At 35.1% G+C, this 72,089-nt stretch overlaps 2 long non-coding RNA genes and 1 other non-coding gene across 4 annotated transcripts; 2 read left to right on the forward strand and 1 right to left on the reverse strand.

Annotated features, from left to right (window-relative positions):
• The first annotated feature begins 22,224 nt into the window (after positions 1–22,224).
• On the forward strand, positions 22,225–30,033 carry LOC149784268 (uncharacterized). Its single transcript, XR_016413830.1, has 2 exons — positions 22,225–22,347; positions 23,727–30,033. It is a non-coding gene; the product is annotated as an uncharacterized LOC149784268 (long non-coding RNA).
• A 537-nt stretch (positions 30,034–30,570) lies between these two features.
• Positions 30,571–34,034, reverse strand: LOC149784269 (uncharacterized). 2 transcript variants are annotated; one of them, XR_016414122.1, is made up of 2 exons: positions 32,982–34,034; positions 30,571–31,391 (listed from the first exon to the last, which is right to left on the reverse strand). It is a non-coding gene; the product is annotated as an uncharacterized LOC149784269 (long non-coding RNA). The 2 variants fall into 2 exon arrangements; XR_016414121.1 differs by having other exon boundaries at positions 32,964–34,027.
• A 4,346-nt stretch (positions 34,035–38,380) lies between these two features.
• On the forward strand, positions 38,381–38,458 carry Trnap-cgg (transfer RNA proline (anticodon CGG)). The gene has a single exon. It is a non-coding gene; the product is annotated as a tRNA-Pro (tRNA).
• Positions 38,459–72,089: the final 33,631 nt, after the last annotated feature.

Below are 72,089 nucleotides of genomic sequence, written 5' to 3' on the forward strand. Positions count from 1 at the left end.
TGTGTGTCTGTGTCTGTCATTGAATGTTTAAAATCCTAATGCTGTTTGTACGTTATAAACGTACCATAGGATTTATTGTTGTTGTTGTTGTAGGGATTAACGCTATTTTTCATCACACGATAGGCTAAACATGGCGGCCAGTGTTAATGGTAGGGGAAGAACCCGTTAAAGATCCACTAACCCACGAGAAGCTACTGGCAATTTTTATCACATACCCACATAGGCTGAATCCGGTCTCGCCGAATCAGTAACAATGGTGTCGCTTTTCATACAGAAACATGGGCTATTTCACGTCTACATCGTGATTGTTTACTATCATACAATTTTTCTTTGTAGTTTGTTACTAAACGTCGAATTGTAAATCACTAGTAATGGACCGTTTACGGTCTATGGTCTAAGGTTTAGATTGGCGCTAGTACTTTTTACCTTTGTGAAAGATCACACGAAGTTATGAGAGTTTCTAAAAATAGCCTTTCGGACAAGGCGAACCGGTGTAATGACATGTAGTGTTCTTTTCCGAGATATTGTTCGTATTATAGTTCTTACTGAAAACCATGTAACAGACGTTAAATTTGTATATCTGAATACAGATGTGCGTTCCAATATTTTGGTACAGTATCGCTTAAGCCTGCAGACTGTATAAATCATATAATCAAATTTGATGAATCTTTCTAGAACACTGTAATGCACAAATTTCTTGCACTTCATCACCGATATATATAACCTGAATATTTTGATTTCATGAGTTTAAGGGAACTGCCACCCCCATCCCGACCCCATTAAATAAAGGCGATGAAGTATTCTTATATTTGATTCATGTTTTAACATACACACAGAGAGGGATGTATGTAGGAGAGTGAATTTATCTAATAGTTTGTTTAGCGCACAACATTTCTCGCTGCTTAGTAGAAATGATAGTATGCATGTAGAATCTAGAAATGTTTAATATGCAATTCCATAAGTTTAAGAGCAATGTATCGATGTTTTCGGGGTGGGGTTGTAATATGCATTAGTGATTGTATTAACCTTTTCTGATTCCGATGTGTTAATCGGTAACAAAGCTAAGACAAGAAAAAGAACATTTATATGTTTATTTCAACGTCCGTTTTACAAACAAAAACTAATTTTGAATGATAGTTTAGAACATAAGAATAGATTAAGTTCAATAGAATTATGTTGTTGAAGGGACTAGTGCTGGTTGATTATATTTATATTATGTGAATAAGACATTAACTTAATTAAAGGATATATACATTTACATTTTCCATGAGAACTGCTAACCCCCACCCACCCAACCCCATTAAATAATGTCGATGAAGTATTCTTATATGTGATTCATGTGTTAAATAGAGAGGGCTGTATAGAGTAAGTGACCATTTCTGACATTTTGTTTAGCGCATATAATAACACTCTGCTTATTTGATGTGATATGATTGTATACTCTAGAAATGTTGCATAGATATTCAATATATTTAAAAACAATGCATCAATGTGTGTTTTAGGGTACTATTTGTTTCTTTGTTTGTTTTGATGGTATTATGCGTTAGTGATTTTATTAATCTTCTCTTATTCTGGTGTGTTAATCTGTAACAAAGTTAAGAAAAGAAGAGAGTAAATTTATTCTAACTGTTTTACAAACAAATCTTAATTTTGAATGACAGTTTAGAACAATAAGAATGCATTATGTTCGTCAGAGTTATGGGGTAGAAAAGAGCAGGACTGGTTGATTATATTTATTGAACAGCCAACCTTAAAATAGCACCTATTTTTACACACAAACACTAACTGAAAAGAAAACAAAGTAGATATAAATAAATAGTATTGGTTTCAACACATTCATTTGGGGCACATACATACATACATACATACATACATACATACATACCGCTCAGGTGGCCTAGTGGTTAGAGCGTCCGTCTTGCTTTCGTTTTACTAAACGAAGATCGGAAAACAATATAAATGGATGACAAAGAAATGAAATGTACAAATTTATTACTGTACACGATCACATATTACAGTTTAATATATGAAAACATTATATAGTGAGGGAAGTCAACTTTTTATGAAAATTTACATATATGTCGCAATTTACTACGTGTTACTAAGCGTCTCTCTGTGCTTTGTCCGAAACAGTATGGCGGCAGCCGGGCACAATGATGTTATGGTCTATTTTTAGCACAAGGTATATTTAAGTGCAAGCGACATAGCTATAATGCAGAGAAAAAAGTCGAAGTCCCCTCATTGTCAAACACGAGTTTCTTACTGAGGGTTAGACAACATAATCTGGAGTTACAAATAAAATATGCAAGCACAAGCGAACTCTTATCTTAATTTTGTATAACGGTGTAACACACTCAGACATAATCAGAACAGGTTGGATTGCAAGTACTCCCGAATCCATACTCAACGGTTTCCTGGAATCGAGAGTGTGAATAAGAAATAATCATAACGTGGACTTTAGTCTCAGCGGAATTATCTCCCTTGACTGCAAGCAGTCAAATACACGAATTATATTGCCTGTGATAATACTTAATAATCGTTTCTGTGTAACGTTTTAGCTTAATGAAAAATATGCCTGTCTGTAGGTTTATAATTAATATTACGTACACATAATCGTGTTAATACACAAACAAAATATTCTACGACAAATGATCGTTCGTTTCACTAATCGTTCTTATGTGTCGATGAGATCCTAGGATTTCAGATATTCAAATCGTTGTCACCGATTATTCCTCGATCGTGTCGAATTAGATATGCCCTCTGCGATACGCTCGGCACATGCCAAATATCTTCTAACTGCATTTATTGATGACAATTCTATGTTAATGTGTCTGTGGATATACAGGTCTAAGTGGCTGTGGACCTTTACTGTTTTTCTCCGTTTCACACTTCATACAACTATGGCTGTGAGTAATAAGTTCAAGCGTTCCCAAAGAAAATTACTGCGTGTAATACCGTCAAGGTGATTGACGAAAAAACCATCGCTGATTTAGCCATTAAAATACTCATGCTAAACGGGATTCAACACGAACATTTAAAAGATTTGATCAGTAAATATAATCATATGGAGGGGCTTATTGGGAAATAATGTATGATATCCTCCAGGTATGTTCACTGTGGGGCTTATTGTGCAGTCTAATATAGAAATAGATCGCGAAAGAGTCCAGTGTCGTGTTGACCAGTGTGGTAGGCTATAACACACCGATTGTCAGTTCCGGCACTGTCCAGATACAAAATGGAACAATTTTAGTGAGAATCTAAGACACAAGAAGCAAATGAGAAATATATTTTAGAAGTGTTGAAAAGGGACATTTATAATCAAGCTGAATGTGCAATAACAGGAACATCTTTGTTATTATCCTCAAAGGACGTGCTTTATCCAATGTATTACCAGATATGTCTTATTTATGACAATTTTACATTAATACACTAATGTTAAGAAAAGTTGCGGTTATAAAGAATTAAATTAACTGAATGTAACTTGTACGCAATTCCGACAAGTGTCTAGCGCTATCATCGAACTTATCGCAAATATGCTACCATTGGTGAAGTGTGGCACAATTGGAGTGAATAGTGATACTGGGGGGGGGGGAATTGTAAAAGTTCGCAAAGCCCACCTTACCTGGCTCATTTAAGGCTACGTTAAACAAAAAATGCCTCAATTTCATTCGAACTGTTTAATTTATAACATTTCACATATTTGTCATAATAAAACTTTGCACTAATTGTAATGTATTGTTCTGCAGAATGAGTTGCGGAGGCGGTGGCACTGCAAAACGTATCGTTACTCCTCTAAATATCATGATCTTGTTACTATGTCAACATTACATAAAAGCTGCCCCTTGAAAACAAATTCACTTTATTAAGCATGTTATCCTGTTTCTATTACACGGGCATTTTGCATCCAGGCTTTTCGCTTTATTGACAGATTCGAGTACATGTTTCTAAAGTGTGTTGTAACAAGAGATGAATCTACCTCAAGTAATTAATCTGATATCAGCACTAATGGCCAATATTATTTGACAAGCTTTGCATGCCAATATCCACCAAGATCTTTCGCTTCACTTGTTATGGCTTCATGCTATATCAAATATACAAAAACAAATGTTGACCGGTTTTCGGTCTCATAACTTATCAGTTGAATGTATATCAATTATGCTGACATTTCTGAAACATATACAAACTTCAGTGAAAACTTTAACAAATTCGTCAAATCATATAAATTTATGACAAGCCTATTTACTGTCTGTTTTAAAATTAACATTAAAAATCACAATTTCTTTTTTTTAATTGTACAAGTACAATTAGAAGCACAAGATAAAAAGGTAAACAAACTTTAAAAAGAATCCGAAAATAATAACAGTTGTACAAATTACACAATTGTACACAGTAATAAAAACTTATTTTGCAAATCAGAAATTGCAACAACAATTCATTGAAAAAGTAAACAAATTAAAGCCTTTTAATTTATTGTTCTAAAGGAACAATTATGAAATAGTAACCATTAAAGAGTTTCTACATATTTCGGGTTGGTAATATTAATCAGCAGTTCCATTTCTAGAACATGCAGTTCTGGTTATCAAAGATCAAGGATGTTGACACACCACTCTTTTGATGAAACCTGCAGTGTTGGCTACCACAGGTCTAGGATGTTGACACAAGCTGCACTCTTTTGATGAAACCTGCAGTGTTGGTTACCATATGTCGAGGATGTTGACACACGCTACACTATTATGATGAAATCTGCAGTGGTAGTTAACAAAGGTCTAAGATGTTGAAACAAGCTATACTCTTTTGATGAAACAAGCAGCGTAGGTTAGCATAAGACTAGGATGTTGACACAAGATACTCTCTTTTTATGAAACCTGTAATGGTGTTTAATAGAGGTCAAGGATATTGACATAAGAAACAATCTTTTGATGAAATCGTTAGTTTCATGCATACTATCACGTGCTCATATTCCATGGCCCACCTCTGCAATGCAACAAATGAACAAATAAATATAACAAGGGAACAAATAGTTATGTGAAAGTCACTCATTCACATACTTGCGATCCAACACCCAACAAAGTAGATGATCCAATGGCGATAGTCGAGGGCCGCTTACACCTGCCTATAGGTAAATAAACACACAAACTCTTACCATTTATGGTTACATGTACCAACAAACCAGAGAAGAGAGCAATGATACGTAATGGTAATTCGCATCAACGTATTGTCAATATCACATGCACTCTTACTAACAAGCCCTAGCAAACACATATAAAGAGGAAAAACGGCCCCACATACTTTCCGCGCATGATTACAATACCAAAAAGGTATATCTCTATCCATAACAAACCATCCATACAAACCCATGCTAAAATGAATATCAATTAATGTATTATGCAAAACTATTGTGCAATTTCAGTCCAGCATACGGTATTTTCTACCCAGTACCCATACACAAACAAATAGCTTCGAAATATATGTAATGAGATAAGATTGTTATACAAAACGTAATTAGCAAATCTTACTGAAAAATAAATCTGTCATGACCCACCGCGAAAAAATTCAACAACATCAGCAAAATCGTAGCACAGAATATGGAAACAGTTTAAGTCAGTGGCAGCTGACAATGGAAGAGCGTGGTTTTTCGCAAACATCTTCAGTATTACACATATGTCTCAAAAAAGAAATACTACTCAAAATAATTACCGATAGAAAAAAAAGCTTCATTAAATACATCTCTGCGTGTGTTTGTATGCGCCAAAAATAGCACCAGTTAATGGATGTTTGTACTAATGTTAGCCTCTGCCATGTGTAATGTTCCCTCACCACTGCAGCAGCCACAGTTAATCAAGTTCTCTAAATAGATGGAATAGGGACTTGGTACCTACACCCTAGAACATATCATTGCAGGCAACGTCGATCTACTTCTCAATCGAAACGCAAAAGTAGAAGCAGCAATCAATGCGCCTAATAATGAGGTTTGGACTTCATCTACTAATATCCAACTGAAGCCAGCAAGCCTAGAGGAGAGCGACACCTGAAGTGATGGAGAAGGAACAACAACAAAAGACCATATAATAACTCCTCAAAAATGCAGACTGATTGGGAGTTTCAATTCGACTCTAGAAGACTGCGTTTGAACATAATTTCTACACAATTATAATTGTTAGTCGTTCGACCTACCGTCGTAAACAAAACATTAATCTCATCGCTAACTTGGACAAATAAATAAGATCACTATCGTATTGAAAGTTATGTACAACAATTTCTAAATTTGAATAAAATAGGTACACTTTGTGAAAAACCGATAAATGCAACACCACATGGACAGAAAGACATAAACAATTGTGTAATTTTAAACGAGAGTAACATTTATGGCAATAAACTTTATGTTTTTTGTGCCGCTTGTTGATGATAGATAGGTCATCTCTTAACATGGCGTCTCGGACCAGCACAAATTAAATAGTGCGGCACGAGAACGTAATTAAACAGTAGAACACAGTCGCAGACGGCTATAAGTTAAGTAAACCGTTTATATATATATATGAATTTCCCCTCTGAGGAGGAAGAAAATGTGAGCTTTTTTATTTCGTGTAATCTCATAATTTTATGTTTCACTTTGCAGTGCACTATGGATTCGTGACACGACTATGTACAAGAAACATAACTGGAAATCTGATATATTTAAATGCAAAAGGGAGGGAGAATAATACACTAATTTTAGCAAGTTAAGAGACCTAAAATTACCCTGTATGAGGACGATAAACGAAATATGACCATTTCTCAGAACAGGTTTGTGTGATATGCCACAGTCCAGACATGTAGAAAGGATGACTTGTCGCTCCATCGCAGCACGTTACTTAAGGGTAAATTGATTGATGTGTTTTCACTCCTTAAGAGACACAAGTTAACAGGGCAAATGTTCCAGAAGGAATACGCCTTTCTTGACCAAAGCCTTTTTTATAGCAAATCCCAGTGAAACGAAATGTCGAGGACTTGAGATTCACAACTAGACCAGCGTTTTCGTCCCCATTATACAAGAGTTTCAATCTACGTCGCATGTAGGAACTGGAAACCTTCAGTTGCGTAAATTGAATGGTCTGGAAACCATAACTTGTATTGCCATAAATCTATACCTAAGTAAGGCATGATGTATATTAGCACGTGAGCGCGGAGGAACAACTGTCCGCTAAAAATGGCTTAAATATCAAACCTACTCCGGAACGTTTGCAACTATTGTGGTGGAGAGTAAAATATTTGACCTAGAGTTTCGGAATTTAGCTTGTCTTTGAGACTGGCTATAGTATCTACTACCGACTTTGAATAAACTTCTGATCAAATTTGCATATACTTCCTAATAGTATTCTGATATTGCAAATAATGAGCTTCATTTCGTATTTGTTGTTTTATTTGGTTCACGTTCCGTGATTTCTTAAGAAGGAGGGATTGCCACGAAAATTGTATGTACTTAATATGTATGCATTATATTGGAACGATACTTTACTCCGTTTCTTTCCCGCGAACGGCGTTACCAGACTTTTGTTAATGTTTGACTTTGTATTATTTGAAAATAGTTTACTTACCCAATTATGCAATAGCAAAGTCTTCATTTAGTTAAAGCATCATTCCAAAACCTTCCTTTCAAACGTGACTGTCTATCAATACTTAGGTCGTAATTTTCATTACATTTCATTACATTTCTACTAGTCTTAACATCCAGGTCAGAAGGAAATAGTGTTGGTCAGTGGTTGATGGCGTCGCTCAATAAATTGTATGATGGGTCAAGTAAACCTATTTGAAAGAATTAAGAGCAATTGTTAAACATTGTGAACCCACTAAATATCAGCTCATCTATATTTGCTAATATTTCCCAAGTCTCATTACGAAATAAATTTGGTACAGATCATTTTGAAATAAAGAAACATAATGTGATGATGACCTAATCAATACCTACACTGATGAACTGGTTTTGGGGATATATGCAATATTACTGAATGACACGCATTCCCCGGTCAATGCAATACGATTTGCCTCAAGTATTATCCACGTCAATCCCTGGTGGTCTAATACCTTTATTTCAGTTTATTAAATATCTGATTCAGTCTGATTTTAATCAAGTTTTTGCATTGTTTATGAATTGTGCTTGCTTTTTACCCCCACCCTATTAGATAAGTACACAGCTAGTCTAATTAAATCGACCTAATCTTTCTAAGGAATGATGTACAGCCAAACAGTAATGCACATCTTTTAAATGTCTTTCTCAATCATTCTTTCTCACCGTCTTTATCGAGCAATAGTCTGATTAAATAATACACAATCTTCACGACCAGGCTACTCTAAAGCATTCATATGTAAACGCAGACGATATGTCCAGAATGTAATATTTATGTGGAGAATATTTCACATTGATTATGTATTGCATTTGCTTCCAACCAGGAACTTCAAAAGTTTGCTTGGCTTTCCTCTTTCCAAGCGCAGATAAGCATTCAGTGGACATTATGTAAAACAATATTTTGTATTGGGTCTACCAACCGCTAGTAAAATAACACTCTTGAGAGATCCATGATATAAACATGTTTATAAAACAGTATGACATTCAATTAAGTATGGAGTTAATTTGATGCGGTTGACACGTTAGAGGGAAAACCATTATGATTATAGAGTGTTATTAAAAGATGACCATTGATATCGTGCAATTAACCAAACATCACAAACAAGTCAAAAACAAATAAAATCGGCAATTTAAGCTCAATTATATCTTGCTACAAATGAGTACTTGTAAACGACGCAAAATTGTCAGCATTGTAAAATATATCACATCTACTTTCAGATTAAACTGCTGCATTTGTATATGCATTTGAACAGTACAAACATAGTCATGACTCAAAGAAAATCAACTTCTGACCCTCATGCACTAACATTACACAACAAAACAATAGCACCTACTTTTACACACACACACACACACAGATATATATATATATATATATATATATATATATATATATATATATATATATATATATATATATATATATATAATAATAATAATAATAATAATAATAATAATAATTAATTTGTGATGATGTTTAATGATTGTTGTGCATATATGTTGTAAGGAAAGGCTAATCCCAATTAACATAAATATAAGATTGTAATATGTGCGGACAGGCCCTATGACAAAGTGTTCCACCACTGAATCACCGGAGCATAATAACAACGACGATTCAACAAAATCGCGTTTTCATTGTTAGATGGCCGTTGCACTGTGTTAAAATATTGTTCAGTAGTTCAATTGTAATAGTATATTCAGTTCGTGGGGATATTGTAACGCTAAATGGATACACAAATGAACAATTAATGATTTATGCAATAGAACATAATTATAGGACAACAATGCATGAGGAAAATTTCCAATGATAAAAGCATTGCCGGATTTGTACTTTCAGATGCTGTGTTTTTGACATGATATGACTTTGATTCCCAACGATAACACCAGTTTAAATGTGTTTAGATATGTCCACTTTCTTTTTTAAAAATCCATTTTTTCAACCTTTTATCATTTGAAGAGGTCTAAACTCCTTTTGAGTAGAATATGTCGATTAAAACATGAATGGGGTATCAAGAGTTGCTTAGGAACGGATTTTATGCACTTATCGCAACCTACCTGCTCACATGTTACCCAAATGATCTTTAGAAAAGACAAGTATTGACGTTTTATTAGCAAATTCATCTTGCTATGTTATGGTCAAGACTAGAAAAGATCAGCAACAGAGTCTAATTTGAAACAAATACAATATCACGCAAGAGGTAAATAACTACTTTAAAATCGGTATATTTTCAACACAAGTTTCTTGCATTCCATTAGAAACTTCCTATCCATCACACCATAAATAAACGGATTTACCATGACATGTATTGCAAACGATCTGCACAAAAGCTGATGAAACATCGTGCTTGTATTGTCCAGATCTTATACGACTTTTTTCTTGAAAAAGGTCAGTAGTTCCAGAGACAAAAACGGCGCAAAACACAACATAAAGAAAGCTGTGACAGCAAAGAGCATCTTGGATGCGCGTATTTACTTTACAGATTTAACTTGCCTTGTTCTTCGTGGTGCATTCATTTGTACATTTTCTGTAATCAGGGACAGATGACATTTCTACTCCATTCGTGTCCACATGTATGTATGTATGTATGTATGTATGTATGTATGTATGTATGTATGCATGCATGTATGAATGTATGTATGTATGTATGTATGTATGTATGTATGTATGTATGTATGCATGCATGCATGTATGCATGTATGTATGTATGTATGTATGTATGTATGTATGTATGTATGTATGAATGTAGGTGTGTAGGTGTGTAGGTATGTAGGTATGTATGTATTCGTGCATACATGCATGCAAGCAGGTAGGTAGGTAGTTAGGTGGTGCAAATTATCATCATTAGATACTTATATACTTATGAAGAGTACAAAACAGGTTAATGCTAGAAATGGATATATTTGTTCTCTATTTATGGTACATGTTAACACGAAACAGGAGCAACACACGTTTACGTTAAAAACAACGTACTGTCAGTCACGTTATAAAAATGAACAATTGGGTGCCTTTTAAGTACTAGTTTATGATTGTCGAAGTATTTTTGTTTTCGTCGAACTTGGTAATTTATAATAATAATACTCATCATTTCCAGCTCTTCTTAATTAATGAGAAAGATATTGTTATATTGTTCGTGTTTATAAAGGTCACTTTGATAGAGAGCACAAACAGTATTGCTTTTACAGAATGATGTCCGAGTAAAATATGGTCTAGCGGAGGCTAAGTCAATGAGGTATTTACTTATAATGTCATTGAGTTCAAAAGTTGATTTATTTGAATGATTACTGATATAAGAAAGCCTCATGGCTCTTAAATGAAACTGACCAGAACATGTAGCTTAATGAGTAATCGAGAAGAATCAACGTATGGAAGACTTGACCGTTCAAGCTACATACTATTTAAAGAATGCTATGTATTATGTATAATGCATGTATAATTGGTTTTCTCCCATACAACGATATTGTGGTATACTCATTCAAAAATAAAACATATCTGTTGACGTGCAGTGGACAACCTAGCTGTCCTCGAATGGTAAAGGAATAACCAGCATGTCCCACTGTGATGAAGGTTCACAGCGAAACATGTTTCTTGCAGATCTTTTGTCCTCAATAGTTCGGCCTCGCCGCGGGTAAACCCATACCGTCTCCCGAGCCAGCATCACCATCGATCGCACCATACGGGTCATTTAATACCCTTCAGAGTCGTACATTTCCAATTAAAACAATTAAGAACGAGTGGGCCGTGTTGCATATGAGAAACCGTGATATAAGAATACAGTGACATATATCAAGCATGCATTAATCTCGTTACACATTTAGTTATTTGCTCAGGAATAATATGAGAGGTTATTCTTATTATTATTATTATTATTATTATTATTATCGTCATCATTATTATTATTATTATTATTATTATTATTATTATTATTATTATTATCGTTAATATTGTCACAAAGAACTTATAATTGAAAATATATGTATTCTGAATGGTGAGTTAGAAACTATGAAATGTTAGAAACTATGAAATGTTGAAGTCTAAACAGGTGAACAGATAAACAGAAAAATACAAATATTTCGGAACCAGTTTACAGAAAAAATAAAGATACAAACTTTGAGAGATGAAAGGAAACATCGCCATAGATTTATAAAATCATTGTAATGGTAACATTATCTGATAACATATTAGGGTGAAGGAAAGTACCTTAAATTGAACATCACAGATGATTTGGTTCTAAAACCAATGCTTTAGACGGTTATGGAGATTTTGTAAAGATGCTCTTTTTAATAATAATACAGAGAAACAATACAGTTCAATATCCTGGTATGCAAAATAACGTTGTCCATATGACTTCATTTTCACAGTGGGAATAATGAGTATACGATTATCAGAAGAGGAGCGTAAATATCTTGCTGCTATCACGGTACCAATTGTTCTTCCATAGACCTTAATGCTAATGTTTGGAGAAATAAATATATTTTCTATCCTACTTTAGCTTTCATGTCACACACTTTTCTAGAGAGCAGTGTTATATTCTCAATTAGACAAGGACAAAACCAGGTACTCCATTGCATTTAAGAGAGATAACTCTGCTGGTACTAGACAAGGGTAAGAGTTATCTAGTCACAACAAACAGATTCAAACATGTATACCACATTTAAATAAAAAAAAATCATAGAAAATACGAAATATCATCTAGATAGGAATTAACATACTCTCACACGTTGCCAGGAGTCATAACTTTGTTTTAAGCCTAACAGAAAGTACAACATTTTTATAATGAACCAATCACAGCTAGTCTTTTGTTAATTTCGAAATACAATGTTCCCTACAACTTAAGCCCCGCCCACCTGGATTTGCTTGACTGGTACCGTTATACCTTCTGATGTGTACACATGGGTGAGGTCGGACAGGTATGATGGACTAGAGTCCGTCAGTGAAACGTAGCACAGAGAACAATTTTTGTGTTTGATTCTGGATAGAATGGATAGCCAGTGCAGGGTGCAGAAAAGCGAGGAGGTGTGCTCTGATCGTGGTACTCTAAATATGAACTGAGCAGCTGTGATTTGACGTTTCTGAAGTTTCTGGAGTAGATGTTGATATGATCCAGACAAAATTGAGGTACAATAGTCCAGTCTTGAAAGTACTGATGAACACATAAGTGTTTTAGTGGGATCAACTGAAAGATATCATATTAAATCTAAGAATGCAACTTTTCCCCACTGCACCACATTCCATGTGGGATATATACTTCACCCATGTGAGTCTTCGTGTTTAATATAGCCACAATTTGTAAATCTCGATACATAGAGTTCATTTTACAGTGACGAGCAAAAAAATCCAGTATAATTTGTAATTATTTTTATCACATGGCCTTTAGACTTCGTTAAAATTCCTCATCTGCATTAACTCTCCTTCACATTTTACCTTTTCTATTATCGATTGTCAATTTGAACCAACAAATTTCAACCTTTGGCAGGCTAATCTTGCAATACACTTATTACTGTCTTCATAAAACATTTCTGATCTAGTCAGTTAAAACGTATTTCTTGATGCAATCATGCTTTTCTATGATCTAGTGCTTTAATAAGTCTCGTTGAAACAATATCGGATAAAGACACACACACAAACATTATTTGCCAATGCTCTTTAGAACCAGTCCAAATTTATAGTAACATCATGTCGTTACATAAAAGCTCTTTTATTGCATAATAAGATCACTAGATAAGACCATGATTCTTATATTGATTGTATCCATCGCTATATGATACATCACTGCATATTATGTATCCTATATGGTTTGAAATTCAAATATAATTGTTATGCTTTTTCTTTTTCATGCTTCACAGTTCTTTATCGTTCTCTGAACTGAACAACTGTTTATAGTTATTCTCAAACTGTACATTCACATCCAACTGAAGCCAACTAGCCTTGAAAAGAGCGCCGCCCGAAGTGTTGGAGAAGGAACAACAAATAAACAACAAATAATATCTGCTCAGAAAGGTTGACGGCCTGGAGGTTATCAGATTGACTCTAGCAAAACGCATTTTAACAAATTTTCTAACAGTTATAAATGTTACTCTTTCTACCAACCGTCTTATGCTGAACATCAATTTCATCAATAATTTTGACAAATAAATATGATCACTATTGTATTGAAAGGTATGTACATCAAATCCTAAATTTGAATTACAAAGGTACAATATGATAGTAACCGGTAAAGAAAAAAATTCACCATAGGGACAGCCCGACATAACCAATTGTGAAAATTTTAACGAGATAAATACTTGCAACATTTCAATTCAGGCTTCATGTGGCTATTGCCGATATGGATACGTTATTTCTTAACTTGGTGTCTCGTACAGGCACTAATTAAATAGTGCGCCATGCGTACATATTTAACCAATATTCCTGGCTGAAAGGCCGCATACGGCTATACGTTAAAGACACCACTTCGTATACGTCATCGACTCGCCCTCTTATGAGGAAGAAAGGGTAAGTTTGTGTTGTTTGCGTAATTCCATAACTGTATGTTTCACATTTCAGTGCACTAAGGATTAGCATGATAGATCGTGTCATAATTTAAAAATGTAATTGATATGAGCAAACAGTTTGGTTATGGGGGATCGTCCCTCGTGATGTATAGGTTTGGGAGACTCACAGCAGAGTAAACCAAAGAGAGATGGGAAGATATAAATGTATAATTAAAGAACCAGCCTCAGGGGGAAAAGATGGCATTTGAAAGTGAGAAGCCATATAAGCAGAAAAAGAAAGAAATGATAGCGTTGGAAAGAAAAAAGGGAGGGAATATAACAAGAAGGAGAACTGGACGAAAAAATTTTAGGATGAGAGAAACAAGCAAAGTTACATGACAAGACTATTTACGGGAATCATGTAAAGAAATTTGGATTATTTCAATGTAAAATGGAGGGACAATACCAAACCTAACTCGAGCAAGGTAAGAGGCAAAGAATTACACTGTTTGAGGAAGATAAGCAAAATATGACCGATTCTTAGACCAGTTTTGTACGATATGCCACAGTCAAGTAATGGTGAAAGGGTGATTAATCGCTCTATTCCAGCAAGTTACTTAAGTGTAAATTGATGGATGTATATTCACACCTTAAGAGATACGGGCTAACTGGGCAAGGTTCCACTACACGTTTAGACATGGTAAACCCGAGAGAGGCGAAATATTGACCAGTTCGTCCGTAGGAAGTACAAATATTTATGATAATTGGTTGAACGTGATAAGAAGAAAATATGTTCGAGGGTCATATTGACTTTTCAATTAGGAATCAGTTGTAAACCACGTGCCCCAATGCGTTCTACATATTTCTGATTGAAAATTCCTTTGATATTTGCACGCGTACAAAATATTTAGCCTCAAGTTGGTTAGGTACTCACAATTTCATCACGATAAATAGTACTGATGGCAACTCCAGAGCACCCGGTAAAACATGTACTCGCAAAAGTGAAAATTTCGAATGTGGAATGATTGTGGATGTTTAAGGATATCTCACGTTATGTATGTAAGGATTTGGGCTACATCTCGCCCGATAGTCCGAAAGGATGGGGTTTGTCCAAAGAGTCACAGTTGGTATTGTAAGCAATGGTTGGTAAGGAGGCGACAAGCTTAATGATTATCTGAATGAAAACTCGGTATATGATTCGATCGACAGTTATCATTCCTCCCAAGTTCAGGCTACCACGAGCTAGTGGTAATCTAAGTGGTCAAGAAGTTAGGGTCTAACGTGACACTGGGTGTGCTGGCGTGGTGAGAAATTGGAGTTTCGTTAGGTATACCAAAAAGTCTGATTCGCAGTTCACGTGTATGTTATCAGATTACACGATTGGTCGCATTCCCGTCGTGATATTTTAAAGGTATACAACTTTCCTGACTGAAGCGTTAAATATGGACAATCCCATATATGACCTAATGAATGAAAAGGTTGAGGTCATCATACTTGCAACTGGATCAGCTTTTCGGTCCCCCTTTAAACAAGCGTTTAAAACTACGTTGTATGCGGAAACGGGAAAACAGCAGATGCATAAGTTTAATGGTCTGGAAGCCATGAATGATATTCGGTAAATATATATGTTAGTAATGACATGATGTATCTTTGAGCGAGCGCGTAGAAACAGTTGTACGGTAACACGAAGCATTGTACAAATAGCAAAAGAACTCCGGGATGTTGGCCACTATGGTAGTGGAGAGGAACGTATTTATCCTACCTCTTCGGAATTGAATTTGACATGGAAACGGAGTAATAGCTTATCCTACCTTTGAACAAAGTGAAAGTTTCCACATGGTTTCCGGATCAAGGTGACTCGAGTCGGAAAGGCAGGGACAGATCAAATGAGAGCAGACTGACATTTTCATATATTTCATCATGCTATCATGATATTGTAAATAAAGAGTTTTAGTTTCTAGGCGTGGTTTTTTTATTCTTATTCGGTTATTTCTTAAGTGAGGGATATTGCCATCAAAATTGTTTGTACTTACTGTTTATGCATTATATATTTACAAGACTTTAATCGATTTAGTTACCGCGAACAGCATTACCCGACGGTTGTTCATTTTCGACTTTATCCATTTCGAAATACTGAGTTCAGATACACAATTCGGCAACAGCGAAGTACTCGCAATGAGAAAATCTTAAGTTTCTGGCGTGGATTTTGCCATAACCAGGGTGCTTATAGTATAAGGTTTAACAGTACTATCACAATACCAGTTTTGTCACGACGTTCTAAGAGTCAGTTTATTTGCAAGGATTGTTATATATGATGTTTTAGAATGTACTCTAAATTTCAACGAAACTCCGATCTATATGATATAACGCCATGCTATCAGACAACTATATCCTGCATCGAGTTAACCATTTTTTTAACTGGACAAAATGAAATTAATTGCATGCATGAATGATAAGTAAGATATATTGTCTTCTCAGACACATTCTTCTTAAAGCGTGATTACTATAATACAAATGTCTTAAAATAATTCATGATGAACTACTAAATCTATAATTGAGCCAATTCATGTGCCCAAATGCATAGCGTGCATAATTGTATTCGTATTTAACCGTGTCTTTTACCAAATGACTCGGATATAATATGTTTAGCTGAATGCAATTGTGAGTCGTATAAATTATCAAGGTGTAGTGCAAATCGTATGCTGTCGATCGTGACGTTGGCAAGAACTACGGTATTAGTACATCAACAGGATGGGAACAAAATATCAAGATCAACAGGTCTGCATGGTATAATGAATCTCACAAGATCCTTCGGCAGAGTGGGAAGGCGGATCATGTGTGGTGATTACGTGACCAATCGACTAGTGCTGTTGAACCAGAAATATGTCCTGATCGCTGGACGAGTGGAAATTATTCATAAATATAGAGTACAGATGGATGAATTATACACTGCTCATGTTTGTATAAATTCTATATTTAGATAGTATTGATTCATTGTTCAGTTACTATTATAAGTAAGAAACTCGTCCAATACAAGCATGTCTTCATTTCCTGTGAAAATGTCTGTTAATACTTAGGTTGAAATCCTCGTTATTTTTCCAACAACCTTACTTAACATAACTTCCTATCCGTTAATAGCTGTTTGTAGGTGCGGGGTATAGTCACAACGTACTAGGTACTAATGTTAGTCACTAGTTTATGATGGTTGTCAATAAACTGTAGGATGGGTCAATGAACTTATTGATAGCAATTTAGATCGTAATTTAATATTGTGAACCCATGAAGAATCATCTCAGCTACATTGTACAATATTTACCAAGTCTCTACCAGAAATATTTTTGGTACGTATCACTGTGCAAAACGAAAAGATATACGATCATGACCTAAATAATTCCTGCCATGAGGAAGTGGTTAATGGGACATATGAAGTGGTTAATGGACTTATGTGTTGTTGTTGTTGTGGGGTTTAACGCCATTTTTCAGCACGATAGGCTATACATGGCGGCCAGTATTAATGGTGGAGGAAGAACCCGGAAAACCCCGGAAAGAACCACCGACCCACGAGAAGCTACTGGCAAGCTTTCTCACATGCCCACATTGGCTGAATCTTAGACTCGAACCGCCGCAGACAGAGGTGAGATGGCAGTGATCCGTAACGAAGAGCGCTTTAGACCACTCGGCCACTCGGGGCCCCAATGGACTTATGAAATGGTTAATGGAATATATGAAATATTATTGAATGACACACATTGCCCGGACACTTCGATACTTCTTGCTCTAATTATTATCCGCTTCAATCCCTAATGGGCTTACAACTTTATTTAATTTTTAATAAAGTCTAATTGAGTCCGATTTCGATCGAGTCTTTCCTGAATTGTTCTACATTTCGTTTGCTTGTCCACAACCACACCGACATCGACATAATTACACAGCTAGTATAGTTAAATTGGCCTGATCTTTCTAAGCAATGGTAGTGAACTAAACAGTTATGTATCTCTTTGCCCTGTGTTATATTTTATTTAATAGGAATCCGCCAAATTCTGTTGAAAATATATGCTGTTGATGTTAAAATAGTAAATTCATAAAGTTGGCTGCTGTCTTCAGTATGATGTAGAGGTTAAAATGTAATAGGAATTAATTAGTTCTCTAAACAATGGTACGCAGTGCATAACAAACTGAAATTTAACTGTATTGTATGCTTTTTCGACAAAAACATCTAATCTGATTTACCATTCCTATACTTGGATTTTTCGATGCATTTATAAATGTGTTTCAAAATGATCGCATTATTATTATCAAGGATACGCAAACGTTTGGCACTTTTAACATTGTTGTAGGATTTTCTTCTACGTTAAAATCTCTTCAGCTGCCGGTTTGTTGTGCTGTGCAGATAAGCATTGAATATATATAATATAAAATGAATGTTTCTTATGACTCTAACAGTTTATATTAATATAATTTATGTTAGAAATAAGCACTTGTAAATGACGTTTGTTTTCAGTTTTCCACAACTACTGCATCGACTTCAGGATTAAACTGTTGCATTATTATGTGGAATATAACAGTGCAAGCATAATCAGGACTCACTCTAACTTCCACTTCGTTCCCTCATGCACTGTCCCTATACTCCAAACAATAGTAGTAATAGACAGCATGTGATGTACAATAAATATGATAATTAATTTGTGATGTGCAGAAAGGTCATCTGTAAGAGAAATATAATTCCCATGAAAATATATATTTGATTGTATTATGAGCAGACAAACAAGTGAAAAGGTGTTACAGCACACCGCTGATGAGCCGCTGGAACCGAGGTAACAACGTCCTTTCATCCACTTCGCTTTTTACATGCTCCAAGACCGATGCGCTGTTCTAAAACGTAAATCAGTTTAATTGTAACGCTGTTTTCAGTGGATGGTGATATTTTCGCGCATTAAATAAATACAAAAAGTGATATTACAATATTTTATGCAACGTAACTATTCCATATAAGGCAACACTACATGACAAGAATTTTCACAAATAAAGGCATTGCTAGATTTACATGTGCAGACGCTGTAATTTAATATCATATGACATTGACTCAAAACAATAAGTGTTAGTTGCGATTTGTTCAAAATATCTCAAAGTCTTATATCACGGGGTCAAGGAAAGGTGTATACTATCCTTTAAAAAAACATGTTGCTAGTCAGTATGTTTCCACCAGTATCATTTTGGCGGGTCTGAAATCCATTTCAGTAGAATATATCGAATAAATGATGTATCGGGTATCAATAATTCCTTCAGAACTATCTACACTTATCAAAACCTACCTGCCCACATATTACCTGATAATTAAAAAAGTTATTACGTTTTCTGAACATGTATATTTTTCTAATGTATGGTCAAGACTCCAATAGATCAAAACCTGAGTCTAGTGTGAAACACATACCATGTCTTTTAAAAACTAAATAACTACCTTAAAATAATTATCTTTTCGACACAGGTTTATTGTATTCCATTCGAAACCCCCTATCCATGACACCATAAAAATATGGAATTACCATGAAATGTATTGCAAAGATTCTCAAGAACAGCTGATAAAACATTGTGATTGTATTGCCCAGATCTTCTTTGAATTTTTCATCGAAAAAGGTAAATAGTTTCAAAGAAAGAAACGTGGCAAAACTCAACTTAAGTAAAGCTGTGACTGCAAAGAGCACCTTGGATGCGCGTATGGTCTTTGTTGATTCAGCTTGCTTTTTATGTTTGTTCTTCTTGGTGTATTCATTCATGCATTTTCCAGAATCATTGACGTTTGTTTCATCATCAGATATGTTGTTCTGTTCTTGCTGTGTAGGGGGTGAGACCATTTCTACTCCATTCGCTTCTGCTGTGCAATGTGACTCGTTCGGTTAGATGACATGTAATAATGCGCGTGCCCTTGAATGTTTATGCTTTCTTATTTGACGTCATACCAATGTATAGAATACAGATAATGTTGCAGTGAAGATAATGAAATCAATGTAGACAAAGGTGACATAAACATTTGGAAACAGCGTATCCATGTAACTATCATCGATACAACATTGAAAATCTGTGATATTTGCATCTCCGATTTCCACGGTGTTTCTTCCATAAAAGATAAAGCACGGAATACGAAATGTAAAACATAGGAAACATGATGATTCCTACAATAACTTTGATCCCTCTTACGAAAAATTGGCTTCCTTCTGGTCTGCATATACTTCTGTATCTATCAAGAGCAATCACGGATAGAACTAGGATAGATACCAAAATATCGAAATATGTAAATGCGCGGAGACTTTTGCAAGAAAATGCATTTTCAAACCTGTTTGGATGGGTTAAAACTCCGATTACAAATGGATCGCAAATCATGCAAAATGTAATATGCGACAAAGCCAAGAAGGATATAAAATAAGTGTGGGTGGAGGTTTCCAGTTTGAAATCGGATATATGGACATATAGAACAAGTGCATTGCAGACTATCCCGACGACCATTGGGATAGAAATAAATTTAACTACGGGAAGTAACAGTTGCACATCTATGTCATTGAGTTAATCCAACATCCAATTTCTTCCTTCTGCAAGATCTTTCAAAGGTATAAACATTGTAACGAGGAGCAGAATGGACAGACCACAGACGCCAATATCATGTGAAGTTTCGGAGAAGTGTTATTTTGTTCCACTTCTTACATAACTAAAGACTTTTTGTTTCTTCTGTACGGGCTAACAGCTCCTAAGCTTAAGTAAACCTTAAGCAACAACAATAGACAAGTTATCAAAAGTTGTCCATGACTCAACAGTTAATCGAAAGCTATTGCAAACCAATGATCTATATTCAATATGAATAACAGGATACTACCGTTTGCGTGTCATGCCATTAACATGTTTTATAATATAAACGACTCGTTTTCATTTAGTCTCAAACGTATAATGTCAGCGGAACTCAAAACCATAGATTAATCAATTGTTATGCGCACGTAGCTAGCGTACACATTTACATAATCAAAGCGACCAATGTTTTTAACTATGACAAATTAGTCAACTTCCTTAGCTCATATTTCAGGGTAACATCAATAAACCCTTGCCAGATTTGGAAATTATATTCAGCCTGTGTGCCTCTGGTGATAACAGGACTAAAAAGGAATTAAGTCAAACCTCGTTCATAACAATATCGGACAATGAATTCATACACTTGATTAGATTCATATCCCTCTTTGCTTTAATTTGTGATAACGTCTTCAAAACATGCAATGTTCCTGTTTAGTTTAACATGCCCATGTAGTATCTATTGTAAAATAGTCATCTCTGTGTATATTTATATTCGTTTATACAATAAACTACATTAAAGACACAAATATGCCAGGTTTTATCCACACGTAAAAAACATATCATCTTAATTCATTTCATCACAAAATATTCAATTCCTTTAATTGTAATCGAGACATGTATCTAATCAGAAAGATTCACATCAATAATCACCTACAAATTTGACAAAAAAATACCAAATTGAATGTCATAGTTCATTGAAACAAAACTTATAATTGTTTATGCTTATTGAAACTTATGCCAGTTAGAAATCCAGTCTTACCAACATATATATATATATATATATATATATATATATATATATATATATATATATATATATATATATATATATATATATATATATATATAGATAGATAGACAGACAGACAGACAGACAGACAGACAGACAAACAGACAGAACCAGACTGTAGGACAGAGAAAGGAAGAGAAAGAGAGATATAAGGATGAATTTAATTTTCTCCAATTATGAAAGTACTATGTTAAGTATATTTTGCAATTTACATTTCAACGATGAGTTATTATATTTTATAATTGAACATATTGTCTAACCGTCCTAAATACAGAGAAAGGGGACTTTATAATTCATAACCCATTTCTCTGAGAAACAACGCTTCCACTAAAATGTACTAAATGCTTCAACTTAAAGGATAAGTGAAATTAACTCATGAAGGATATCATACAAATAATGTGGTAATATCCTGTAATACGATCGCCTGGGAAGAGTAATACAAGAACTCTTCAGGAAATGATTCAATTGATAGCTAACAGGATTTAACATTGTATTGTCCCGGATAACCTGTCCGCATATAAGTATTTGATTCAAGCAGGTTTTGTGAATGCTCAAATTAGGAACGAATCTCTACAGTGGAGCTGTTTGAATTGAATTAAGAAATTCAACTCTGAAACCATTCAAGATAAGCATAATGTGATAAAAAGTTGAGGTATGTACGAATATACCATATCGTCAGCATGATCAATCCATCTATTCATATCTTTATCATAATGAATTGTTTCAAATAATGTAAAGTCAATTTTAAGTGAAGGAAATATATCTGACCTTCAAATCGCACAGGTATGATTACATACATTTATGAAGTTTGGTGATTATTTATTTATTTATTTGAATTTCTTAAAATAGCGCTGCTTACTGTTCAGTTTGGGCCACCACTCTCATAACATATCAATAACACTAATAACAGCGTATAACTTTTAATATGTAATGACTAGAAAAGAGGATAAGTATTCGTTTTCAATATTTCAATTTAAAATAATCTGAAAGCACCACATTTATTGCTACATATTACATATTTTTGTCTTTTCTCTGGTTATGCTACATATGCTAAGGAAACAAAATAAAGAAAAGAAAGAAAGATAGATAGAAAACATTAACATGGTCATAGTCTTAGGAAAGTTTCGATTAAGCTAATTTAAAGATAAGGAAAGGTGAAAAATAAGTGGTTATTCCATGATGTCACATCATGTATGCAATTCTGGGAAACTGAATATGCATTTGCTTTGATCGTAGCAAAAATATATAATAATTTCTTCGGTTAGTTCCCTAATCTATTGGTGGTGGGGAGAAGGAAGTAACAAAAGGTTTAATTGTATCTGTATTTTATAAGGGTTTCCTTTATTCATATTTATTCAATTCTTCGTATTTCTTAACGACTTTCCAACAATTTACCCTTCCGGACGAATCATTTCAAACAAAATATGATTATAATTTGCTCAACACGCTCGTGAGACGGGCATTACTGCTTGATAAGTTGAGCACGACGAGTTAACACCTCTTATATTGTTTTTCTTTAGTCATGGCCGTAATATTAATCCACGGGTTGGATTTACGCTAAAGCTGCAGCAAGGATTTATGACCAGTAATAAGAGTATCTTTTATAGTTCGGATTTTTTTTATGTATCGTCGATACAAAATGTATGATGTTCGTTATGATTTTGTAAACGTGCATGATCATTACCTATAAAGAATTAATCTACATATGGTTTTATATTTGTCAGCAATTGTACAAATTCTCTCTAAACGATCACGAACATTAGTACCACATAACTCGATCGCATAAAGATACCATTCCCAAACTTGGAAATAATGTAAACATTGTAATTTTTCAAGTAGAAATATTACAAATGTGAAACCAAACATACAACCGGTTTTATTATTAAAACAGTTTTATGTTATTACATGCTAAATATATGGGTAATGATGCTGCAAAATGATCATTGATTGAGGTAGATACAATCTTTTTAACTACTTGATCATCAACCATTTTAATACCATGTACATTGTTGCTGTTTTTTTTTATTTCAGCATAAATGTGATTCATCCATAAGGAAAAAACAAAAACCTCTAAGTTAATACAGAAGACGGCTGAAATAATATTTTTGCTCTGAAAGTTAAAGTCATATTGAAGTTTTTGATCAACATATTCTTCTCCAATTCACAATGTTTACTCCTTTGAAAGATCTTCCAAAAGGAAAGAATTGGACATTGGATGAACTGAACGAGAGAGAAGTGCAGTTGTTAATTCCAGTAACAATATTTATGTCCATCGCCATGGTGGTCGGGACAGTCGGTAATGCACTTGTTCTATATATCAACATCTTCGTCCTCAAAGCGAAAAACTCCACACACAGATATTTTATAATCTTCCTCGCCCTAGCTGATATCACATTTTGCATAATTGGAGATCCATTTCAGATAGGATCTTTAACCCATCCATACAAGTTCACAAGCACGCTAGCCTGCAAGAGTCTCAGTGCGTTTACTTATTTCACTGCTTTGATATCAGTCCTGATCCTATTTGTGATCGCATTAGATAGGTACAAACGGATATGCAGGCCACACGGAAACCAGTTTTCCATAAAACGGATAAAAATTATTTGTGGGATCATCGCGTGCGTTAGTTTCATCTTCTCTATTCCTTGTTTTGTCATGTACGGTGAAAGTACTGTAGAGACGGGGATTGCAAATATCACCGGAATATCATGCTTTCCCGACGATACGCACAAGGATACAAAGTTTCCTACTGGCTACAGTATGTTTCTCTGCTCTATTTTTATTATCTTAACAGTATCAATGTCTCTTTTTTATACTTTGGTGTGGCTTCAGGTAAGAAAGCATAAAAATGCAATGAAAAAAAATGATGCGTCTTACATTAACGAACCCAATACGTCATCTTGCATAGCGGAGACGAATTCAACAGAAATAGTATCAGAAAGGATTATACCTCAAACTAAACTTCACTTATCACATGACACAAGACATGTTAAAAATCTTGGAAGAATTATCAATAAAGCTAAGAAGGAAAACAACCTTAAGAAGCTGTCTGACACCGCAAAAACCATACGAGTATCTAAGACCTTATTTGCTGTCACGATTTTCTTTGTGTTGAGTTTCGCGCCATTCCTTTCTCTCGAAGTAATGACATTTCTCTTTAAAGAATTCGTAGACACTCTCGACAATACAAGCACTCTGTTCTATCAGCTTTTCTGGAGAACGTTTGCAATAAACTTCATGGTAAATCCATTTATTTATGGCGTCATGGATAGACGGTTTCGAATGGAATGCAAAAAACTTGTGTTAAGAAGGTTACTAAATTAGGGTTTGTCTTCACTAAAGTATGTACTGGGGAAATCTTTTTTTTATAGATTCAACCGATGATCTGCAGAGGCGATGACGACATATTAGGACGATATATTCATTCTATATATATATATATATATATATATATATATATATATATATATATATATATATATATATATATATATATATATATATATATATATATATGCTTGATATTTGGTAATATCTGACCCAATGTTTTGAAACTTTAACATAAACAGAACGTTCATGAGGGGTTTTATTGGATTGTGATATTGTTATTTGACAAACCCTTGTCAAAGAAAGATGAGGCATTTGAAGATGAGGTAAGGTCCAACTGTGCTTAGTACATCACACCCGACTTTGATTGTGCTTTGTGCATCATATTCGATTGGCTATCAAAGCGCATCCAGTTTATTAAACTACATATTACCCACCTGGATTCAGGAATACTATGTTTTTCTACTGTCATTATGCAAATCCCAGCTAAAGGAATTTATGTAAGACAACTAGTTATGTCATGTGAATTTTAAATTTATTATTACCTATTTTTGTATGTGACATAATTGTGTCGCTTTAGTCTATGACACCATGCGCACAGGACAGTTCTGTACGAAACAAGTTTTTAAAGGGAAGCATAACAGAATTTTTCTTACGTTTAAAAAATGTATTGCATAAACGGTGAAGTATCTCATGATTGCGTTTCCTATTAAGAGGAAATGTTCCGGATCGTTTCGAAGATCACTGGATCGCTACAACTGTTCAAGACGCATTATTTACTTTGTTCTATCTTCATTATTTTTCCACGTTAAAGCGATTTTTTGCCATAACCTTACAATATTATTTTAATATCAATGTAACAAATATACCTAACACGTATCGGTTTTCCAATATTGTGAAGAGAAAAGAGTTGATGTATTCTAGGTTCAGGCCGTTCATCAATTATAGAGATTCTTGGTTTTTCACTCAGTCTATCATGATATTACATCAAATGTTTCTTTTCCATTTGATAAGAATCAATGTTTCCTTACAATATGATTTCTATACTTGCTTGTTTGTGAGCATATTCTTTCAATATCAATGTACAATATGTTCATAACACATATCGGGTTTTCAAAGTTGTGAAATCAACGTAAGTAAATAATAGTTTTTTGTTGCATATTTCCTGCTCTTAAGTAACTGCTATTGTTTATGATTACCAACATGAACAGCATACTCAGCGAGAGACGCCTTCGCTGGCTTGGCCATGTCAAGAGAATGGACCCAGGTCGCATTCCCAAGGACCTGTTATATAGGTAGTTAGCAGAAGGTGCACGACCAACTGGACGACCACATCTGCGCTACAAAGATGTTTGCAAGAAGGATATGAAGACAGCAAACATCAATTTCAACGACTGGGAGAGCTGTGCAAACAACAGTTCCAGCTGGCGTCTAGCTGTCAGGCAGGGAGTTCAAAACGTAGAGGAATAGAGAAGAATAAAACAAGCTGAAAAGAGAGCTAAAAAGAAGGATAAGCAAAATCGTACTTTGGAGCTACGCCATCGTCTCCCGTAGACGGACGGATGCCAAGACAAGAATTGTATATGATTACATTATTCGATCAAGTGGGTTGAAAGTGGGATTTTCCGAAAGTCATTAGCATGTTGTGGAGGTTGACGCCGTAGATCTCATACTAGTTGAGAACATGCGCAGCTTACACGTACTGAATTATTTTTAATATTTTCTTTTCTTTGTTATTTTAGCTCATTTTGATTTATTTTGTTTATTAATTTTGTTGTCGATTTTTCTGAACTATATCCATCTATCTAGTGGAATAGAAGAAAGGTATAAAAAAATTATTAAACTACATGGACGGCTGATTCAAATTACGATCATTTGTATATATTGTTCACTGAATAACCAACTCCTCTCTCCGAATGTTTGTATCATGATGTTCGAACCGATGTAAGCGACATCTACATCGTCGCTGAGATTTCTACCTAAAATCATTTTAGTTCAGTCGAAATAATATATAGAGGACTAGTATTGGACGGCACATCAGCCATTTTGATAACACTGTACCCGTATCCTATACAAGATCTGGAATTCGAATGGCCAAAATGACAAAATAATTTGCTATTGAAGAACTCAATCACACATTCTGATGAAGATGTAGTCCAGACATGCGGAAAATCTATTTCAGAATTTTCAGTAGGCAATGTATGTCTAAGTCGCTGACCGACGCATGACACAATTGTTACGCATGACTTGCTTGTTTGTGAGCATATTATAGACTAAATTTTGAATCATTTATAAACATTCTTTGTTTATTGTTTGTAAATTTCTGCTAAACAATCAGGATCTGAATCAAGGTGTCTTTTAAGAAGCTATTTACGAGTAATTAGGCGACTAGCGGTAATTCACTGCACGTACAAAGAAGATTGTTGTTGTTGTTGCTGTTGTGGGTTTAACGCCATTTTTCAGCACACGATAGGCCACACATGGCGGCCAGTATTAATGGTGGAGGAAGAACCCGGGAAATACCCGGAAAGAACCACCGACCCACGAGAAGCTACTGGCAAGCTTTCTCACATATCGACATTAGCCGAATCCGAGACTTGAACCACGCAGACAGAGGTGAGATGGCAATGATCCGTAACGGAGAGCGCTTTAGACCACTCGGCCACTCGGGGCCCAAACAAAGAAGATCACTTGCCTATACAATTACTTACCTATCCAATTACACAGATTTATGATTCAATATATGAAGTTAAGTATCAATTTTATAACTAAAACGACAGAAATCCTTTCAAATTGTTTTATTTTTTATTTTATCAAGCATAATAAGACGAAATGATATACAGGCTAGGGGTTACATTAGTGATGTTCCGTAATGATTGTATGTTGCAACGTTAATACATGCTAACTCATCACAAGAGCAGTCAAATATTGATAATTGTACTACAAGTAAATTGTTCAAGGATATGAGCCCTCAGATGTATCCGTATTGATAACACCATCCTGGACCTACAATAGTAAATCACCTCTTTATAATAGCATCGACAAAAGTATAAAAACTATTAAGGGGTGAAATAAAATGTTTGGGTCAATTTTCCCATATTTTATATGCTGCTGCAATTGCTGTAATTTGTGTCCAAACACTTTGCATCTTACCGAGAAAAGTCAGCAAAGGTGTTGTTATATAGCAACATCAAACTATTGAATGATTTATATCAATCTCATCTCTTTCAAAAACAACTCTTAGATGAATTACAGCGTTCTTTTGCGTACCAAAGCCCAGAATACGTGGAATGAAATGCCCACTGAACTTAGACACAAAGACACGGTGATCTCAAAACTGCCTTTTTTCGACTGCAAGAACAAACTTAAAGACCTAATAAAGTTTCCTACCTTAAATATTCTCAGCATGTTTTTTAATGTTTTCTAATTTCATGGTGCTTGTTTTGGTAATCATGCCACTAGATGTTGATTTTTTTATCTCATAGGAGATGTCTAATGTTGTAAAGCGCTTAGAGCTTCTGAAGATTAGGCTCTACACAAAGTCCTCATTATTATTAGTAGTAGTAGTAATAGTAGTAGTATGATTAAGAATTTTATTTGTATCAGAAAAGCTGTTTGTACCACAAAAGCCTTAAATACTATAATACCATAACAGCTTACTGTTTGTTTTTGTCTGTATATAATATCAGTACAAGAAGTAAATAGTCGAGCAAAACCAATTAGATATTGGAACCAAAAGCTAGAGCAAATTATTTACAAACATCTTTCAGTAACGCCGGTAGAATTTATGAAATAATTATCAGCATTAGTGAAGCACTTTATGCTTCCACCTTTAATAAGCTATACTTTCACAAACATTTTAATAGGCAATACAAGATTTTATGAACGTATACAAATTTGTAAATGCTAGCGGTGACTTTTATCTGTGCGATAAACCTGTATTGGCATGCATTATTGATAATAAAATTGACTATATTTTATTGTATAGGGTACATATTAACGTTGTTCAATTTCCCCTAAGTGCAGATATACTTGCTAAGAATTTCCTTTAATTTCAGGGCTATCCTTTACACTAACCACAGTATTATTATTATTATTATTATTATTATTATTATTATTATTAGTGCCAATGCATGAGCAAACATGAAACAACGAATATTATTTTAATCTGCTTGGCAAGTAGTACGATAAATAAAAGCTGAGTACACGCAGCTATCTTAGACATTTGAATGAATCGTCATTTTAGATAGGAATTTATGAAACATTCAGCCCCCTATGCTAAGAAGGTTATGCAAAGTCGCGAGTAATTGTATTGCTCTAAACTGATTAGCCTTATGCCGTTATACTGCATAACTAAATCCTCCTCTCTCACGGTAAATTTGGCCTAGCTGTGCCTATGTCACTGTTGTAAATATGACAAACAGATTGACGTTTATAAAGGTACATATTCTTAATTTTCAACTCGAAGAATGTCATACAATATCGTTTATTTTGTCCCTTTCAAATGCGTGCAAACCATTCCAAATTCTGGTGAAGGTTTGGGTCCCAGACAAATTGTGCACATTCCAAACTGGTGCAATATATATCTGTATACGTCCTACTCGTGAATCCAATCTTATCCATATTTGTAAAAATTTCCATACTTTATTCTCCTTCGGTCATTACTCATGACATCATTTATTCTTGTGTAAATTCATATTTTGATACCCTTGGTGGTAGGTGAAAAACCTTTTTTTCTAAATATATTTCTAAGCATTGGACATTCATGGCTTTAAATGTACATGTTAATTATATTTTTTTATAATTTGTATTCATTAATACGCCTTTACTCTTCAAATTTGCATGTCGTTATGATTCGTTCCATCAAGGTACATTAAACATTAGATCCGTCGTTTAACTCAGTGCGCATAATTTTGCTAAATATTTCGTTGCAATTTATGATCATCAGTTTGGAGTCAGGTTTAGTTACGTTTTAATCACCATATGAATAAACATCTTGTTCAAGAACATGGTGTATGTGTGTTCGTTATAATCTAATCCCAACCAGCATGTTACGGTGTCATTTGAAACAATAGTTTTATTTGATTAATAACCCCTGAGTCTATTATTATCCTGCGTTCATATTTATTTTAACAGCCATGTATTAGTCATCTGAGGTTATAAACGTTTGCACAGAATTTATTTCATAGTTCCACTAACGTTTACATGATGAGGAAAATATAGCAGAAACGTTTGTTATGACGTATCAATTGTTATCTTACGTCAATAAATGCAATACACATCTGATTGAACTAACTAGTGATTCAGATGTTTTATTGTAATAATAAACCTCCTGTGACAGGATTTGCTGGACCATTATTTTGTGTATCTCATTTATAACGTTGATATGACTGATCTGATCAATCGCACACGCAGACCCATATCTATCTATATATCTATGTATATATATATATCTATCTATATATATATATATATATATATATATATATATATATATATATATATATATATATATATATATATATATATATTTCTGTGATGTGTTCTTGCACATGTAGAAGAGGGGTACAAGTTATTTTCAGAACGAAAGTGAATAAGAACGATGGTTAGTATTATTAACTTCTTTGACGAGATTGTAAAATGAAATGTGCCTGCACCAGCCTACTCTTTCCGACATCGATAGAGTCAAGAGGAAGATAGAGAGTGAAATGACAGAATACCCTGGGTCAGTCGTGCAAATATTACAAAGTCAAAGTATATGGGTACATAATTAAAACAAAGACAAACGTTATGTTTGATGCTGGCCACTTTCGTGACTTTGTATTGAACATAAATGATCTTAGTGAACCTGATATTTGCTATGTATTTGCATCATAACATAACTATGTGGACAAAGTGTATAGCGTAAACGTGCTAAGAACTTAAACAATGAGACATAGCATATAATACAGACATGTTTGGGGCCTGCAACCGCCATAAACAGAAATACAGCAAATAGAGCTTGCTGAATTTCTGGCAGCCACAAAAAGGAGGGTGGGGCAAGCAACAAAAGTGTTCAGCATCAAAGAAAAGATAAATGTGGATCAAAATTAAACCGATGAATTCTGTATTGCCGGGGCAGTTGAGTACCCTCTTACTCCCCGCTAGTTAGGATATATCCAGCATGTATGGAGGATTGGAAAGAAACTTTAAAACGGAGGCGCGTACTTCCTGAATGTGATATTGGTTTTCCGGAGCTGTTATAGTACCCTCGTACGCTCCTGGCGGTCGAAAAGATAGGTAGACACAGATTAGTCCGGGTCGAGTGAATGATATCCCAGCAAAGCACAGTCGATGCCTATGGTTCTAAGTCTGTGAAACCCACGAGACCTGAAAGAGGAATTAGCACACAAGGCGGAATGGCGATCTTACAAAAAGTGATTAAAGGGTTAGAAACTGAAACCTTTTTACCTAACCTTATGCATTTCTCAAATGCATCTGAAAAAGCCATATTGATTATTTAAACTGATAGAGAGAACACGGTCAAATTGTTCGATGTGAACTCTTTATATAGCGTCCAAGTCAGCTTACCCAGTGCATGTCATGCCCTGACCAAGATATTTAATTTAAGGCAAGAGTACAAATTTGCTATCAACTGCTGGCTTAGTGCAGGTGGCAGACATATACATGGACATATTTTCAAATCCATCAGATAAAACATATATACATGAAACTGAAGAAGCGAAATGTACAACAACCAATGTTTTTGAAAAATTAAATTCTTTTAAGAAATAATTATGTTGTATATTATATCGGTTTTTTTTTCCTTCTTCTTTTCTATGGATTAAATAAATACGTCTCATCAAATCTCGGCAAGTGATTGCCATTTCAGGACCATGAAAAGTAAGGTGGGGCTAGTTAAATGTAAGGTGGGGCTGGTGATGAGAAAGGTGGGACAAGTGAATTTTCTGAAACCACTTGTCCTGGACTAGTGGTCAAGAAAAATATTTTTTCAGCCCTTGGAAATGTATGAGCTTTGTGTCATTAGAGGATGGTTTGTTTATGGTTTCAACTAAGGCTTGATTGTCAGTGTGAAATAGATACATTTATTCGATAAGTGTTTTCCCTAGACCACAACTGCCAGAACGATGGGGTATAATTCTAGAAGCGTTATATTTTTTTTATATGCCCATGTCTGATCCCAGATGCCATATAAATAGTTTGTGACCCGGATGGCACTGTATCCGACTGAGGCAGAAACATGTCGGAGGTCAGCCAAATGTCAGGTAATAATAAGGATCTACCGTTAAAACCGTTTAAAACGTTTTGCCAGTCCCATAAATCTTCCTTCACCACTTTTGTTAATCTAATGTGGTTTTGCGATGCTAATTGTCAAGTTGATGAGTCGCCTAAGGAAAGCTTGTCGCGGCAAAACAAGTGTGCAAGAAAAGTTACGAGTACATATGATGGATTGCAACCACTTGAGGGTGATTTTATTTCAAGGAAGATATAAATGTAAGAATTTATTACAGTTTTCTAGTCTGTCCGTGGGAAGGCGAACCTCCATTCGTATCAGAGTTACAACATCGTTGTTGACGTAGGAAATGTTTGATATGATATTGCATGGGACAAATATGAATACTATTGATGCATTTGATATGTCTGTTTTTGCCATAAAATCCCCCTACCCAGGTGTTTTATACATTTAGCGAGCATACTGTGATATGGACGTTCCTATTTTTTTTGGAACAGTGCTAAGTTCAGGGCCAGTACTATGCGTATCTAACTGAAATTTGAAACTAGCATCCTGCGAGTTATTCATGAGGGTAGAAAAACCTATGTATGAGTCCGCCCATTTGTTTGCCTTAACTGTATCAGGGATTAGAGTTGGAGTAAACGACGAGCGTACAAATTTTGATTGTGAATACCCCCCGGAGGCAGAAACGATTTGGACAACGTTACCTGTATCCACCGCTGTACCTGTAAGTGAAGCCTTGGTTTCCACTATGGCGCGGGAGACCACGGATGTTGCTGGTTTGTTTTCTATTGCTACGGAGGGTCCAAGTTGAAACCCAGTTTGTGGACCATTTTCCATGGACGGCCTGCGCATAGCTACCAGCTGATCATATCTTGGCATGGATCTCCTGTGTCACATGGGTGCTGAGCTTGTCGGAGACCTCTTGCGTTATAACATTAAGAAGATTGGGGTCCGTCCAAGCCCTTTCGCTAGATGATCCAGGTTGAGGGATGGTGGCCGTTGGCGTTGACAATGGTGCCTTCTTTATGGGCCTATTCACCGCCTCTTGGATTTTGGACCTTGATTGTCTGGCTCTTCACTGCCATTTGCAACGCAGCCCTCTATGTAAGGGGCATGCTGTAACGAATGCCAGAAAAAGTTATTTACATACATTTCACTGTATTACTACGTAGCAATCGTTGCAAATGAATAACCCTTATTGGAATGTTATGAACACCACTGTTCACTGTAGTGCGATGAGGCACAAACTTGGTAATATGAAGAAAGACACAATGAAGAAAAGAACCAAATTTGAACGTTATGAAAAGTATGGGTCATTGTTTTAAGGATCGGAATGCAACATCACCAGTATCAACAAGTCAGTGGGCCTAAACGAGCTTGGAAACACAATACCCATTAACATGGAACGAAGTGTTGGAAGAAGAAAGCATGAATGACTGACTAATCACGTGTCAAGTAGTGAGGTGCGTGACCCAAGTACGCCAAACATGAAACTCGTAGCAACCGTAAAAGATAAGGAACCAACTGGTAAACACACATGTCACTGATACGTAATCAAATGTTAAACATACAATCCAATGGTACGGAACCAACTGGTAAATACACAAGCCAGTGATACGGAATCGACTGGTAATCACAAAATCCAGTGGTACGGAACCAACTGGTACACACACATGCCACTAATACGGAATCAACTGGTAATCATAAAATCCAGTGGTAGGGAAACAACTGGCAATCACAAAATCCAGTGGTAGGGAACCAACTGGTAAACACACAAGCCAGTGATACGGAATCAACTGGTAATCATAAAATCCAGTGGTACGGAACCAACTGGTAATAAAAAATCCAGTGGTACGGAACCAACTGGTAAACAAATAAGCCAGTAATACGGAATCAACTGTGAAGCAGAAGGCTAACATAATGTCCAGTAGTACGGAATAAATTAAAAGAACAGAGTCCAACTAAACACTGCTAAGCCCGAGAAAGCCACACAAGACCTCACAAAATCATGTCAAGTCAAATCAAGAAAGCGCACTTACATTGTCAATCCGATTGATGAACAAACCAACCAAATCGAAAGACCACTTGTCAACACAATTATGCAGAACGAAAGGACCGAACATTGGGCGCTAGTCCTAAAGTATTAAAGTATGACACCATCATGTTGGAAATGTTTGTTATTATTCCACAAACGGCTCCTCAAACCGACCATCGACATAAAATGCAATCTTCCAATATGTTACAACGTCTCGTCCATAATCGACACAACATAACAATGGTACACAAAGACAGAAAAAAGCGTTATCACAGGGTTCAAAAAGAATTTAAGAATGACGAATTCAAAGACGTTCCAAAAATTTCCAAGACCTAAGTTCGCTAACATTTATTGTATATGAGAAAACAAAGAATACAAAATAATATAATATTGTTTAATGATTAAATGAAACTGAACGGGTCTTCAAAAGAAAGAAGCCAGAAAAAAACTCTACTACATCTAAATCTAACAACATTGGACAATTTTATTTTTGATTATAGAATTAAATTAAAATGTTTGATATTTTTCAATTTTCAGATACTTTTAAAGACCCCAGAGTAATCAGTTTGATTTTCCGAAACTTTCAAGGCCTTGAAAATGGTACCTAATTTTTCCCAAACGGTCAAAGACCTTCAGAGACAATATGAACCCTGGTATTAGAACGGTGCACCTAGACTGCAATATTAGACCGATGAATAAATCAACCAAACCAAAATTCTGGGATTATACATACACCCCATTGTTACACCGCGAATTCGGAGATAATTAAATTGGCTATTTGAACTTAAGTGCAACAATTTGGCACACTAATGCAATGCCATTTGAGCTGTTAAAGCTTGCAGCAAACGTGGAGTCGTTCGCAATTACTCTTAGTCTATTATATATATGAAAGGAATTTATGCACGAGACGATGGGAAGTATATATACGTTTAACTTTATGATTTAAAGATGCGCACGACAGAAAGGTCGAGCCAGATAATCGACTCGGTGCAAATTCCATAAGATGAGGAAGGTAACTAACCAAGTGAGCCGATAACAATGGAGAGAAAATTTCTTCAGAACAAAGGAAACAAGTCCGCAGCCCATAAGGAAATTGGCTCAACTGAAGCCGCGGTCCTTATCAAAGAGAATCCCTCCGCACGTTGCCGGAGCGAGAGTATTGCGATTGGCTATACGTAATACGTGATTAAAAGCTTTAAATATATTGGCCCTAGACAGCGCGTTACCCGACAAATCTGGCGGGAAATTGTAAACCCAATCGCACAACCCATAAATGTCCTTACGCGGGCGCAAATCGTTATATATATATAACGATTATATATGTATGTATGTATGTATGTATGTATATATATATATATATATATATATATATATATATATATATATATATATATATATATATATATATATATATATATAACGATTTACGCCTGCGTAAGGACATTTATGGGTTGTGCGATTCGGTTTACGATTTCCCGCCAGATTTGTCGGGTAACGCGCTGTCTAGGGCCAATATATTTACATTTAGATATACGTCTCGTTATCTTGGTTCTGACGATTCCTCATTTTCTAGGTTTCTATCGTTCAAATTGAGTCTATCCTGAGATAATTATTTTTGCTTTTGCGTATGTCCTTCGCCAACAGTCTTTTCTTACAATATACATTTTGCACAATATAAATACAGATCTAAAGAAACGAGATATGATTATTATAATATAATTATGGCTGTAAAAAAACTTCTATTGTTAGAGTATAGTATGAGGTTCCTTAGGTTTGAAGTGGTATTTTCCAAAAGTCATTATTATTCTTTCATTGTTCTAAGTGCTTTGCGGAAATTGAGGCGATAGACGCCACAACAGTTGAAACAAAAATAGTCATGCGCTTTTTTCTAAACTAATATCATTGCCATCGAAACGCCGATTTTTAATGGACTATTCATATTGTAATGTTATCATAGGAGAAAGGAAGAACATTGTAATGTTGTCTTGACAAATAATGCCTCTACCGCATACAAACTACACCCATATCATTACGTTACTCAATGGATACGTTGTTTCTTTGTAATAGTGCATGTAACATCAAAATCTCACTTGAATGTCCTTGTTATATTCCGCTGATGTTAGTAGCTAAATTCATTTCAGTGGTCTATAAGTAATCACATTTTCATATTCACTATAATCGTTCACCTGCACTATCCATTACCAACATAAGAATCATATAGCTCTGCCTGAAGTCTAGGAGGGTATTAATTTCGACCGGTTTTTCAGCCATGTTGATGAAAATGTGACCGGAAACAGTTTACATTGTGCTTGTATTCGTTTTATTTTATTTTCATTCAGTTCCAACCAGAGACATTCTTACTCTCTGCTAATAAATGAATTCATTTTAAATTAATACCAAAAGATAAAATATAATACTAATAATTATTGACGATTTCAATGTACGACGTTTAAAAAGAGACCTTATATAATCCAGGTCACAAGAATATTAATCACACCAACTACAATTAGTATGAAATATATCAATATTAGTATGTAATATATCAGTATTAGTATGTAATATATCAGTATTAGTATGTAATATATCTATAGTTGTATGTAATATATCAATAGTTGTATAAAATAGATCAACATTAGTATGTAAAATATCGATATTAGTATGCAATATATGAATATCAGTATGTAATATATCAATAACGGGATTCACTATGAATATTGTCTATAGGAAGTGTGCCGAAAGAGTCATGAAAAGGGCGTTGTTATAAACGTAATAAAATGTGTCACTAGATGCAGATTACTTGCAGAAAAGACGGAGAACGTCTAGCAAATACAATTGGCGTATATTACACGATTTGATATATATACATCCTTACAAATACTCAAAAGGCACGTAATATGTTTGACTGTCTACGTTAGTGGTACTAATTAATGAACACATACTATGGTAAATGAATGAGTAGGCATAGCGATGTTTAAAACCTCGTCGAGATTGACACGGATAAGCGATCCATGTTGTCGAGTTGTCGTGTACTTTTTACTGTGTACTAAGGGACAGCTAAAGTAGGTGTATGGTCATTTCCGTGTTTTACAATGCAATTCATATGTTACCATTCAACGTTACAAAACATTTTATAAAATACATTAGTTATTTTGTTCTATTTTAGTCATCTCGTGAATTCACTTAATTAAGCATACAAATTTTAATATTTTTATCTTCCGATAAAATATAAAATAAGTCTCAATGATTATATCAGATCAATAATCATGTAAATAAAGATGATGTTCAACTGTCACATAAAGGAGAAAATACTAAAATGAAGAATGTATTAATCAAACATATTTGTACAAATTTATGCCAAATTTTCATGTCCAAAAGGATCCAAGAAAACTGAGCGAAAACGAGTATACATTTAATAAACAGTCTCTTGTCTTGTGTATCTGATACATACGGTATAGTTTTAGCGACTGGAAAGGCATACACATTTTAAACTTTCGTGATTATATTTTGAATCGGAAGCTGTTATGGTTAGAATGATATTAATTTGACAACTTAAAATGCTTTTAATGTTTTGAATATTCATTGTTATCAATTTAAATGAAATTTAAGATACGAGAAATTTTGGTAAATATGCATCTTATTTTAAGCTTACTTATCTGTATTTGTCATAACTCATAAAAGCAAAACGAAAACATGATTTGATTTTAATTTATGTTAAATTATTTCAAAATACCTAATTATACAATTTTCAATAATTTTCCGGGTATAATTTTATTTGTAATTCATAAAAAATACTTTCAAATACGAGATCTCTTGTAACGTGTGTATTTTGCTTGCGAATAAAGGTTTTGAGTCCATATTTGTTAGTAAATATAAACAAAATATGGGTCAATTGGTGTTGTTGAAACTTTTACAGTTTAAATTTCAGATATATCTCTGTAAAATAACTAAATAAAGTTGTTGTGTCTAGATCATTTTTTTTCTTCCATTTGTATACGCTTAATTGCGCCTCATTGGTGAATTTGGGTCTTTTGCCCTTGGGAGAAAATGAGTGGAATAAAGAAAGCTCTGTGTGGCCCCAAATAGACGGGACCGCTCCGGTGGCCTAGTGGTTAGAGCGTCCGCCTCGGAAGCGGAAGGTCATGGGTTCGATCCCCGTCCGATTCATACGAAATACTTACAAAAAGTGTACTGACAGCAGCCTCGCTTGGCGCTCAGCATTAAGAGGGTAGTGTTAGGACTGGTCGGCCCGGTTTCAGGATAATGTGACTGGGTGGGACATCATGCTACATGTCTGCGGCATGATGCCCTAGTGCTAAACATCAATATAAACTGTCACACTGCAGACATCGTAGCAATATGACCGTAGCTTTTTTTAATGCTACGTTAAAAATCCAAATCATACAAACACACACACACACACACACTCACACATTCTTGTATTTGGTGGATATAGAGGACTTGTGTATGGAACCGCGTACCGAGGACATTTGTTCTGGCGATGTTAGAGCAAAATCAAATACTGTTTGAGGCAGTACATTAATAGGAAATGGTGATGTATCAAGGAGCGAACTGTATTATCAATTCTAAGGAATATGAAATTTAGCAATGCAAGCTAGGACGCACACGTATACACAAATGTTCTGTATAATCCATACAAACTAAGGACGCACACTATTTGACAAAATCACGGAGACCGTGGACATTCGCACATTATGATCAACAAGGACATATTTGCACATCTAATCCAGTCTTAACAATCAGTAAGACCGCTCAGGTGGCCTAGTGGTTTGAGCGTCCGCCTCGGATGCGGGAGGTTGCGGGATTGAAGCCAGGCAGAGCCATAACAAAGACATGACAATGGTACTAACAGCTGCCTCGCTAGTCGCTCAGCATTAGGAGGTTAGTGTTATGACTTAGTCGGCCTGGTGTAAAAATAATGTGACTGCGTGTGACATCAGGCTACATGTATGTGGCGTAATGCCCCAATGAAAGACATCACTATAAACTGCCACACTGCAGACAACGTAGCGATATGACTGAAAGTTTGTTAAAGCTACGTTAAAATCAAATCTAAATCACATATTATTATTACGTAACTGTAACCTCTATAAGGGTTTCGACTACAACTGGTCTTTAGGGCAATTACATAATTTTTTTAATATATATCTTGTTGTTATTGACGGACTGCTGAATTTATTGATTTACTGATTGTCCTGCAATTAGACTTTGGTACGACATAACACGCTTCGAACTAATCCATCGCTTTGGAGATCATCTCGTAATAAATTTGGAATATGCGCATTTTGTTGTAGCGCCCCGTTTTAAGGGATTCTTAGATTTGTGTGATTACTTGTTTGATTATTGGAACTCGATGCAATGGACACATTCCTTGGCCTAAATTACTAGCCATTGAGTAGGAGCAAATGTCAAGGAGTGAAGTATTAGTGAGTTTCCATGATGCCATGGTTGACTTTTAGTGAATTCAGGTCAAAACCACATGGGTGTCCCTATTAAAACCTAATGATGTACATTGGTTGTGTGACTGCAGTGGCAGTATTTACGGCAGAAGACCAGTAAATTACACAAAAGAATAAACAAGAAGGGACTCGGCAGATACCGTTTATGTCGCCATGGTGGCAAATGTGACGCAGTTGTACTGGCGAAATGTGCCTTGAAACCGTGAATTGACTGGCCCAAGGTGGCGCAGGAAAAATAGTTCCCTGTGATAGAGGATAGTTGTATAGTTTCTACGGAGTGAACTACTGACGGTACGGAAAGCTGATGAAGAGAAACCATGCAGATGTGCGGTTGATATATATTTGGCAATTTTTGAGATCTGTGTTCTTGCATTGATTAGCGAAAAATTTATGTATAGAATGGACACGTCGGACTTTCTAATTTATAACCGAAGTTGTAGATAAGTCTTTGGAAATTTGGGGTAAACTTGTGACTTCTAATATAATCGTGCCAGGGATTGATACTGTTTGGTCAAGCAAATACCCCTGGATTATAGCAGTACTATTTCGCTGGATTAGATCATTTATGACAGGAAACTCGCCTTATTGGCAATGACTATTCGCTTTTTGACAAAATATATAATATCTTTGTTGCATAATACGCGTACGAATCTTCTCTCTTTCTTTCTCTCTTTCTTTCTCTCTCTCTCTCTCTCTCTCTCTCTCTCTCTCTCTCTCTCTCTCTCTCTCCGGCATGTGCAGATATAAAGTTGAAAATAAGAATGAATGTTTGTGTTAGCCATATTGTGTATTTCACGGAGACTTTTTATTTTTCAAGTAACTTTGGTTGAATAAATCGATGATCCATACAACATTCTTTCTGTTGTAAGCTGTATAATGTTTTATCTCAACCGCAAGACAAAGAATAATGATAGACTAAAACATCGACAACAACAACAACAACAACAACTGTCACGGAATGGTGTAAATGTTAATTAAATACCTGTACTCGGGTTTCGTTTCTTTTCTCTGTACAACGATACCCGAGGGTGATTATAATATGGTCTATGTATTTCGAAATCGTGAGTACGATTCGTCCTGTGCCACACGTGCAAGGTGCCTTTGATAAGGAATAACGAAAATTCTAAAGGTATAAATACATTACTACATGTAAAGGACCTTTACAATACAAATGGTTTTGTCAGCAAGCGGCCTGCTTAAAGGATTCGCACAACTCCAGCTGTAGGGGTAGGTAATTTTTGGGTTTTAAGTGATAACTAGTGTATTACCATATTTGCCTTTGCATGTTTTGTTATAGTTTTCTTTACATACCATTATGCGTGCATTTTTTATTCTTGTTGCGACGTAGTGCAGGACTTATATTGGTAATGTAAAGCTACATTTTTTAAAAGAATTGTTTACTATTGTCTTATCAAGCAGGGTTAGGTTTACTATTGAACCTCTGTTTTGTAATTGCCATTATAATATAATCTTTTTAACTTACCATGTATAACGTCCTTACGTTATGTCTGTAACAAGTGTAGTACACTGTATCGGGTATATTTTCAGCTGAGTGAGTGAGTGAGTTTTTGATGGTAGGAATATCCGGGGTGTCCGGTGTTGTCAGAGGGTGGAAACGTCCGTGTGTCCGGAGCGTTTAAGGTGCCGGAGCGTCTAATGTCTAGCGTCCGGAATGTCAAGAGTGACTGGTGACCCAGCTGTAGAGCCGTCAAAGGACCAGGGGGTCCGGAGGGTCTAATATTTCAAGTGTCCGGAGGGTCTAATGTTTCAAGTGATCATAGTATTCCGAGGGTCCGGAGTCTATATTGGTTGTGAAATTGATTCGGAGGAGCTGTGGAGCGGATATGGTGCACGGGTGACGGAGTGCATCTCCACACATGTATTTTTAGCTGTATGCTAATTTTGGTTAGTAAGACCCAGTGTATTATTCAGGACTGGAAGGATAGAGTGTATATCCGTTCTTGTTTAGTGACATAATTTCGCTACCTGAGCGAATACATTTTTTTTACTATGTGTAAACGCTTACATTGGTTACTATTTGAGTGAACTATATTCATCTTTTCATTATTGAATCATTTGTGAAATCATTTATCCTGTATTTTAGGGTTACTGAACTAAATTTATTTGTATATTTTTTTTCATCTTTGAAACTGTGCGTTTTTATGTTAAATAGATCCAATATTTGGATTATAAATACGCACACATCTTCATAATCCATTATTCATATAAATCGCCACATTAAATCATATATCTGTGTCGTCAAAACGTGTTCTGTTGTTAATCCGAAATATCCCACCCGGTTATCTTGTTACAACAACAACTTATCTATGTTAACTGAATCGAAACCTCTTAAAATGCTTTAAAGTTCAGTAATTGCAGAGGCGAAGAACAAAGTTCTATGAGAGTAGATGTATGCATGCATTTAGTGGATGGGGATACTTGTCTAATACCTTTTTACAAACAGTTTATTCTTAGTTTTTTGTTTGTTTTGGAGCCATGAATGAACAAGAGTATACGTTAATGGTACAACACTCTCTTGGTTCACCTTCAAAATCATTTAGTTTATACATTTGCTAATTCAGTGTATCACGTAAAGGTGTTTTGTATCGCTGATTGGAAGCTTTAAACAGGTTTTTTTCCGCGTTGCCTTCTGTATTAAAATAAAAGAATGAAAGACTAAATGAGTAAGAATATTACAGTCTAATGCAGCTCTAAGTAAATGTTCTTTTAAGTTATAAATACAAGTTCGTCCTGTAGAACATCTGAGCGTTTTGGCTATTGTTAAAAACCTCTTTAAATTTGGGAAAGCAATATAGATTGACGTCTTGTATTTATATGTTGTGTGATGTTTTAATAAGACTTAGTTAACAACAGAAATAGCGATACAATAATTCATGATATGTTCAGCAAAGTCATCCAATCACCAACGGAAGCAAGTAGATACATTTAAAAGAACACTGAATGCATTCAACAGTGTATGGTTGCGTGCACGTTTAGTCGCAGGTCTTAAGAGCGTGATAATGAAAAACATATTCCTATAATTAAATGTTTCATTTTGGGACTGATCATCTTGATGATAAATGTTTGACCTCTGTATAATACATTTATCTTTCTATATATTTACTAAAGTTATGTGCATGTAACTTCCAAATTCGGTTAGTGATAATTCGATTAAATCGTGACGGGACCGGTTTTTTTTTTTCTTGAATCACAGTTGTATCCTGTTTGAATACTCAATATGCAAATTATGAAATAGGGGAGGATATAGCTCATTTAATAATCACAAAATAAATTTTGCATATCAAGGATCTCTTTTCAATATCTTAACGTGTGTAAAAGCTCGCCGCACACAGGACGTTTTAACTTTACAGATGGGTCGGATAATTAGCAGTTTCATTCCAACTCTACAATGAATCCATGCGTATTTCTAATAGAATTTTGATGTACTTATTTTGTACATGTCATAGATTGAACGTGTGTAGTATGAATGGATCCTGAGTTTCCCAACACTATTGTATCACAAGTATGAAATATTATTACAAATACCAGGGACTGTTACATGCACCATCTTATCTTCTTATAGTTTAGCTTAGTAGTTTTATCGGATGCTTGGATCTAAAGGGAGATAATACGTTTTTGCAACGTGTAATTTGATAGTGGAGATCTCTCTACAAGTTTTCCACCGGGCAATCGAGAACATGGTTTCGGGCGTGTGTATCACCAACTTAGGAGGATAGATACACTCCAAAATTGCAAACAAGTACCATGCGTGTAAACGGGGACCTTCCAACAAATCATGATTTTACGTTATTCTAGGCTAAAATAGTTGGGAGAAGCAAGATTTGACCATTTTACCAACAGAGGACGTCCTCGGTAGGAGGTGTGTCCTCGGTACGTTGGTGTGTAATCTCATGAATGTCCTCGGTTTACACCAAATACAAACACACACACACACACACACACACACACAACACACACACACACACACACAAAATAGACAGAATAATTGAATAATAAACGAAAGCCACGTCTACCTTCTGTCAAGGACAGTACAAAGAAAGTGAAATAGTCTTTCGTGACCTCTGGTATATAATTTTGACTAACTGGACAATGCGCGTCTGAACCACTAAGTGAAGATTGTAGCAGAGAGATTAAAAATGACAACATGCAACTTCTGACCGAAATACAAATATAGCTGAATGGATGAAAACCGTATGTCACATATGACTGAGGGAAACTTAATCTTAATTAGCACGCTATGTGACTTATTATATTGATTAACAGGAATGAGAATGGCAACCCTTCATGACCAGTCATAAATCAATAACACGATTCCATTGTGATAGGTTAATGATAATGCATGGTCTAATTTAATGAGTGACAGACAGAGAGAGAAAGTTTTACCAAGAAAATATACTTTTTGTAATGACGCAAATATAAATTAATTAATTATATTTACATGTATTTTCTTTTTAATTTCCGGAGTTAAGCAAACATGTAAGCGTTTGTTTGCATGTTTGTATAATTTGATTTGTTCTTTTTCCATCAATAAATGTTTTTAATGCTTAATACAGCAGACTTTGCGTGGATGGGGGCACCAGACATATAGCAAATGCATCCACTTATCACAAATATCTCTCTTTCTATTATTTATCTTCGTTTGCTAATAAAGATCCGAAAGGATTCAAACTTGGTTAGTCTTTATCTTAGAAAGGGTAACCCTATGTTAATCCCCTGCTTCTGTTTGAAAGTGCATATGCTTCATGTTTAATTTCTTTCTGACGCTCTTTCGCAAGCCTGTTCACGTCGCGTAGCGCCTTGTGACGAAGCCTAGCGACATTTGTGCATCATACTTCATCCACATGAAGATCCCCTGTATCACTACTAGCTTAAAATTTTAGATAATCTTAGATTTAAAAGGAAAGGATTTTGATTGTGTTGCTAGTTTTCCTATCTATATAGTTACCATGCCAATTATAGATATGTTGGTACAAACAATATTGAATAAAAAAGTCCATAGGGCAGAGAGTAAACCTCAGCGTTGTCATATTCCAGTCAATTTGAAGATATTACATTCCGACAAAACTCAGGATAAACGCAGCTATTCTGAGTCAAAAGGTGAGGTGAAGGTGAGGGTCTCGGGCCGCGCTTGGCAGTAGCACACTCATAAGAGGTGAAGGTTTGATAAACGGAATCCCCTCTCGCTAACCTCAGCCCACCCACCCCACCCAAACGCACACACACACACACACACACAATCTTGCACCCCTAGATCTGTGCCTCGTATCTCATTTATAATTACGAAACAAAAGTACATAATGTAGGACATTTATATACATGTTTTAGGCTAATATTTTAAAGTTATCCATTCCTTGCATAAATAAATATATATTAATATGTTATGGTCTATTTTTCTTTATGTCACAAATTATTCTTCCTCTTCTATTCATGATTTGTCTTACTCGCCATGCTTTTTTTCCCGCCTTTTCTTCTCATGCAGGTATTTGATGTATGATGCCTTTATGAGATATTAAAACAAAGATATTTAAATAAATCAATGAATAAATAATAGCTACATACATCCATCCATACATCCATTCATACGTATGGCAGTTAAACGATACTAGTATTCGAAGGCCAGAGAGTAAACACCAAATGTGTATTCGTGGTTACTATACGTGATAAATATATCTACTTTGCAGCATATCACACTGCCGTTAACGTTTCTAGAATTGGTTTTTCAATTATGTTCAAACCACTCCCGTGGACATTTCATTCTTAATTGTAGCATATACAGACCTCTACATTGAAAAATACCTGTCTACCAAACTGAGTTAATTATTCACATATTTGATTTCTCGGTAAAGTGTTGTTTTCTCTCTCTCTCTCTCTCTCTCTCTCACACCAGCGCATTCGCGCATACGATGCGTATGCTCTAACCACTAGGCCACTGAGGCAGTAATACACATATATTTAATAGTAATGATGTGATAGCCCATTAAGGCAAATATGACTACAGCGTATTTCAATTATAATCAAACCATTTGTTTTCTACTTACGGACTGTTCTTTTGAAGAAAGTTCTGCGTAATTAAACAAATTATGTATGTATGTATGTATGTATGTATGTGTGCATGCAAGCAGGTAGGTAGGTAGGTTAGGTAGCTGCAAATTATCAGTAGATGCTTACGTACATATAAATAGTACAAAACAGGTTAATGCTAGAAATGGATATGCTCTTTCTCTATCTTTGGTACATGTTAACACGAAACAAGAGCAAAGCACGTTTACGTCAAAAACTAAGTATTGTTAGACACGTCGTAAAAATAAACAATCGGGTGCCTTTTAAGTACCAGTTTATTCATTGTCGAACTATTTTTGGTTTTGTCGAACTTGGCAATGCATAATAATAATAATAATAATAATAATAATAATGATAATAATAATTATTATTATTATTATTATTATTATTATTATTATTATTTCCAGCTCTTCTTGATGTAATGAAAAAGATATTTTTATATTGTTTGTGTTTATAAAGTCAATCTGACAGAGAGCACAAACATGTTTGCTTTTACAGATTGATGTCCGAGTAAAATAGGGTCTAGCGAAACTAAGTCAATGACATATTTATTTATAATGTCACTGAGTTCAAAAGTTGATTTATTAGAATGATCACTGATATAAGAAAGCCTCATCGTTCCTAAATGAAACTAACCAGAACATGTAGCTTCAGTTAGTAATCGAGCAAGAATCAACCTATGGAACACGTGACCGTTCAAGCTACAGACTATTTAAAGAACACTATGTAATATGTATAATGCATGTATACTTGACTTTCTCCCATACATATTGGGGTATACTCATTCAAAAATAAAACATGTCTGGTGACGTGCAGTGGACAACCTAGCTCTCCTCGAATGGTAAAAGAACAACCACGCATGTCCCGCTGTGATGAAGGTCTCTGCGAAGCATTTTTCTTGCAGACATTTTGTCCTCAATATCTCGATCTCGCTGCGAGTGAACCATTACCGTCTCCCGAGCCAGCATCACCATCGATCGGGCCATACGGGTCATGTAATACCATTCAGAGTTGTACAGTTACAATGTAAACAATTACGAATGAGTGGACCGTGTTGCATATGAGAAACAGTCATATAAGAATACCGGAAAATGTATCATACATGCATTAATCTCGTTACACGTTTAGTTATTTGCTCAGGAATAATGTAAGAGGTTATTATTATTAGTATCATTATTATTATTTATTATTTTTATTAGAGTCACAAAGAACCTAGAATTGCAACGATATATATTCTGAATGTTGAGTTAGAAACTATGAAATGTTGCAGTCTAAACACATGAACAGATGAACAGAAAAATAAAAATATGGCGGACCCAGATGATAGAAACAATAAAGACATAAACTTTGAGAGATGAAAGGGAACACGCCATAGGTTTATAAAATCAATGTAACTGTAACTGATAACAGATTAGGGAGAAAGAAAGTATTTAAATACACATATTTCAATCTTTGACGTGATACCAACGCATACCTTAAATTGAACATCACGAATGATTTGGTTCTAAAAGCAAAGCTTTAGGCGGTTATGGAGATTTTGTAAAGATGCTATTTTTAATAATAATATAGAGAAACAATACAGTTCAATACCATGGTATGCAAAATAACGTTGTCCATATGACTTCGTTTTCACAGTGGGAATAATGAGTATTCGATTATCAGAAGAGGAACGTAAGTATATTGCTGGTATCACGGTACCAATTGTTTTTTCCATAGACCTTAATGCTAATGTTTGGAGAAATAAATATATTTTCTATCCTACTTTAGCGTGCATATCACACACTTTTTCTAGAGAGCAGTGTTATATTATTAATTCGACAAGGACACAATCAGGTACTCGGTTGCATTTACGAGATAACTCTGCTGGAACTAGACAGGGGTAAGAGTTATCTAGTCACAACAGACACAGATTCAGACATGTGTACCACATTTTTTTTAAAAATCATAAAAAATACAACATATCATGTATATAGGAATTAACTTAATCTCACATGTTGTCTTAAGCCTATCAGAAAGTACAACTCTTATATAATGAACCAATCACAGCTAGTTTGGTTGGTTATTTCGAAATATAATGTCCCCTACACCTTAAGCCCCGCCCACCTGGACTTGCGCAAATGGTACAGTTATACCTGCTGGTGTGTACACATGGGTGAGGTCGGATAGGTATGATGGAGTCCGTCAGTGAAACGTAGCACAGAGAACAAATTTTGTATTTGATTCTGGATCGAATTTATAGTCATTGTAGGGTACAGAGCAGCGGGGAGGAGTGCTCTGCTCTTGGTACTCTAAGTATGATCCAAACAGCTGTGTTTTGAACTTTTTCAAGTTTCTGGAGTAGATATTGATATGATCCAGACAGAATTGAGGTACACTAATCCAGTCTTGAAAGTACTAATGAGCACACAAGTGTTTTAGTGGCATCAGCTGAAAGATACCATATTAAATCTGAGAATGAGACTTTTCCCCCAATGCACCACCTTCCCTGTTGGATTTATATTTCACCCATGTGAGACTTCGTGTTTAATATAGCCACAATTTGTAAATCGCGATACATAGAGTTCATTTTACAGTGACGAGCAAATATTTCCGCAAAACGGGTAACGGACATGGCTTATTATATTATATCAGCAAAACAATTCAGTATAATTTTTAATTATTTTTATCTCATGTCCTATAGATTTCGTTATATTTTCACATCTGCATTACCTCCCCTTCACATTTTTCTTTTTTTTATTTTCGATTCTCGAATTCAACAAAAAATGTCAACGATTGGCTGGCTAATCTTGCAACACACTTATTATTGTCTTGATAAAACATTTCTGATCAAGTCAGATAAAACATATTTCTTGGTGTAATCATGATTTGTACGATTTAGTGCTTTGTTAAGTCTCGTTGAAAAAATATTGGATAAATACACACACACAGACACACACACACGCAAATATTTTTTGCCAATGCGCTTTAGAACCAGTCAACATTTATTGTAGCATCATGTCGTTTCGTCAAACCTTTTTCTACTGCATAATACGATCAGTAGATAAGAACATGATATTTATATTGATGGTATCCTTCGCTATATGATACATCACTGCATATTATTTATTCTATACGGTTTGAAATTCAAACATAATTGTTATGCTTTTTCTTTTTCATGCTTTTCCAGTTCTTTATCCTTCTCCGAACTGAGCAACTATTTACGTTTATTCTCAAACTGTACATTCACATCCACGTGAAACCAGCTAGCCTTGAACAGAACGCTGCCTGAAATTCTGGAGAAGGAACAACAAATAAGCACCAGATAATATCTTCTCAGAAAGATTGACCGACTGGACGTTTTCAATTTGACTCTAGAAAAACGCCTTTTAACAAACTTTCTAAACAATTATAAATGTTACTCTTTCTACCTACCGTCTTATACAGAACATCAATTTCATCAATAATTAGGACCAATAAATAGGATCACTATTGTATTGAAAGGTATGTACATCAAATTCTAAATTTGATTTAAAAAGGTACAATATGTGAGTAACCGGAAAAACAAAAGTCACCATGCAGACAGCCCGACATAACCAATTGTGAACATTTGAACGAGAGAAATACTTATGGCATTTTAATTCAGGCTTCATGTGGCTATTGTCGATATGCATAGGTCATTTCTTAACTTGGTGTCAAGTACTAACACTAATTAAATAGTGCGCCATGCGCATATATTTAACCAATATTACCTGCTGCAAGTCCGTATACGGCTATAAGTTAAAGAAACCACTTCGTATGTCATAGACTCGCTCGCTGATGAGGAATAAAGGGTATGTTTGTGTTCTTTGCGTAATTCCATAACTGTATGTTTCACATGGCAGTGCACTAAGGATTCGTACATTAACAGTATTCATCGTTTCATAATTTAAAAATGTAATTGATATGAGCAAACACTTTGGTTATGGGGGAGTATCCCTCGTGATAAATAGGTTCGGGAGACGCAGAGCAGAGTAAACGAAACAGAGATGGAAAGATATAAATGTATAATTAAAGAACCAACCTGAGGGGGAAAATATGGCATTTGAAGTAAGAAGCCAGATAAGCATAAAAAGAAAGAAAACATAGGGATGGAAAGGAAAACAAAAAGGGAGAGAATATAACAAGTACGAGAAATGGACGAAAATAATTAAGGGCGGGATAAACAAGCAAAGTTTCATGACAAGACTATTTACGTGAATCATATAAAGATGTGTGGATTATTTCAATGTAAAAGGGAGGGAGAATACGACCCTAACTCGAGCAAGGTAAGAGGCAAAGAATTACACTGTTTGAGGAAGATAAGCAAAATATGACCAATTCTTAGACCTGTTTTGTACGATATGCCACAGTCAAGAAATGGTGAAAGGGTGATTAGTCGCTCTATCCACGCAAGTTACTTAAGGGTAAATTGATGGATGTATATTCACTCCTTAAGAGATACGGGCTAACTGGACAACGATTCCACTAGACTTGTATCCATGGTAAACCCGAGAGGGCAACTCCAGAGCACCCGAGAAAACCTGTACTCACAAAAGTGGAAATTTCGAATGTGGAATGGTTGCAGATGTTTTAGGATATATCACGTTATATATGTAAGGAGTTTGGCTACATCTCGCCCGATAGTCCGAAAGGAATGGGCTGGTCCAAAGAGTCACAGTTGATATTGTAAGCATGGGTTGGTAAGGAGGCGACAAGCTTAATGATTTTCTGAATGAAAACTCGGTATATGATTCGATCGACAGTTATCTTTTCTAACGGGTTGAGGCCACCACGAACTAGTGGTAATCTCAGTGTCAATAAGTTAAGGCCTTACGTGACACTGGGTGCGCAGCCGTCGTGTGAAATAGGAGTTTCATTAGGTATACCAAAAAGTCTGATTCGCAGTTCACGTGTATGTTATCAGATTCACGATTGATCGCATTCCCAACGTGATAATTTAAAGGTGTAAGACTTTCCTGACTGAAGATTTATTTGTGGACAATCCCATATGTCACCTAATGAATGGACAAGTTGAGGTCTTCAGACTTGCAGCTAAATCAGCTTTTCGGTCCCCCATCATACAAGCGTTTAAAACTATAGTGTATGCGGAAACTGGAAAACAGTCGATGCATACGTTTAATGGTATGGAAGCCATGACTGATATTCGGTAAATATATACGTAAGTGAAGATGTATCGTTGAGCTCGAACGCGTAGAAACAAGTGTCCGGTAACACGTATCATTGTAAAAATAGCAAAACACTATGGTGGTGGAGAGGATCATATTTATCCTACCTCTTCGGAATTGAATTTGACCTGGAAACGGAGTAATTGCTGATCCTAACTTTGAACAAAGCGAAATTTTCCACATGGTTTCCGGATCAAGGTGACTCGAGTCGGAAAAGGCAGGGACCGATCACATGAAAGCAGACTGAGATTTGCATATATTTTCTCATGCTATAATGATATTGTAAATAATGAGTTTCAGTTTCTATGTGTATTTTTTTTTAATTCTCATTCCGTTATTGATTAGGGATATTGCCATATAAATTGTTCGTAATTAAAGTTTATGCATTATATCGGAACAAAACTTTACTCGGTTTAACTGCGGTGAACAGCGTTCCCCGACGGTTGTTCATTTTCCACTTTATCTGTTTCGAAATACTGAGTTCAGATACACAAGTCTGCAGTAGAGAAGTTCTATCAGTGAGAAAAATTTAAGTTTTCTGGTGTGGATTTTTCCATAATCATGGTGCTTATTGAATAACCTCTAACAGTACTATCACAATACAACTAGTTTTGTCAAAACGTTCGAAGAGTCAGTTTATTTGCAAGGATTGTTATATATATGATGTCTTAGAATGGTCTCTAAATTTCAAGGAAAGTTCGATCTTTATGATATAGCGCCATGCTATCAGACAACTATATTCTGCATCTAGTTAACCATCTATTTAACTGGACAAATTGAATTTAATTGAAAGCATGAATGATATGTAATATCTCTTGACTTGTCAGACACATTAATCTTGAGGCGTGATTACTATAATAAAAGTGTCTTACAATAATTCATGATGAAATACTAAATCTATAATTGAGCCAGTTCATGTGCCCAAATGCATAGCGTGTATAATTGTATTAGTATTTAATCGTGTCTTGTACCGAACGGCTAGGACATAATATATTAAGCTGTATGCAATAGTGAGTCGTAGAAATAAGCGGAGTTTCGTGAAAATCGTATGTGATTTGGATTTGGCTTTTTTTGACGTAGCTTTAACAATTTTTCAGTCATATAGCTACGATGTCTGCAAAGTGGCAGTTTATAGTGATCTCCAGCAGTGGGGCATCATGCCGCAGACATGTAGCATGATGTCCCACCCTGTCACATTATCCTGACACCGGGCCGACCAGTCCTAACACTAACCTCTTAATGCTGAGCGCCAAGCGAGGCAGCTGTTAGTACCGTTTTTGTAAGTCTTTGGTATCATTTGACCGGGGATCGAACCCACAACCTCCCGCATCCGAGGCGGCCGCTCTAACCACTAGGCCACCGGAGCGGTCAAAAATCGTATGTTGTCGATCGTGACTTTGACAACGACGACGGTATTAGTATATCAACATGAAGGAAACAACATCAGGATCAACAGGTCTGCAGGGTATAATGAAGCTCACGAGATCCTTCGGCAGAGTGGGAAGGCGGATAATGTGTGGTGACTACGTGACCAGTCGACTACAGCTGTTGAACCAGAAATATGTCCTGATCGCTACACGAGTGGAAATTTATCATAAATATAGAGTACGGATAGATGAATCTAACACTGCTCATATGTTTGTATAAATTCTATATTTGGATAATATTGATGATATGATCACACATTGTTTATATGAAAAAGAATTTTGTATATCGGTAATCCATGATAATAGATGCATATGTTGATTATATTTAGTTCGAGTTATGCATAATGACCCTTCTTTGATTGCTCCCTAAAGCTACTTGTTCTAACTCTTTCAAATTAGGAACGATATCATTTCCGTACCGTAGTCGAACTCGGTGTGTATAATTTAGTTCAATGCATTGTTGGGTTTGATACGCACGAGTATGGTGAAAGATTGATTCATTGTTCAGTTACTATTATAAGTAAGAAACTCGTCGATTACAATCATCTTGTCTCGGCATCGTTCTGTCTTCATTTTCTAAGTAAGTTATGTTAATACTTAGGTTGAAATCCTCGTAACTTTTCCAACAAACTTACTTAACGTCATATCCGTTAAAAACTGATCGTAGGTGCGGGTTTTGCTCACAGCGTGTGATGGGTCAATCAGCTTATTGTTATCAATTAAGATACTAAGTTAAATATTGTGAACCCATGAAAGCACTTGTTAATGACGTATGTTTTCAGTTTTGCGCAACTACTACATCGACATCAGGATTAATCTGTTGCATTATTATGTGGAGTATAACAGTGCAAGCATAATCATGACTTAAGGAAACTTCCAGTTCTTTCCCTCATGCACTAACCCTATACTCCAAAACAATAGTAGTAATTTACAGCAAGTGATGTACAATAAATATGATAATTAATTTGTGATGTGCATAAAAGTCATTTGTAAGAGAAATATAATCCTCATGAAAATACATATTTGAGGGTATAGTGTGTGGACAAACAAGTGAAAAGAGGTTACACCACACCACTGATGAGCCGCTGGAACCGAGGTAACAACGTCTGTTCATCTACGTCGCATTTTACTTGCTGCAACACCGATGCACTGATCGAAAACGTAAATCAATTTATTTGTAACTTTGTTTTCAGTTCCTGTTAATATTTTCGTGCACTAAATATATACAAAAAATGATATTGCAATTTGTATGCAACATAACTATTCCGTGTAAGACAGCACTACATGACAAGAATTTCAACAAATAAATGCATTGCTAGATTTACATGTTCAGACGCTGTAATTTGATATCATATGATATTCACTCAAAACAATAGTGTTATTTGTTCAAAATATCTCAAAGTCTGATATCACGGAGTCTTAGAAAGAACTCTAAATTTCAAGGAAAGTTCGATCTTTATGATATAACGCCATGCTATCAGACAACTATATTATGCATCTAGCTAAATATTTATTTAAGTGGACAAATTGAATTTAATTGCATGCATGAATGATTTGTAAGATCTCTTGACTTGACAGACAATTTCATATTGAACCGTGATTACTATAATAAAAATGTCTTACAATAATTCATGATGAAATACTAAATCTGTAATTGAGCCAGTTCATGTGCCCAAATGCATAGCGTGTATAATTGTATTAGTATTTAATCGTGTCTTGTACCGAACGGCTCTTACATAATATATTAATCTGTATGCAATTATGAGTCGTAGAACTAAGCGGGGTTTCGTGCAAATCGTATGTTGTCGATCGTGACGTTGACAAGGACGACGGTATTAGTATATCAGCATGAAGGAAACAAAACATCAGGATCAACAGGTCCGCATGGTATCATGAAGCTCACGAGATTTTTCGGCAGAGTGGGAAGACGGATAATGTGTGGTGACTAAGTGACCAATCGACAAGATCTGTTGAACCAGAAATATGTCCTGATCGCTACACGAGTGGAAATTAATCATAAATATAGAGTACGGATAGATGAATCTTACACTGTGCATATGTTTCTATAAATTCTATATTTGGATACTCTTGATGATAGGATCACACATTGTTTATATGAAAAAGAATTTGGTATATCGGTAATCCATGATAATAGATACATATGTCAATTATATTTAGTTCGAGTTATGCAAATTGATCCTTGTTTGATTGCTCGCTAAAGCTACTTGTTATAACTCTTTCAAATTACGAACGATATCATTTCCGTACAGTTGTCCAACTCGGTGTGTATAATTTAGTTCAATGCATTGTTGAGTTTGATACGCAAGAGTATGGTGAAAGATTGATTCATTGTTCAGTTACTATTATAAGTAAGAAACTCGTCGATTACAAGCATGTCTTCATCTTGTCTCGGCATCGTTCTGTCTTCATTTTCTAAGTAAGTTATGTTAATACTTTGGTTGAAATCCTCGTAACTTTTCCAACAAACTTACTTAACTTAACGTCATATCCGTTAAAAGCTGTTCGTAGGTGCGGGTTTTGGTCACTGCGTGTGATTGGTCAATCAACTTATTGTTATCAATTAAGATACTAAGTTAAATATTGTGAACTCATGAAAGCACTTGTAAATTACGTATGTTTTCAGTTTTGCGCAACTACTACATCGACATCAGGATTAAGCTGTTGCATTATTATGTGGAGTCTAACAATTCCGGCATAATCGTGACTTAAGGAAACTTCCACTTCTTTCCCTCATGCACTGACCCTATACTCCAAAACAATAGTAGTAATTTACAGCAAGTGATGTACAATACATATGATAATTAATTTGTGATGTGCATAAAGTCATTTGTAAGAGAAATATAATCCTCATGAAAATACATATTTGAGGGTATTGTGTGCGGACAAACAAGTGAAAAGGGGTTACACCACACCACTGATGAGCCGCTGGAACCGAGGTAACAACGTCTGTTCATCTACGTCGCATTAAACTTGCTCCAAGACCGATGCACTGATCTAAAACGTAAATCAGTTTAATTGTAACGCTGTTTTCAGCTGATGTTAATATTTTCGTGCACTAAATATATACAAAAAATGATATTACAATTTTGTATGCAACAGAACTATTCCCTATAAGACAAGACTACATGACAAGAATTTCAACAAATAAATGATTGCTAGATATCCATGTTCAGACGCTTTAATTTGATATCATATGACATTGACTCAAAACAATAGTGTTATTTGTTCAAAATATCTCAAAGTCTGAAATCACGGAGTCAAGGATAGGTGTATAGTATCCTTAAAAAAAAAACATGTTGACAGTCAGTAGGTTTCCATCCGCATCATTTGGGCGGGTCTGGAAACCTATTCAGTGGAATATATGGAATAAATGATGTATCGGGTATCAATAATTAACTCTGACTTGATTATCTACACTTATCAAAACCTACCTGCCCACATGTTACATGAGAATTTAAAAAATATAGTAATTACGTTTTCTGAACATGTTTATTTTTCTAATGTATGGTCAAGACTCCAATAGATCAAAACCTGAGTCTAGTGTGAAACACTTACAATCTCTTTTACAAACTAAATACCTACCTTAAAATCATTATCTTTTCAACACAAGTTTCTTGCATTCCATTCGAAACCACCTATCCATGACACCATACATAAATGGATTTACCATGACATGTATTGCAAACGTTCTCCAGAAAGGCTGATAAAACATTGTGTTTGTATTGTCCAGATCTTCTATGAAAAATTCGTCGTAAAAGGTAAATAGTTTCAGAGAAAGAAACGGCGCAAAACTCAACACAAAGAAAGCTGTGACAGCAAAGAGCATCTTGGATGCGCGTATGATCTTTGTTGATTCAGCTTTCCTTTTAGGTCTGTTCTTCTTGGTGTATTCATTCATGCATTTTCCAGAATCATTGACGTTTGTTTCATCATCAACTATGTTGTTCTGATCTTGCTTTGCAGGAGTTCAGACCATTCCTAATCCATTCGCTTCCGATGTGCAATGTGACGCATGTGATAACGTGCCTGCCCTTGAATGTTTATGCTTTCTGATTTGACGCCATACCAATGTATAGAATACAGATATTGTTGCAGTTAAGATATTGCAAACACTGTAGAGCAAGATGACATACACATTTGGAAACAGCGTATCCATGTAAATATCATCGATAAAACATTGAAACATTGTGATATTTTCAACTCCGGTTTACACGGTGTCTCTTCCATACAATCACTGATAGAACGAGGACAGACACCAAAATATTGAAGTAAGTAAATGCGCGGAGACCCTTGCAAACCAGTTCATTTTCAAACGTGTATGGATGGGTTAAAACTACGATTAAAAATTGATCGCAAAATCATGCAAAATGTAATATCCGCCAAAGCCAAAAAAGGTTATAAAATATCTGAGGGTGGAGATTTCCAGTTGGAAAACGGATATATGGACATACAGAACAAGTGCATTGCCGACTATCCCGACCACCATTGTGATAGCACTAAATATAATTACGGAAGTAACAGTTGCACTTGTATGTCGTTGAGTTCATCTAACATCCAATTCCTTCCTTCTGGAAGATCTTTCCAAGGTATTAACATTGTAACGTAGAATAAAATAGATAGACCACGGACGTCAATATCACTTGACGTTTCGGAGAAGAAATTTTATTTTGTCCCACCTCTTACATAACTAAAGACTATTTGTTTCTTCTGTAAGGGCAAACAGCTTTTATGCTTGAGCAACAGCAATAGACAAGTTATCCAAATTTGTCCATGACTCAACACTTAATCGGAAGCTATTGCAACCAATGATCTGTATTCAATATGAATAGCAGGATACTACCATTTGCGTGTCATGCCTTTAACATGTTTTATAACGTAAACTACCATTTTCAATTTAGCTTCAGACGTATGATGTCAGCTGATCTCAAAACCATAGATTAATTAATTGTTATGCGTAAGTAGATATCATACACATTTACATTATCAAAGCGACCAATGTTTGTAACTATGACAAATTAGTCAACTTCCTTAGCTCATAGTTCTGGGTAACATCAATAAACCCTTGCCAGATTTGGTAATGATATCCAGCCTGTCTGCCTCTGATGTTGTCAGGACTAAAGAGGAAACACGAGACATATTCAAAATGAATTAAGAAAACGTCGCTGATAAATCGGACAATGAATTCATACGCTTGATTAGATTAATATCACTCTTTGCATTATTTTGTTATAAATTCTTCAGAACATGCAATGTTACTGTTCAGTTTAACATGCCCATGTAGTAACAATTGTAAAATACTCACCTATGTGTATAATTATATTCGTTTACAATAAACTACATTAAAGAAACAAATATGTCAGGTTTTATCCAAACGTAAAAACATATCATCTTAATTCATTTCATCACATAATATTCAATTCCTTTAATTCTAATCGAGACAAGTATTTCGCGTTCTCACCAAAGTATTGGTATGTGTGTTTTAATCATGCCAAACGATGTAAATATGGCGTTTGACCCAATCTATGACAAAGTACACTGCTTGCAAATTATAGCACTATGGTATAGCATCCACGACAAAAAAAGTAACTTAATGAAAATATCATCTATGTGATTAGTGTACAACATATTTATATTGTAACCGTTATTCACAAGGTGCATATTCTCTGCTGATCTTCCATATGGTCTACTTTTACAGTTACTTTATTTGTATTGCGTGCCTGTGAAATAACCAATAGTATTATATCATCATGTATTCTCCGTTAACGTTACGTTGTCAGAATCGTTCAGTGTTTTACGCTACTGCACACCTTCGTATTCAAGTACATAAAGGAACTATTGTCTATTGTAAACATTTAATAGATGCAGACGCCAGCATTATTTGTTTGTAAACAAATCATGTACAATCGCGTAATGGGCGCTCTACGTTTCTGGTGATTTAATTTATTTCTGATTGAAATGAACAAGATGTTTTGTGGAATGTCACATAACAGCTGCTTTGGCACATTCCGCGTTACCTATTCTGGTATAATGTTTCGGATTTAGTCTAGCTGTACAGTACACGCCAGAAAGGGTCCTTACAAATAACATTCAAGTGTCAAGGCATCGATGGTATTCTTTAGCTGGTAATAAAAACTCACTTATTTCGACTGCAAGAACAAACTTAAAGACCAAATAATATTTGCAACCTTAAATATTTTCAGCACTTTTTATATTTCATGGTGTTTATTTCTTGTAATCATATAATTATATATGTTTTTTATATTATATGTGTTGTCTAATGTTGTAAAGAGCTTCGAGCTTCTAAAAATTAGGCGCCATACAAAGTCCTCTTTATTATTATTGTAAGAATGGCAAAACAATATACCTACAGTTTTACATCCTGAATTTCCTCCAAATGTATTTTCTTAGTTCTGCAAATCCGAATTGCACGATCCATATCATAGGTTCTCAATCATAATTACACAGTTCGAAATTGTACTGTAATATCGAATATAAGTGCAGTTACTTCCTCCCTACTGCAATCAAAATGCAGTAAGAATCAATGTCCATAGCGCCTCTTTGATAATTGCAGTTGAAAGAATTCATATTTTCCCCACATTATGATTTCAAACATTCAATGACAGACACAGAAACACATTTGCAGATGTCAACACGCTTCTCGCTTCTTTAATCCGATGTATTTCATGTGGAATTGTCACATATAAACCCAGTCCATAATCACGAAATTTCGTAGAATCAAAACAATACCAAAATCTATTCATTCCAGATCAAATTGGAAAGTTGTTCCGATGCGCATTCATTCACAATATGACTCCAAATTTCAATTTTAACTAGTTAAGCCATTTTTTTCTAAAGTTATGTCGAGCGCGCCATTAAGTTCAATATTTTTTTTCTGGGCGGAGTTATGTGCTCAGTAATAATGTTGTTGTTGTGTAATGATGCATCTGCGCTTGTGTATTGAGTTTGGAATACGGCATACATTCAGTTACTTTGTTTCTTGTAGTGTGTTTTGTTAATATAATTAATCCTTAGGTAGAATAAGAAAATCAGCATATAATAAAAAGGTTACTTCATTTGTATGAGAAAATAGGAACTCGTTTTGTAGGATGAATATACCTCACTCCAAAGGTCGTGCAGTATTTACATCCGAAAAACTCTTTCATATTTTACAATACAAATGCATTAATCTATATAACTTGAAATAATATTATTAGACCATCATTGAAAGATGTTTTGACTATTAACATTTAAAATTGTATCATTTGACAAATAATTAGCTAAGTGACATTGATAGAGAGTCAGCATCATATTATTTTAAAATTTCAGTTTCATCTGTATGACCTCAAGTTCTATTTTCACAATTTCTATTCCTTACGTTTGACGAAAATACAAAGATGTTTATCACAATGATAACCTAATTATAAGCGAATCAAAATAGCCGTTCTATGAGAAGCTCATATATTTTCAAACATAACATTGTATAAGATTGTTATAGTCTTATTCAAAAATAAAATTCTGAGGATAACATACTGGTTACACTTGGGGGACAAGTGAAATCATGCGATAAATACTCAAGTGGATTTGACAAGGAAATGACATCACAGGGACGGATGAATATAAACTGAAAATATAATGGTATAATGGTGAAGTGAAACCAGTTACATCTATATGAATAAGGGAAAAGGTAATGCTACACAATTTGTCTAGTTTATAAATGCTAAATCAAATGCAAAAAATTAGTGTATTCTTGTCATATATATACAACGGTTCTTATTTCAAATCATTCCTAAGGAGTTATCAACTTAATCCTGAATGTAGCTAAAAAGTAATTTTTAGAACGAAATCATAAACCGCTTTTACCAGTTATCAAATACATTAAGGAAGCGAATATATGTTGAAAGTTAACTCGGGGATAGGATTCAAATGCACGTATACACACCATACATTTCTATAAACATTGCTTTACCGTTCGAGTATTGATATGGATAATAATCGTATTATATTTTGATAGTGAATATTCGTACAATCGTGTATGTGTCTGCGTTCTATTCTGCACAATTTTGTGACAGTTTGAATTGTGTGCATTTAAGCATTTTGCCTTTTAACGATTTATTCAGTGTTAATTTAATATTGTTATGATTTGTTTGACATTTTTTTATAAGGTTTGGACAGTTTTGTTGCTTCCATTTACTTCCATTATCTTCCATTTCTTTCTTCTTGTTTAGATTAACAATTATACTCAACTCTTTAGGTATTTTAATATAGTTAATAAATATTCCAATAAGGTGTTAATAATGTAATATATTTTCTGTACCATAGTTATTCTTACAGAAGGCCGTATATATCCATTATGGTAGGTCAAAATAATTAAAACAGTACATGAGTAGTTAACGACCGTTACAAATTGATTATACGAAATTCAATAACGATACAGTAATATTTACAGATTAAATTAAAACCTTTGACGATACTCGAAAGATAATTACTCAGTCATGTCTGGTCCATGTCGTACTTTAGGGTTCAAAATACATCCTTCACTTGACTGTATTTGTAGGTTGTTGGTAACAGTCCATTATTTGTTTCAACACGTTGATGTTCGTCCCTCATCCAGGAGAAACAAATTATAGTTGCATACGTTTTTGTTCCACAATTCATGGAAATAGAAAGGCATGGCAATTGCTGATGATGGGTCAATTAAAAAAAACAATTCTCTGCTACTTCGGCAATGGTGCGTGCCTAAATAGGACTTGGATAAAATGTAACGTTATTTAAAAATGTACCTGGCAGATCATGTCCAATCAAAATTAGTATACACACAAGCACATAAAAGCACACATACATAGACATATTAATTTTGACATGATTTCAAGTGAATGAGTATATAATCGTTTTACTGGAAAGATTATTCTTTCGAGTTTTAAGATCTAACAGAGTCAATATTTATTCTTGATGTGTCAGAAGTGTAATTTGAGCTGGAATTTATTTCTTCAAATTAGTTAGTTCAGTGATTCTGTTCATAGAGCTCAGTACAAGTATTATTGGAAAGAAACAGTGATTTATAGCTAACCAGGAATTATATTACCGCGTTTCAACAAATGCATTAAGTTTCTTTGTTTATTTTTTATTTCGTTATTTTTGGTGGGTGATTCATTTTGTGTTCTGGGGAAATTAATTAATTGTTGAGTTTTAAAAGTCTTGTGGCGTTTATCGAAGTTTTGTTTCTTATTTTAATAGCAAAGAGTCGTAACAATTCTGCACAAAATACATTAAACGTCAATACAAATGAATTAACAAAAACTATTGTTATATATTTCCCGCTGTATAATAAGTGCCATTGTTTAGGAGTACACTGTGACTTCAGGTGAGTCATAACTTCAAGTGTCCGTGCGTCAATGTTATGCGGCGGTTTTACACGTAGTTCAAGACTTTGTAATAGTGGTTGCATTTACAATGATACTTTGCAGTCACATAGAGGTTATGTTATTAATGCAATGTCATGCCTGCGGAAGAAGCCAGCAGATAAATCGACTTACTTTTTAACCCCAAACGTTACTGGCAACTTATATTCGAAACGAGCTTTTTAACAATCACAGCCGAGTCCACCATCGCTCGATTAATTCATGCGGCTTTAATAATTTATGAAGCACATATTATCAGGTCAACAATTAATCGCTCTAAATAGTGCTCGAAACCTTGTAGTTCTTAAGTCTTCCATTTTTATTTGGTACCAGTATTAAGATATATCTAGAACGGAGGTTTGTCCTAAATAGGTAATTAATCATGATAGCTGATCTGAGTCAGTTGAAAATGTTCATTTGAATGCAAGGTACTATATAAGCAGATGCGGCATACTTTACTTTGGTGTGATAGTGTATTAACAAGCAGTACACTCGTGAACATATTGATGTTCTAGAGCCTGAATAACAATGTCTGACCAAGCAAATTTCATACAATTTTGACACTGTCTGCCCATTAACATTTCATGAATCTAATTAATAACAATGTGTGGTAGCTCGTTCAAAAGATGTGTAATGTATGCAAGGTTTCACTGTTGTAAACGCTAATACTATTATGTAATCAAATGCAATATGTACATGATTGTGTGAGTCACCGACCTTGTCTCTTACTGAAATTATATATAATGAGTCATTTCTAATAATGAAATATCTCATGATCTTGGGACTCGTTGATTACCCGTATACATACATACATACATACACACATACATACACACACACATACATACATACATACATATATACATGCATACATACATACCTACATACATACATACATACATACATACATATATACATACATACATACATACATACATACATACATACATACATACATACATACATACATACATACATACATAAGATCAATGGATATCTCATATTCACACCCAAAAGAAGGGGCTGTTATATCTTTAGGTTTTGTTTAGGTCAAATGCATTTTGATTGATCTTAATTGCAGTTCGTATTAAAACAGAAGATGAAATGGTGATGATAATGGTGACGAAGACGATGATGACGATTTCACAATCGCAATATCTCATCGTGAAATATGTAGGAGGAAATGTTGGCCGCTGATGTTAATGTATCAATGTATGTGGATGACCACCATGGGAAACGGTAGCTTGCCAGATTTCTTGGTTCCTCTTAGAATAGGAATCAGCCGGTATAACCATGAAACAGGTATGGATGACATTAATGTACTGTGAAGCTTTGAACACATCTAAGTTTATAGTCCCTGTAACCTCCAGACCTGTTATTGAACAAAACGGCTGCTATTTCCTTTCTTGTGTGGATTAAATATTTATTGTGTACATTCATGCAGTGTTATGTTACACTTGTAAATGATAAAACATACATTGCACATGGAACTTTTAAAAGCGTTCAAGGCGGTAAAGAATTTAAAACATAAGGAATTATCCTCAATCATGAAGCCAAATCAAGTTTGAAAGAAATTTTGCTTTCTTATATTGTTTATAATATCTTGCCAAAATATGCACATTTATTTTAAATACAAGTTTTAGTTATTCATTCAATGTCATACAAAAAATATACCTATCCAACCCTTATTTGAAATCTGATATATCAAGCCCTGTCTAATGTGAAATGAATAATTTGGCCTGGCTAAGGCTTTGTCAAGATGGAGAAAATCGGACAGCAATGGAATACACATGCCACAATGTTAATATCATTCTTAAGCAATGAATACAAAATAAATAACTTATGTAACATATGACAGTCTACAGAAAAATTCGATAGATAAGCAAGTTAGTGTCTTATTATGTGACAATATCGGACAAAATGAATGATTCCAAAGATATGCAAACCTTAACAAAAACTTACGTCAACAAAGGCATCATAGTACAAATAAGGGCAAACGAATTCAACACGAGGCTGCAAGCTCTTACATGAAAACTTCTTATGAAATACCAGATACAGAACCTAACTATGGTATATAATCAAAACAAATATGTAGAAATTCAGTTGCAATAAACTTCATATAAGGTTTATGCATAATAACATAAACAAAAATTCAGTAAACTTATAGATAAGGCTTGGCAATTATCTAGAGGAATACGCAGCAAATTTATCCACATTAAATTCAGCTGCAGATACAAGGAAGTAATTATGCATTACTTTGTCCAAGGGAGATAATTTATACATCTACTTATCAGGCACTATCTAAGTCAAATATATAAATCAACGTATGTGAAGATACCCTCTCATGATGAACATATCACAAATAGTATGCATCCATAGTCTATTGGTATATTAAGTCTGATAATTGCAAGATAGCTATATGCTATGTACTGAACATAATTAATACTCCCGTTGCACACGTCACGATTATAATACATTACACATAGTACAAGTACTTTTTTAGTGTAAAGACCGCAAAATGGTCCACCATACCATGTTTCCAGATCGCAAAATTGCTAGCGATTTACGATTCAATATTTTTTTTTTTAAAAATGATTCTTTTAGGGCCAACTATTTTTTTTAATTTCAGAAATGGGAGCTTCTCATATCACTATGGAACGTTTCACGCTCTAACACTCTCAAATTCACTAAAAAAAATGTCATTATCTGACCTAGACGATTTCTCACAAACATTTATTTTTTCATTTTCGCCCGACAACTCTAATGTGGTTTTTTTTTTCTTCTATCCCAGATGTGAGTGGAACGAATTGATGAATTTATGCATCATCGGTGGCATTAGCAAAAGATATTCTCTTTCCCCCTTGAGTAACTTAATGAACCAGTACTAAGATGACAGCTGTATATCTTCGATTTTCATTCTTGTAAATTAAATTTCAAAGTCACATGTCATTTTCTTTCAGCAATGAGTTTGTCAGTACGTTATATACGCGAACGTTGTAATAGTTCAATCGCAGAAATAATCGCATTATTTCTTTCATAAGCCATTATCTTACAAAAATATTGCTTTTATATAAATGATATAACGTTTTACGTTCAAAATGTTAACACAAAAGAAGATTACTAGACTTGGGTGAAGCCTTGGCAGTGTTTCCCGGGTGTTAGGCATGCTGATAACGTAAGCTAATGCTGCTCGTACGTTATATACGTACCATATGATTTATTGTTGTTGTTGTTGTAGGGTTTAACACCATTTTTCAGCAGTCATGGCGGCCAGTATTAATGGTGGAGGAAGAACCCGGTAAAACCCCGGAAAGAACCACTAACCCACGAGAAGCTACTGGTAAGCTTTATCACATACCCACATAGACTGAATCCAGACTCGAAACCACGCATCGGTGAGATGGCAGTGATCGGTAATGGAGAGTGCATTAGACCACTCGACCACTCATGGCCCCACCAGAGGATTTAATAGTGATCAGCATTAATTTACGCCTATACACTATCCCCTTGTGAATCCTAGATTGGCAAACGACATTCTAGCAGGTTCAGAGGGCAATCTAAGCGACCTGACATCCCTAGGTCTGCTCAGTCAAGCAACTGACACCGATAAGTATCTGAATATCAGATTTTAAATTATATTTCACAATATCTCATATAAGCCCATCCGTCTCCGATTGATATAGAAAAATAATTCTTTATCTGTCATGTGATGAAAACGTGTGCTGTTTAAGCGCAAGTGTAATTGACAGTTAGACATTCTGCTACTGAACCACGTTTCAATTTTCATTATCGTCATCTCGGAAGTTGTATACACGATTACACACTGCTGGAAGAAATGACGTAATCCACCCCCCAACCTTATATGGAATCGGTTCACAATTAATACTTCCAGTTTAGTACCCACGAATGTAGTTCTAGTCTATTTGTAGAACATTTTTTCCTCTCTCATTTTGGTGGTGATAGAAGAGTTTTATTTATGCATTTTGGTAGGGATTTAAAGGTAACTGTTTATTCTTGATAATATGAGCTCAGGGTGATGTTGTATGTGTGTATTTCGGCGACAGTGCACAGTGAGTAATAAGGCGTTGGTGATGCTCCGGAAGTGAAATCTGTGTTCTGTCTACATGTTGATGTGTTGACAGTTCAGCATCTAAAAAAAGAACAGGTCAACCATTGACGAGAACTTCACCGTCAAGTCATCTTTGAAGGTATTTTAGATTAGCATATCATTTGTATTGATTGTCACACAGTGGAAAGGTCAGTACTGCGAAACATATGTAGAGAACATATAGTAAAATTAATTGTGTCCTATGTCTATATGCGTATAAACAGTGGCCGCCATTGTTATTACTCGGCGGTTTCGCCCAATCAATAACAACGGTGGTCGCTTTTCATACAGAAACCTGGGCTATTTCACCTCTATATCGTGATTTTTTACTATAATAAAATTGTTTTTTGTAGTCTGTTACTAAATGTCGAATTGTGAATCACTAGCAATGGACCGTTTACTTTCTATCGTCTAAGGTTTAGGTTGGCGCTTGTACTTTTTACCTATGTGAAAGGTCACACCCAGTGATGTCATTTTCTAAAAACAGCCTTTCGGACAAGGCGAACCGGTGTAATGACGTGCAGTGTTCGATTCCGTGATACTGTTCGTATTATTGTTCTTACTGAAAACCATATAACAGACGTTAAATAATTTGTACATCTGAATACAGATGTGCATTCCAAACTTTTGTTACAGTAGTGCTTAAGCCTGCAGACTGTATAAATCATACAATCAAATTTGATGAATCTTTCTAGAACACTATAATAAACAAATTGCTTGCATTTCATCACCGATAGATATACCCTGAATATTTTGAGACGAAGATTCCAAGGGAACTGCCACCCCCATCCCCACCCCATTAAAAAAAGCCGATGAAGTATTATTATACTTGATTCATGTTTTAACATACACATAGAGGGATTTATTTAGGAAAGTGACTATTTCTTTTATTTTCTTTAGCACATAAAATTACATTCTGCTTAGTTGATGTGACCGTATGCTTGCAGAATCTAGAAATGTTTAATATGAAATTCCATAAGTTTAAAAGCAATGTATCGATGTTTTCGGGGTGGGGGTTGTATTATGCATTAGTGATTGTATTAACTTTTTCTGATTCCCATGTGTTAATCGGTAACAAAGTTAAGACAAGAAAAAGGAACATATATATGTTTATTCGAATGTCCGTTTTACAAACAAATCCTAATTTTGAATGATAGTTTAGAACACATAAGAATGGATTATGTTCATTAGAGTTATGTTGATGAAGGGAACAGTACTGGTTGATTATATTTACACTATGTGAATACTTTCCTTAAATAAAAAATATATACATTTACATTTTCCATGAGAACTGCCAGCCTCCACCCCCATTACATAATATCGATGAAGTATTCTTATCTGTGATTCATGTGTTAAATAGAAAGGGCTGTATATAGTAAGTGATCATTTCTTACATTTTGTTTAGCGCATATAATTACACTCTGCTTATTTCATGTCATATGATTGTATACTCTAGAAATATTGCATAGATATTCAATATATTTAAAAGCAATGTAATAATGTGTGTTTTGGGGTATTATTTGTTTGTTTGTTTGTTTTCTTGGTATTATGCGTTAGTGATTTTATTAATCTTTTCTGATTCTGATGTGTTAATCTGTAACAAAGTTAAAAAAAGAAGAGGGTAAATTTATTCTAGCTGTTTTACAAACAATACTTAATTTTGAATAACAGTTTAGAACAAATAAGAATGCATTATGTTCGTCAGAGTTATGGTGCAGAAAAGAGCAGGACTGGTTGATTATATTTATACAACAGCCAACCTTAAAATAGTACATATTTCACACACAAACACTAACTGAAAAGAAAACAAAGTAGATACAAATAAATAGTGCTGGTTTCAACACATTCATTTGGGGCACATACATAGATACATACATACATACATACATACATACCGCTCAGGTGGCCTAGTGGTTAGAGCGTCCGTCTCGGATGCGGGACGTCATGGGTTTGATCATACAAAAGACTTATAAAAATGGTACTAACAGGCCCTCAGTATTAAGAGGTTTTTGTTTCGACTGGTCGGCCCCAGTGTCATAATAATGTGACAGGGTGGGAGATCATGCTACATGTCTGTGGCATGATGCCCCAGTGATATGCATCACTATAAACTGCAAGTGCAAGCGCCATAGCTATAATGCAGAGAAAAAAGTCGTAGTCCCCTCATTGTCAAACACGAGTTTCTTACTGAGGCTTAGGCAACATAATCTGGAGTTACAAATAAATTATGCAAGCACAAGCGGACTCTTATCTTAATGTTGTATAACGGTGTAACACAGGCAGACAAAATCAGAAAAACGTTGGATTGCAAGTAAACGGTTTTCTGGAATCGAGAGTGTGAATAAGAAATAATCATAACGTGGACTTCAGTCCCAGAGGAGTTATCTCCCTTGCCTGCAAACAGTCAAATACACGAATTGTATTGCCCGTGATAATACTTAATATATCGTTTCTGTGTAACGTTTTAGCTTAAAAAAATTCGGCCTGTCTGTAGGTTTATAATTAATATTATGTACACATAATCGTGCTCATACACAAACAAAACAAATGATCGCGCGTTTCGCTAATTGTTCCTATGTGTCGATGAGATCCTCGGATTTCAGATATTGAACTCGTTATCACCGATTATTCCTCGATTGTGTCGAATTAGGTATGAAGTCTGCGACACGTTCGGCAAATGCCAAAATATCTTCTAACTGCATTTATTGATGAAAATTCTATCTTAACGTGTCTCTGGATGTACAGGTCTAAGTGGCTGAGGACCTTTACTTCTTTTTTTCCGCTTCACCCTTCCTATAATTGTAGCTGTGCTTAATAAGTTCAAGCTTTTCCAAAGAAGATTACTGCGTGAAATACCGTCAATGTGACTGACGAAAAAAAAAAACCATCGCTGATTTAGCTATTAAAATACTCATATTAAACTGGATTCAACACGAACATTTAAAATATTTGATCAGTAAATATAATCATATGGACGGACTTATTGGGAAATATGGTATGATATCCTCCAAGGATGTTCACTCTGGGGCATATAGTGCAGTCGAATATAGAAATAGCTGGCGGGACGAGTCCAGTGTCGTTTTACCCAGTGTAGTAGGCTATAACAAACCGATTGTCAATTCCGGCACTGTCCAGATACAAAGAAAATATATTTTATGTTTGATGCTGGATTGAATGGATAGCCAGTGTAGGGTACATAGCAGCGGGGAGGTGTTCACTGATCGTGGTCTTCTAAGCATGATCCGAGTAGTTGTGTTTTGAACTTTTTGAAGATTCTGGAGCAGATATTGAGATGAACCAGACAGAATTGAGTTACTATAGTCCTGTCTTGAAAGTACTAATAAAGACGAAAGTGTTTCAGTGGCATCAGCTGAAATATATTTGTGAATTAAGCTGATACGTTTCAGCTCAAGATATTCAATGTATTACCAGCTATGTCTTATTTATGACAATTTTACGATAATACAATAATGTTAAGAAACGTTACGGTTACAAAGAAGAAAATTAACTGATGTAACTTGTACGCAATTCCGACAAGTGTCTTAGCATGGCTTCTCCGACCAGCACAACTTAAATAGTGCGGCATGAGAACATAATTAACCAGTAGTACATGGCCGCAGACGGATATATGTTAAGTAAACCACTTTATGTATACATGGGGAGGAAGAAACTGTGAGCTTTTTTATTTCGTGTAATCCCATAATTGTATATTTCACTTTGCAATGCATTATGGATTTGTGACACGACTATGTACAGGAACCATAACTAGAAATCTGATATATTTCCGTGTAAACGGGAGGGAGAATAATACCCTTTTATCGAGTAAGTTAAGAGGCCAAAATTACCCTGTATGAGGACGGAAAGCAAAATATGACCATTTCTCAGAACAGGCTTCTACGATATGCCACAGTCCAAAAGTGGAGAATGGGTGATTGGTCGCTCTATCCAAGCACGTTACTTAAGGGTAAATTGATGGATGTGCATTAACTCCCTAAGAGACACGAGTTAACTGTGCAAATGTTGCACAATAACTTTAAGCATGGTAGACCCGAGAGAGGCGAAAAATGTTTCCGTAGGAAGGACAATCATTAAGAACTATGTGCTGAACGTGATAAAACAAAATATGTTCGAGGGTATTATTGACTTTTGAATTACCAATCATTACTTGACCACTTTTGGCAAAACATTCTGCTTGTTTCCAATGGAAACGTTTCTTTACAAATATATTTGATATGGGTACGTGTGAAATTTATTTAGCCTAAATTCTGAGTTACCAACACTATTAGCACGAGAAATAACAAGAGCACCCGAGAAAACAGGCACTTACAAAAGTGGACATTTAGAATCTCGTAAAGTTGGGCTACATGTCCCAAGAATGTCTGAAAGGAACGGGTTTGTCTAAAGAGTCGCAGTAAGCAGGGGGTGGTAAGGAAGAGACAGGCTTAATGTTTGAAAACTCAGGAACTAAAAGCACGAATGAGGTATATGAATCGATCTGCAATTATCAATTTTCCTGATGTGAGGCTACCCACAGCTAGTGGTCAATGGTCAAGAAGTTGGGGTCTTACGGGACACTAGGTGTGAGTACTTCGTTGGAAAGAGGAGTTTCGTTGGGGATAACAAAATGCTTGTTTGTCAGTCCACGTGTAGGTTATCAGGTCTGAAGATTGATCGCATTACTTTTAACGTATACGCCTGTCTTGACCGATGCCTTTTTTATAGCCAATCCCAATCAAACGAAATGTCGAGGACTTCAGATTCACAACTAGATCAGCTTTTCGGTCCCCATTATACAAGCGAACGGGAAAATTACAGCTGCGTAAATTGAATGGTCTGGAAGCCATAACTTGTGCTGCCATAAATATATACGTAAGTAAGGCACGATCTATATCTGAACGTGAGCGCGGAGAAACAATTGTCCGGTAACATGAAATATTGCAAAAATATCAAACCTACTCCGGGATGTTTGCAACTATTGTGGTGGAGAAGAAAATGATTTTCCTAAATTTTCCGAATTGAATTTGTCTTTGAAACTGACTACTAGCCTCTCCTAACTTTGAACAAAGCGAAAGTTTCCACATTGCATCCGGATCAAGATGTCCTGACACCACATGGACCGATCACTTTCGAGCAATGTGAAATTTGCATATATTTCCTAAAGGTATTCTCATATTGTAAATAATGAGTTTATTTTCGTATGTGTTTTTTATTTGATTCACGTTGCATGATTTATTAAGCAGGAGGGATTGCCACAAAAATTGTATATACTTAATATGCATGCATTATATCGGAACGAAAATATACACGGTTTAGTTGCCGCGAACAGCGTTAACAGGCTTTTGTTAATTTTTTACTTTGTATAATTAGAACATGATTTAGTTACCCAATGCTGCAATAGCAAGGTCTTCATATTGTTAAAACATCATTTCAAAATATTCCTTTCCTGTGTGACTGTCTATTAATACTTAGGTCGTAATTTCCATTACATTGTATTTCATTACATTCCTACTAGATTTAACGTCCTGGTCAGAAGGTAATAGTGTTGGTCAGCGGTTGACGGCGTCGATCAGTAAACTGTGTCATGGCTCAAGGAAACTTATTATTAACAATTAAGAGAAATTGTTAAACATTGTGAACCAACTAAATATCAGCTCATCTATATTTGTTAATATTTCCCAATTCTCTTCCAGAAGTAAATTTAGTACAGATCATTTTGAAATAAAGAAACTTAATGGGATGATCACCTAATCAATTCCTACAATGATGAACTATTTTGGGGGATATATGTACTATTACTGAATGACACATATTCCCTGGTCAATGCAATACGTTTTGCTTCAGGTATTATCCACGTCAATCCCAAGTGGCCTAATACCTTTATTTCATTTTTTTAAATATCTGATTCAGTCTGATCTTAATCGAGTTTTTGCACTGATTATGATTTTCGCATGATTTTCCACCCCATCCCATTTATATAAGTACACAGCTAGTCTAATTAAATCGACATAATCTTTCTAATCAATGATGTTAAGCCAAACAGTCATGTACATCTTTTAAATCTCTTTCTCAATCGTTCCTTTTCACCGTCGTTATCGAGCAA

The sequence above is a fragment of the Sinohyriopsis cumingii genome, chromosome 14 (genome assembly GCF_028554795.1).
Source record: "Sinohyriopsis cumingii isolate HCF-2022 chromosome 14, ASM2855479v2, whole genome shotgun sequence".
Classification (NCBI taxonomy): domain Eukaryota; kingdom Metazoa; phylum Mollusca; class Bivalvia; order Unionida; family Unionidae; genus Sinohyriopsis; species Sinohyriopsis cumingii.